The sequence below is a fragment of the Quercus robur genome, chromosome 7, assembly GCF_932294415.1.
Source record: "Quercus robur chromosome 7, dhQueRobu3.1, whole genome shotgun sequence".
NCBI classification, from domain to species: domain Eukaryota; kingdom Viridiplantae; phylum Streptophyta; class Magnoliopsida; order Fagales; family Fagaceae; genus Quercus; species Quercus robur.
This window is the reverse complement of record NC_065540.1, coordinates 9,489,428-9,550,375: the sequence shown is the minus strand read 5'-3', so window position 1 is coordinate 9,550,375 and position 60,948 is coordinate 9,489,428. Positions and strand designations below refer to the sequence as shown.

Here is a 60,948-nt window from a genome sequence, read left to right as displayed (position 1 = left end):
AGCTGAATTTTAAAAGATGAACTTAAAGAACAACTCTTAAGGTACTGTACCTAAATTTTGTCCTTCAATTAAATAAGGATTTTTTTTTTTTTTTTTTTTTTTGGTGAAGCCTTAGGTTTTGCTGAATGCATGCCTAAAAACTATTGGTATCATTTTGGTTAAAACCAAAAATTATTCCGAGCGGACTTACTTCACGACTTTGCAATCCAAATTATTTTAAATTTTTTCAAACTCTCAGCTTGCCCAACCTTCCTATATCTAGGCTCTTTGGGCTGTTTCAGCAATCAATCTTGTTCACCTCGAGCAAAACTTCAACAATGGAGAAACTCTTTCCACGCATATTCTCTCTTCTCTTAACCTTATTTCTCTTCCCTCACCTCCTACACTCACAGGGTTACTCTTCTCGCCAACCTCCTCGTCCGCTCATATTCACTCCTCACAACCGAGCAGACTTCGATCCCCAACAGGTTTATCCCTCTCTTTCTCTCATTCATTTCTAGCCTACAAAGCTTCATATTTGATCATAATTAGACATACCCAGTACTCATTTTTGTCTCATAATTTTCAAGCACTACAAACAGCATATCCTTTCATTTCTTTGCCTTTGTTCAATCATTGATCAATACATATTTGTCTTTTATTTTTCTTAGGAAACATGCCCATGTTTATTTTTCATTGGGTCACGTACTTGTCGTAGGTGCACATTTCATTGGTGGGGAGAGATCACATAAGAGTTTCATGGATTACCGAGGCCAAACACACACAATCAATCGTTGAATATGGAAATGCACCAGGAGCATATAACACATTGGCAACTGGTGAACACACATCATACAAGTACTTCTTTTACAGCTCTGGCGAGATCCACCATGTCAAGATTGGACCATTGGAGCCCAGCACCACCTATTTCTATAGGTGTGGAGGTTCTGGCCCAGAGTTTTCATTCAGGACACCAACTCAGGAATTTCCCATTGAATTTGCAGTAGTCGGTAAGACATGACTTTTTCCGAATAATGATGCCATATAAGTATAGCTTTCACTGTTTCACATGGGATTCTCACTCGTTACACGTGAACTTTAAATTCATTGAAATGAAAAATGAGTTTGTGGATGTTTTAATTTTGTTCTCACACACTTTATTTGGATGGGTTGGTTAGGCGTTTGGTGCTTTAAGTCTAAGCAAAAACCGTCACAAATTGGTGAGTGCACGTTAGGAAAAAAGTTGCAGCATTAACTTTGGTATCTTGAATTGTCGTGTTCTTCCTTCTAATCTGCCATAGGCAAGCTTTCATATGGAAATGGATTTGCAAGTCTTAGAAGTTAGGTCACACCCACACCTCTGTTAGTTACTGTTTGAACGTAGCAATCTGAGCAGAAAGGTTGCAATATTGTTGCTTTAAGTCTTTGAGAAATTAGCTTTTCTACATATGAATATGTTAACTTACATACCTGTGTGTGCAATAAAATATTGAATTTTTTTCGAAAAATTAAATTAGATAATATAGTAGAAATTATTTATTAAAATATAGAAAATTAAAACAAAAATTTTGACATTTTATTGTACAGTGCCAAGTTCTTTATCCCAAAAATTTTAAAAAGAGAGAAAAGACTGTTGCCAAGCAACTGAACTTTTGGTATCGAGGTGTTATGACCGGGAACTCCAAAAGAGATTCAACAATTTAGGTTTTAAATTGTTGGCTAAATTCTTGTGATAAAACAAAGTTTTGTAAGAACTGTATTAATATTTTAATTAAGTTTGTATATATTTAGTCTAGTCAATGAACAATATTGAGGAATTCTAGTTTTCAATAGACTCACTCATGGCAAAATCATTCTCACTCAGGCAAAATTCAAACAAAATATTCGCAAGACCCTAGTAAATACTTGTATTAGTGAAATTGCACCAAACAATAAATGGATTTTAAATGTTTGACGACTTACCTACCTAATAAGAATGACAAAAATTTTTCATCTTACTTGATTAGTACTTCTTTATTTTATCAATGCGTAGGTTTTCCCTACTCAAAAGAGGTGACAGGACAGGAATCATGCACCATCATTGAATGTCTATATAGATATATATTTTATACTTATCCTATTTATAATTTATTTTTGTATATATTCTATTGCACTCATCAAACTCATTCGAGCTTAAAAAATTTCAAATTCCTTTCCTCTAAATGTTATCTCCCTTTAAGGCAATTTTTAGAGTTCTTCTTTAAGAGTTTTTCTTGAGTCTAAAATGTTGATCCCTTGAAACTACAAATTTAGTTTCTCAATGATAGGTTGCTATTGTTGCCGTCTAAAATTCTGGGTTGCGAATGAGATTTATTCATGAGAAAGTCCACATAGGATAATCCTATGGGTTATGGGTTCACTGCGGTGGCAAGGCAAATGAGACGTTTGTTGATGTTACAATAGAACGTCTATTTGTGTAAAGGTTTTATAAGTAAAATTGAGTCATGTTGTTTCTTCTTGTGAATTTTTTTAGGTGATTGAATCCCTAAAGTGATTTTTCTTTGAAGAGGTTATTCATTGATATTTGACTTTGATACTAAATTTGTGTCTTTTCAGCGCTTTACATCTTTATTGCCTCTAATTTGGTGAATTTAACTGTGGTTGAGATATCAATTTGCATTATCGATGTGGTCCTGATGTGGGATTACTTGTTCAATCATTCAATCAATCCATTGCTTAGTATTTTAGAGTTTAAAAGATATCAGGGTTTTTAACTTTTTATAATACATAAATGTCCAAAAACGAGTTTTTTATTTTTTTATAACGGAATCATATTTCTCCACAAATAGTTCTTGACATGTACTTCGATGTAGCTGGACTTATTAGCCCATATGATGTTCATAAAAAAAAAAGGCCCATATATATAATAATACTAAAACGTTGGACATACTTAAGCCCAAATGAGATTGCCAGGCCTAAATCCAATGTTTATATATACGCATGTAGCTTGGTGATGATAATCTGAAACTGACCCCAAAAAATATATATATTGGTTTAATTGGTTGAGTGATGATAAGGAAGCAAGATTATTCACAAATTCATTTCCTAACCATTATCGGTAAATTTTTTTTATTTTTTAGAGTTTTAACCTATGTCTTCAATTTCTATCCAAATATCTTATTCAATGACAAGAGACTTAATTCACCCGTTAAGCTAATTAAAACTCACTGTTAACTATTAATATGATAAGTTGCAATTGATGTCATATCAGTTTCACATGAACTCATTATATATTGAACCATTTTTATTACTATTAATCACAATATTTCACCTAAATCTGATATACCTTTAGCCAGCAGCCAAGACCGTTAGCCCTCGCAGACACAAAGCCTAGATTGACCCAAAACAACTTGAACATCAAAATATCCTTAAGAGTTCATGGCCATTTATGGTATATATCTGAAATGGAGGGAAAGGAGAGGAGAGGAAAGTAAAGGGGAAGGTGACTATATACTAAAATTTTTAATTTTGTACATTTGAGTCATCTTCTTTTCTCTCTGCTACTCTCCCCTTATCTCCCTCTACCCAAACATAGTGTTATGAAGTGAGACCAAAAAATCCAGTGCTACCAAATTACCAATGTATTATTCCTCATCTTGAAAATTTGCTATTTTTGTTTGCAGGAGACCTAGGACAAACTGAATGGACTGCCTCAACACTAGCTCATGTTGAAAGTAAGGACTACGACGTGTTTCTCTTACCTGGTGATTTATCATACGCCGATACCCAACAGCCTCTTTGGGACTCATTCGGACGCTTAGTTGAGCCATACGCTAGCCGCCGTCCATGGATGGTGACCGAAGGGAACCACGAGATTGAAACCTTCCCAATCCTACACCCCCATGGCTTCACCTCCTACAATGCACGGTGGCTAATGCCATACGAAGAGAGTGGATCAGACTCTAATTTGTATTACTCATTTGAAGTTGCTGGGACTCACATTATAATGCTAGGATCATATGCGGAGTTTGATAAGAAATCGTCTCAGTACAAATGGCTTGTAGCTGATTTGGCTAAAATTGATAGGAACAAGACTCCTTGGGTTGTTGTGCTATTGCATGCACCGTGGTATAATACCAATACGGCTCATCAAGGTGAAGGGGATAGCATGAGAATAGTTATGGAAGAGTTGCTGTATAATGCACGAGTGGATGTGGTTTTTGCTGGCCATGTTCATGCATATGAACGATTCGTAAGTCTCACGTGTATATTATATATAATATATGTGTGTGTGCCCATTTGGATGGAGAAGGAGTAGAATAGAGTTGGTTAAGGATAGGTTAATTTTTTGCCAAATTTACTCTATTTTACTTTATTCTCTTTCCCTCCCCCTCAATCCAAATGGATTATAATTTCTCTATTGGCAATTAATCCTTTTAATATTCTCTTGCTCTTTATGACAGACTAGAGTTTACAACAACAAGGAGACTGAATGTGGCCCGTTGTACGTGACAGTTGGCGATGGAGGGAACCGAGAAGGACTTGCATTAACGTAAGGCTAAATATTCTTTTATATTCATTTTACATACTCTTTTATACGATAGTAATGTTGTAGCTATAAACTATTTACAACATTTTTATAAACTGTTGTTATGGCTAATATTAATTACTGGTTCTCCTTTGGACCTACCACTAACATCATTTTTTCACTTATCAATAAAATAATAATCATTCATCATGTTATAACCATTTGTAAAATAATTTATAGCTCTAAAATTTTTCATTAGGCAAATATGCAAGTATTCATAGTTACATATGATAATGTACATATTTTTAAAGACAAAAAGGATAATATTTGTATTTAAAACATGAAAAGCAAACTCAAGTGTGAGAGAATCCTTAGTCATTACTAGCTTTTAAAGAATTTATTGGATTGGATTCTACACAAACTAATTTATCCAAGGCTTTCCTAAAGTTCAACTTTGGGGCCGCTAAGAATTTTGGCTAGATTTGCGCTAGGTGACCCACCTGCCAGTTACTGACTAATCTTTCTGTCAGAGTAGTTATCTAGACGGGCCCAAAGGATAGGGTCAAAAATTGAGACCCAATCTCTCAGCCTCATATAATTGTGGCCCAGGTCTAATAAGTCATCAATATATACCTGCCTGCAAGAATGTATCTCCTAGGCCCACTTCATGGAACGGGCCTTTAACAAACATGTGGGATAGTTTTCTTAGCCAAAATGCATTTGAATGTATGGACTATGGAGAGCTAAACTATTTTGTATTTTTATTCAATTCAGGAAAAAAAAATCTCAAGTGATTTTTTATTTTTCTCTTGTATCATAATTTTTAGTAATTAAGAACTTGGGTATGTTTTTCTTGATTAATGTATTTATTATAGGTGTATAACTGTATTGCTTTATCTGATATTGATTTCAAGGTTTAAGAGCCCTCCATCCCCTCTCTCATTGTTTCGGGAGGCAAGCTTTGGCCATGGAAGGTTGAGAATACTAAACCAAACACATGCACATTGGTCATGGCATCGCAACAATGACTCCAACTCAGTTGTGGCAGACCAGATCTGGCTAAAAAGTTTAAGTTCCTTTAAAGCATGCTGGAATCTTAATGATGAACTATAGGATGACATCGACAAAGACAAATGTAGCTTGACTACTTCGTATTAATCAGCAAAATTCTAGCTATGATTTCAACGGAAGGCTACAAAATTGAGGTGTAAAATTTTCTTTTACTATACTCATTTCTTGTACATTGAAAGGTCACAGTGTCAAGAGTCTTGTAACTTAATTGGTTGATACTTTTTGATATTTCTAACCGAGATATTCTGGATTCAAATCTCCCCACTCTTGTTGTAACTATTAAATTTTAATAAATAAAAATATGTAATAAACTTTTCGCTTAAATTTTTTTTTTTTCATAGCTTCTCTCTCAAATGTTTAGTTCTATGACTAATTCAATTTATTGTATTGTATATACTATATAGCCAAGGTTTAATATTTGAATGTGCTCTATATAGAGACTAACTCAATTTATTGCACTGTATATAGCCAAGGTAAGGTTGAATGTGCTGTAATACAGAGCCAGCTAGTTTTTGATAAGGTGCCTTTCATTTGGGGAAAGAATAGGAGAAAGAACCCAATTCCACTCTTGTAGATCTACCTACATTAGAATGAGGTCAAATTGTTTTGTTATAGTCTACAACATGCAGAGCATAAAAAGTTAGTGACTTACTGCATGATGTCATATAAAATCGTGGCCCATTATATAGGTGTAATACAACTTATCAACTACACAAACAATACTATAACAAACAAAACTTTTGTGTGCCAAATACATGTTTCTTTTTTTAATTTAATTAAGAGAGATTCTTCCATTCTAGAAATACACCCCAGAAGAATAGAAAAGTAAAGGTAGAAAAGAAGCCTAACCATCATGTAAACTTATGATTTTTTTTAGTTAAAAAATTATTTTTCCTGTTTCTTATGGGCATTCAAATGCATGTTTATGGATTTTGGGCAGCCCAATGGCGTTGCATTGGCAAAATTGCCCACAGGGCCACAGCTGATTTGGGTGTTAAAGCCTTAAAGGAACTCTTGAATTTTGGCAAAAGTTTTGTTCGGTCGAAAATTGGGAAGATGAAAGCTTTGAAAATTTGTATTGGACCGTGAAAGTTGGGGCCCATAGTAAGCTATTCTATTTGTTTACTTTTTTTTCTTTAGCTCGTGTATTTTTTTTTTTTTTTTTTTTTTATTTGAAAGTTCGAGCCCATAAGGAGTTTTACAATTTTATTTACTCTTCCTCTCACTTTTATAGAAGCACACTCAGCCTCTTATTGACACTTTCTAGTATTTTTAATAAAACTATGTAAAAACTTTCTGCTAAAATTGTTTATTTCATAGTCTCTCTCTCTCTCTCTCTCATTTATTTCGTAGTTATTATTGTTATAGAAAGAATAGCAATAATTGATAGTATACTTCTTGATGGTTTACATATCACTTGAGCAAGACTTTCGCTCAAGCAAGCTTTTCAGAAATCTCAAAACCAAAAGTTCATCAATATTTAGCATGTCCATTGTTCAAGCAAGGTCAACCTGTAAGCGCCCGCCAGGGGGGGGGGGGGGGGGGGGGGGGGGGGGGGGGGCGCAAGTGCCCCCCGAACTTCCAAATATTTCTCTAATAATAGTATAATATTACTATAGTGTACAAAAATGTCTTATTTGCCACCCTACACCATAAAAGGCAAATAACTTTTCTCTTCTTCTTTTTTCATTCCCATGGCAGCCACTCTTAAAGCATCAACATTGGTGATGTCAAAATTTTCACAATTTGACACCATAAAAAACTGTTATATCTATTTTATCACTTCACTTTACAAAACACTCAATATCAGTGATTTTATTTTAGCATTCAACACAATAAAATAATATATCTACTACAGTAAACAACAACCATCACCACCAATATAATAAAATAATATAACTTTTAATAAATTTTTTTTTTAATACTATCTTAGCTACGTGCATAGACATCTTTGGCAATGCACTATAGCTCAACAGCCAAATTTTTTGGCTTTTCCTCCACCATTGTAGTAGGCTTTTTAGTATTGATGGTGCTAAAAATAGTAATATGGCTTTTTAGCACTACCAATGCTAATGCTCTCACATAAATAAACCTACACTCCAACAACCCTTATATTAAAATAATGGTAGAAATGAAAAATGATGTTTTATATCCATTGTTTTACATGTTAGTGACCTCAGCATTGATCTCACAAGTTCCAGCAGCTACTGTTGAAAGAAAGTTTTTAGCAATAAACATAATTAAAAATTGATTACACAATTGAATGAGAGATCAATGGATAAATGATTGCTTAGTCACATATATTGATAAAGATATATTCAAGACTATTGAGTGTGAAGAAATCATATAGCGGTTTCAAATATGAAAAATCGTCGAGAGCAATTGAGTAAATTAAACTAGGTGTAAAAAATAAATTAAAGTTTACATTTTATGTTAGATTGTGTATGAGAATTTCATTAGCATATTGTTGGTTATTTACTTTGTTATTAATATTGATTAATATTTTTCAGATTAATTTTTTACTTTCAATTTTGTCCTTTAATCTTCCCCCGGATCCAAATTTCTGGCTCCACCACTGCCTGTAAGGTTTTTATGTCCCTCACTTATATCTCTCTCAGGCTAGATCCAAACGAAAAGTCTTGCCTTTTCCATGCTTGTATCTTGTTCAAGCTAAATTCTCACGTATTGGAAAACTATTTTTTATGTCAATAGACTCGCAACGAAGGGCAGAACCCTAAAAGATTACACTCACTACTACATTCATAGTCCTCTCTTTTCATTTTTCTTTTTCAATCTATTGAGTAATGTCATGTTATCAAATAAGCTGGATTATTGTAAGCATACCTAACTAAACTAAGCTTTTCCTTAAAGAAAGAAAGAAAAAAAATGAAAAGAATATATAATTAAATAGACAGTCTTGCTTGCTTGCATGCCTATCCATCCCACATATTAAAGTCATCCAAGCAAAAAAAAAAAAAAAATAACGGTCATTTTCATTGGATCCAGATCAGGTGCAATACTTATAGGGTTTTGCATTCGATGCAATTAGATCAAATATCAAAAAAGAATAAAAGTATTCGATGGTCCAATCTAATGGCATCAAATGCAATACTCAAATAATGCACTTCACATGATATAAATCAGATAACGAAGCCAAAATAAAACCACAATCCACTATTGCCTTGTGGCAAGCGGCAACACTAATCCCTTGTCCTTATGCTCATGCTCAAATAACGCGCTTCACATGATATGATTCAGATAATGGGGCCAAAATAAAACCACGATCTACTATTGCCTTGTAGCTTGTGGCACGCGGCAACACTAATCCCTTGTCCTTACGCTCATGGTCGGTCAAAATCAAACCTTGGTCCACAAGCTTGTAGCAGTACACGATTATATGATATCATTGTGACAACTTGACAAGTCTAAATAGGTCTCCACCTTTCACATTCATAGAGTAGAGGAGAATTATGCAATTCTCGTATGCAAGATGCATTATCAAATCGAAAATGTTGATGTCCCTCAAAAAAAAAAAAAAAAAAAAAAAAAATTTGAAAATGTTGAAAATTTTGGGCATGTTGAAAGTGAAAGCCTCTCTCCTATTTTTGTACCACAAAATACTGATAAGAACAAAGAAGCCAAAGTTGTCGTTTTGTAGCCTATCGCATCATGCAAATACAAGAAAATATCAATCAATAACGTAGCTGCTTGATTCTTTTCCCCCAACTTTCGTATCTGTAAAAGGTACAATGCATCCACTTTATTTTTAATTTGGCTCGTTTTGATTGGCTGAGGATAGTGAATTAGCGATACCCACTGGCCACTACTACGATTCATTGTACAAAGCTCAAACTAAACTGTGAAAATAGTAGTGAGAATAATTTCTATTCTACACGGAAGTGGCACCCAAATTTGAAACTTCTCATTTCGTTTTTTTACAAGCAAAACCAGATATGATAAAAACTTATTTTAAAAAACGAGAAAAAAAAAGTTAAAAAAAAAAAGAAAAAGAAAGAAATATATATATAATACTAGGACATGATGATCAACGGTGGAAATTCACAAATTTAACGGTCCTAATTTAAATCTTCCGAAGCTTCTCGGCTTTGATGACAGGATTAGCTCTCGCGATCTCCTCTCTTCCAACAGCCTTGAAATCGAAAGTGCACGCGTGCTTCTCCGGGTACCTGTGGACCCCACAAAACGTGGTCCCGCACCGACACTTGAACCCGGTCAACCCGACCCGTTTCCTACACATCAAACACCGGTTCGGCTGTGATTTCGCCGCCGCCGTTACCGTCACCGCCGCCACGTCAGCTTCTGCGGCGACATGAGCAGCTGCAGCAGCCGGTGGAGGGAGCTGTAATTTGACCTCCGGCAAGGTCAGCGCCGGAGGAGGATGAGGAGGGAGAGACTCGGTCAACGAATTCGAAGAAGACGATGAAGAAGAAGCAGCGGAGGAGGAGGAGAGAGCGATTTCGATGGAGGATTTGGAAGAGGCGTGATGTTGCTCTTCGAGATGGATATCCTTGTAGCATTTGGCGCAGAGGTTCATGGTGGCTGGGCTGCCGAAGAAGCCACAGTTGTTGACGCAGAGCCTGTGGCCCTCCGAGGCTTCGCATCTATGCTCTTCCGCCATATTCAAAAGTTTCGGATCTTAGCAATCGGATCGGATCTTTGAGAAGAAGGAACGAATTAGAAGAAACAAATCTGCAAACAACAACAAAAAATAAAATCAAAACATGAGAAACGTTAAGAAAATCTTTAATACTTTATCTCTCTTTTCTTATTTTCTCAGATACCAAACAGATACGAAATTTGAAAAAGGAAGAGAGAAATCGCTTCGTACCGTTTGAAAGGGTTTGAAGGAGTTGTGAAACGAAGAAGAGGAATAAAAGGAAGAGAGGAATCTTAACGCGGAGGAATTAACAGTCTTAGGAATATTTAAGACGGAAAAAGAGGAAGGAGCGGCGAAAAGGGACAAATCTCAGAATAATCATTTTTGATAATTAAGCAACATCATCATTACCTTCATTTCATAAAGATAAAATTATTGTTTTTCTTTTTTTTTTTAGGAAAATTATTGTTTTTGATAGAAGGGTTTTTTTTTTTTTTTTAAATAGTATTAGGTTGAAGAAGTAATTTTTTTTCTTATTTGATAAAAAGTAAAACTCGTGTTATATTTTACGATATTTTTATAAGGGTTATGCTAACGAGTATTCTTAAGACATTGGTTAAAAATCCAGTTAAATAAAGTTTTTATGGAAAAAGAAAAAATAATTAATATTTTGATAATTTTTTTTATTTCCCGTAAAAATGATGTCAAAACTTTCCTAAAATAGATTATTAATCAATGTTTTAAAGGCATTTGTTAGCATTTCCATTTTTAGAATTATTTCACAACAAAATTTAGTCTGTAATTTCAAATTTGGTATTGATTCTCGTTTAGACTTGTCACTTTGACATGAATTTTGTATGTACCACTAATTATATATAGGTTGTTAATAAATTATTTTTAAAAATTTTATACCAATACTTTTAAAACATTTTGTTAATTTTCTCACTTATTTATTTGTCACTTCGATATTTATTGTGAAGTTGTAAAATATTGTTCTAGCTTTATTAAAAAAACATAGTACTCTTTGTGAAAGACAGGCTGGAGGAGCCATAATGGAATTGAATGTTCAGCCTGTAATTAAATATATTCTAATTATTCTAATCACTTATATCTATCTTATCTTGCTGACGAAGAAATTAATTGGAGACCACAAGGAAATTCACGCACAAAAAAGGTGTGTCTAAATGGTGTGTCTGCGGTTACACCGTGTTGATTAACACGTGGCCATTGGCGTGTGGTTTTGTTGTGGCGGGTTCCAAGTGGGTTCTGTCTTTTAGGTGAGGGGTGGGTTCTCTTATTTTATTGTTGACGATGATGCTGCTTGTCACTGTTTCATCATTCATGCCCACGCCTTGCTTCGCTGTGCTGCTGTTTTTGATTGGTCCATTTATATCATATTTTTTGATTGGCTATTGTTCATTGCAAAAATATTAAGTTCACATTAATAATAAAAATAAAGAAAAATCACAACTTTTGTTATAATTGTTTATAAAACAAACCGTAAGCAGTGAGTTTATATAAAAATGATATATAATTTATCATAATTATAATTGTTTATATAGCATACTGTAAGTAATGGGTCGGTCACAATCTATCTCGTAAGATAATTATAGAAAAAATTGCGATTTTTTATGTAGTACTAAAATTACTCTCGTTCATTGTCTTATAGATAATCAAAATCAAGAAAAGAAAAATAAAAGTTTTTTTTTTTTTTTAAGATCTTAGTTCTCACCTTCTTAATTTGTATCATGCCAGTATGGTCCAATGGGGCTTGAAAACAAAAACCGTACTAAAAAAAAAAAAAAATTGACGGACAAAACTCTTCGTAGTTCTTTTTTTTTTTTTTTTTTTAAAGAAAAAAAAATAGTGTTAGTGTTAAAGCTATGTGTATGTGACGTTGCCGTCATTACAATCTACTAATTTAGCAATTATAAATTTGCTTTATGTCTAACATTACTCAAAACCAATGAGCTTAAACCACCTAAGATGGGGGCATAACGCATTATTTAACCACTTTTTTTTTGTTTTATGTAAGAAAAAATTCCAGAATTAACTTAAGTTTTTCGCGTAAATAATTGACCTTTTTGTTATAGAGACAGAACCTAAACGATTTAGAATTATGACAACATTAATAATGAGGCATGATTGATAGTGCAGCTGACATAATAAGTTGTATTAGACTAATAATAATATTATGGGTCATGATTCGATATGACATCATGCAACGAGTCACACACTTTCTAGCTGGCTCTATATTACAGCACATTCAACCTTTGCTATACCCAATACAATAAATTGAATTAGTCTCTATATAGAGCCCATTCAGCCATGGCTTTAGTGCTGTACAATAAATTGAATTAGTCTTATAGACACTCATACAACTAAACATGAGAGAGAGAGAGTGGGCTTTTGAATTGCAAAGCAGGAAGATAATTAAAGGGAAAAAAAACTAAATATAATTAAATACATATTAAATATTTGTACCTAAGTTTTAATAATTTATATTGAAAATTTTAAAATATTAAAAAATTATTATATAGTTGAATATAATAATTATTCATTCCCTATTACGTCATTCTGGTATTAATGAAATTGTTACTTACATACTTAGTTTTTATTCCCTTTTTTTTATGCAGTGAATTTATTTAATGTTTACAATTTTTTAAATAAGTGATAAATTGATTTATTACAAAAATATATTAAAAAGAAACAAGAGTATTTTTAGAAAATAATGAATGTTGCCATTAATTGTTATTATTCTTATTTAGATATTTATTGAGCACTTTAATTATTATTATAGATAAGATTATATAAACTGCACATTGCGCGAACCAGGTTTTTCTTTATCCGGGGTAGGGCATGGGTCATACTGTCATTTAGGTCAAATTGTGCAAAGATATAAACTACTTTGATTGAGACTTGTGAGCTTCCAAGTTTCAACTTGCATCCTATATATTTTCTATCAAAAAAGTATACATTGAATTTGGGAGCACTTGAACTTCCAACTTTGTGTCCTTTATAGATTGGTATCTCTGGCTTTTGGGTCATCTCTTTCGTGGAAAATCTACATTCTATATTGCATGCAAACTGAGTAATGACTAATTGAGTATAAGATCCCAATTTTGTTGTTTTTAACAGCCAAAAAAGAACCAATAATTTCTTTAAAAAAAATGCATCTTTTTTTTATTATATATATTTACAAAATAGAAATTCTACTCTAATCTAATTTAAATGTATATGTGTGTGAAGCTTCCTCGTAGATACTTGAACCCCAATTTTGCATCACTACAAATTCATCAAAAACAAAAATCTCCCACCATAAGGAGATACTATATTTGTCACAAATCTGAGCAAAAATGATTAAATAATTAGTAAAAAAAAATATGTGAAACATACAACAAAATTGAGTAACAATAATAGGTTGTTTGATATATAGTACTATATGCTAGATAAATTGCCATTTAATTTCATAAGATGGCTCTAATTTGATTTTGATTCCATTGATGATATAAATTAGGGAAATAAAGAAAAATTCTCTTAGGCCAGTGTAGGGCATGGGTTTTAAGGCTTTATTATGCTTTGTTCAAATTAATGAGATTCAGCAATATATGAATTTTATGAAGCGAGTACTGATGTATGAATTGAGCTTTAATTGTTGAGCTTTTGTGACATAGAACTTTAATTGAAACTTTAATTCTTAAAAGTGTTTCGAGTGTTTGATAAATTACATTGAATAATGCTTTAAAATTTTATAATTTATAAAACATGAAAAGTGAATTGTAGGATTTTTATCTGAAAGCTCTAAATTTCAGCTTTAAACCTTAAATTTGTTTTTACAAATCCCTTAAAAGCTCTTTCTTAAAGTGCTTTTCCGCTCATAAAGCTCTTTTATGGCAAATAGACCCTTATACTTTTAACCTACTTTTGAAAAACCACCTATAGATGTTTTCTCAAACCAACTAAACTTAACATATTATTGGAACTAGCATACCTTTGTCAACAAATTTTTTATTAAAAAAATCCTTTTGTTTATTTACTTATGTGCATCTTTTTAAAGTTTTACTTCGTTTTTAAAAAAATACAACTATATTTTAACCAACTTTCAACAAATAAATAAATAATTTGTTAGCAAAAGACTACATCCAATATATGATTATTTATTTATATAAATTTTAACTTTATATATTTATTTATTAAAAAATTGAGCATTTAAATAAAATGCTACAAAATATAACATTCAAATAATTTTTTTTTTTTTATAGACCATTCAATAATTCATAATGTAATTCTTTGTAAAGTTACACCATCCTATTACGTTTTTAAGGATTAAATTCTAAAATCCAACTATTGAATTATATATTTATGTTGCACTAGATATGAATGCTAAATTTCATGTTAATCGAATATTATTTACTATATAATCCACAAACTCATATTTTGCGTATAATTGTAATATGGTCAAAACTTAAAATTTATACATTTTATGATGAGTTGACTTTTGATTTTTGATCATCTTAATTTTTTTTTTCAAGCACAGATGATATAAGAAGATAAATGTAATCCAACCATTTTAATAAAAAGTTACCAAGTCAACTCATGCAAAAAGTCTTGCCTATTTTATATACTCATTTTTTAAAACACCTCACACTGGATTATCTATTTTATACTGCATTTCATTAAAATATCAATTATTCTTGATTTTTTCAATTGTTTTTCTTTCTTCATATCCAACAACCACCACCCACACCTTCTTTATTCATCCTCGAAATATAAAAAGAAATAATAATAAAAAGTAAATGCAAAATGAATATTACAGGTGTAAATTTACACGATTATTGTAGTAATAATGTACGGGCACCGTAAGGTCCCTCTTAAGAAACTAATTTATGTCAAATTTTTTACTAATTTTATAAGGTGTAGAGCTAATAAAACTAATTTTTTACATTTCACTTATCACTTCAATCATATTTTCAATCATTTTATCAATTTGTACAAATTTTTTATTAAATAAATCCTACAATAAATAATCCTTAACAGGCATCTTTTATTTTTTAGAAACCAGATAATGTATAGCTTGAAACTCACTATATGGTCATCACCATATGACTTTTTTTTTTATTCAATGGGTGGACCATAGACTGTTTATCTATAATAATCATGTTGTGATCAACTCTCCTTGTGCACCCGATGACTTTTGCTTCTCATTCTATGGAGAAGGAGTAGTAAAGCTGCAACAAATTGTAACTGGGGATTGGGAAGTTGCACGGGATACGAGCCACGGTGGTTGACAAAACAGAACGTGATCAAATCTACTCACCCTTATCACACCAACCAGCTCGCACGTATACTTCCCCCCTTATGGCTTTAACTATCATTAACAACCAAACACAAAAATTTATAACTATCATAAAATAAATAATAAAAAAATTGATTTGTAATGATAATCGACATCACTAGTAGTCAATATTGCACCGGTATCAGTTGGTATGTATCGAATCATTTGTATCTATCTGTATCGGTTATATTAGTGATTTTTCGAGTGTTTTGACCCATACAAAGAAAAAGAAAATGTTATAAAATAGTATATTATTTGAGTTAATACGTCAAATTAATATAATTCAGGTGATATTTGGACTTATGTGAATTTTATATTCTATATTTATAAATATAAATATTTACATATATTGACTACTAACACAAATGGTTGGCTCGCAGATAGATTCATGGTCCACATATAGTGTGAGTTTGGATAGCGTTTTAGGCCTAGCATTGCACGTTTGCATTTCATTTATGTGGGTTCCGTGCACTGTTCATGGGACTTACAAATACGGAATCTGGCAAAATCAACTTTGAAACTGGGTCTCATGCCACTATTCACACATTTAAAAATTATTTTGTTACAGTATTTTCAATTTTTAGTTTTCAATAATAAGTGGTATCCAAACAAATCCATAATAAAGAAAGAGTTCTTTTTTAAAAAACAATAAGGAAAGAGTTCTTGTTACTTCAAAAATGATATGATGCCATGACTCACCTTATTGCTAGATGTTTATATTACCATTAAGTAATTCAACAATTAAAAGAAATCTTGATTAGAATCATTAGATTATGTATGATCTTCCCTTTAAAAAATTGATTTATGTGTCTCATGTCAGATCAAGGTAACTATCTAGAAGTTCTTCAAGGTAACTACCTACTTTCTTGCTAATTGTCATAGAATCCGTTAGACTAACGATACTTGTCACTCTATTGGATTTCAATCTTTATTTTAATTAATTAAACTAGTTAAAGGCCCGTGCGTTGCACGGTTTTATAATAAAATTTAAGAATATATGTAAAAATAATTATTATATTTTAATCATTAATATAACAAAATAAATAATTCTTATGAATAAATAAATAATTCTTATTAGTTGTGTTATAATATTATTTTTAGTTACATGTATCAAACTATTTGCATATGAATTTTGCATTTAATGAATCTACATATGATTACAAACCTTTCTTAGGATATGGTTGAAATCTTTTATAACAAACTTGAAAAAAAAATCAAGAAGAAAATTAAATTGAATTAAAAAAAAAAAATAGAACCATACAGATTGTAAAGTTGCATATGAGTCTATGACCGCTTTAAAATAAAATTTTAAAAAATAGCTATCATTTCAACTTTGATTTTACTATTTTAGTCAAATAAATTCGATAATTGCAAAGGAAAAAAAAAAAAAAACCTATTTTATAGTGATGGCTCAAGAGTAAAAATAATCAATGCACAAAAAAATTGATATCGGAAGAATGATGACTTTTTAAAGATTATGAAAATTCAGGAATTAAAGTTCCAAAATTTTGCAATTAAAAACTAAAAAAAATGATTAATGAAAATTTGTTGGGAATAAAAAATTATACTAATAATTAGCAAAAAATATTAATTAATGTTGCAAACCAATACATAATACTATGCATACTTTACATAAATAAGTATTAAGTGATAATATTCAAAATATGAATATAAAAAAAGAAAAGAAAAAGGTAATGTAGGGTCTCGTTTTTCAGCCCAATACCACACGGTGGGTGGGATCTTGGACCAGCGGACCCAATACAATGAATTTATAGAGAGTGGGCTAAAAGGCTAGGCCTTGGTGAACGGACAGTCGTTAGTCATGGTGTTCATGATAATCGCACAGAGGTGAACTGAGCTTATCCAAGAAGACTTTCTCCTCGGCACGGCTTGGGTGGCTCCGGTTCTTGGACCTGGCCCTTCCCTCTTTCTGGACTGCTTCTTCCTCCTTTTATACTAGCTTTTTCCCCTTTTTACGAACGTCCACGTGTAGGTTCAGCTTTATAGGACTGATACTTGTCCCATCAGCCCAAACCCAAAGTGGTTGGGGGTGGTTGTAAAAGCTGAAAAGTATAGCTCTGTCAGGTGCAAGTACTTAATTGCAGTAATGGCAGTCTTTCCTTTGTTCTTTGTCGTTTTAGTACTTTTCCTATTCGGAGAAATGACCCGGAATGTCATCACCAGGACCGAGTTGCTCCCTTTGCCCTCGGCTACATTTATGGCCGAGGAGGGTCCTTTTCATGGCCGAGGAGGATCCTTCCCATGGCCGTGGGCCTTCCTTGGATCGGGCCTTGGGCCCAGCGCAAACATTGACATAGGCTTCCCGGTTTTATACCCCCCCCACAATAGCCCCTTAAAATCCTGTTGTCCAGCTCCTTAGACGGAGATGAGGGTTTTGGTGATGTCGGGCCTATGTCATGGCTTGCCAAGTCTTGTCCTTCATCAATGCCGGAGCCTCTTCGTTTGCTTGGGACACGTTCCTGGTTGTGAGACATTCTTTTAGTTTACCCACGCCGCGTTCCTGCCGTTTCGGTACACGAGGCGCGCCTTCATTAAGGTCTCTTTACGAGGCGACGCAAATCCAACGGCTGAAGACTGCTTTGGGAATTAAGCGAGACTTATCTCGTTTGTAGTTTTTCTTGGAGATTTGTACAGATTAAATGCCACCAGGCTTGCCCCCCATATAAGAAGCACGGTGGGAGGTCATTCCCTTTATTTGCAGACCCTTTAAGCTTTTCAAATTCCTAACCCTCCAATTGTGCCCAAAGTCCCCATTACCAGTGTAACTGAGCCTTAGGGGGTGACATGGTCAAGGCTAGGATGAGGGTGAAGGGACCACATCCTCTTCAGAAGCCTTGGGTATCTTCGAGATTCAAAATGGCCTGGTCAGGGCAAGGGAGACAAAGACTCAAGACATTTCTTCTCCTCGATAAGGCAAGAAAGGAGCCTCTTCTTCCTTCAGCCAAAATCTAAAGCAGGTGGAGGTCGCATCAGATTTTTGGTGCGACAGCACTGAGATTTCCTATCGCCAGTACCATCCGTTCTCGCTCGATTGCTGCTAATACGATACTTGCTCAATTGTTGTTAGAGCTAGAATGGGGATTTGGCATCCGCGCTTCTTCCTCTCTTCCATCACTGGTGCCATTCGGACTTGCTTAATCGCTGCTAGAGCAAGGTTGTGGACCAGGTGCCTCTGCTTCTTCTTCTCTTCCATCACTGGTGACATCCAGACTTGCTTAGTCGCTGCTAGAGCAAAATTGAAGGATCTATTGTTCCCATGTATCCCTTTTTTTTTTCTTTTTTTTTTTTTTTCTTTCTGTAGTTAGCTTCTGTTATAGGCTTGTTTAAACCCCCTTTTTTGTATGCTGTACTACTTCTTTGTCTAATAAAAGATGACTTTATCCCATTTTGCGTGTTCTTTATTTTTTGCAATAATTATTTTGTGAATAGATGTGCTGGTGTCCTTTTCTTTCGAACAGTACTTAGGGCCGATGCCCTTGTTAGCAAAGAGTTATCACTTTGAACTTATCAAAACTGACGGGCACAACAATGCCGACTTCAAGTAGGTTAACCATATGAGACTAACCGGGATAACAGCTGAATGTTCTGTATTGCGTATGGGGTGATCACGAGGACGTGTAACCTAAAATGAATTGTCCGAGGGGGTCGCCGGGCACTAGGGTGCTTTGCCACGTTTCAGATGATATTCATAGCCTTAACTTGTTTTGGGCATTCAATCCGAGGACCAAGGCATGACTGTACCGGGTCTAAACACTTGGTTGTGTTAGTTTCCTTAGAGCTGGGGGTCCGAGGACCGCGCGGGATTTCCATTCTGTCTAGGACTTAAGCCTTTCTTGATGTAGTTAGTTTCCCATAGGTTTGAGTCCGAGGACCATGCAAGACCTTGGTTCTGTCTAGCACTTTCTTCTTGAAGTAACTGGTTTCTCCATAGGTTTGAGTCTGAAGACCATGCAAGACCTTGGTTCTGTCCAACACTTATATTTCCTAGTGACTAGTTTCCCCAGAGGTTTGAGTCCGAGGATCATGCAAGACCTTGGTTCTGTCTAGCACTTTCCTCTTGAAGTAGCTGGTTTCCCCATAGGTTTGAGTCTGAGGACTATGCAAGACCTTGGTTCTGTCCAACACTTATATTTTCTAGTAACTAGTTTCCTCATAGGTTTGAGTCCAAGGACCATGCAAGACCTTGGTTCTGTCTAGCACTTTCTTCTTGAAATAGCTGGTTTCCCCATAAGTTTGAGTTCGAGGACCATGCAAGACCTTGGTTATGTCCAACACTTATATTTTCTAGTGACTAGTTTCCCCATAGGTTTGAGTCCGAGGACCATGCAAGACCTTAGTTCTATCTAGCACTCTCTTCTTGAAGTAGCTGATTTCCCCATGGGTTTGAGTCCGAGGACCATGCAAGACCTTGGTTCTGTCCAATACTTATATCTTCTAGTGACTAGTTTCCCCATAGGTTTGAGTCCGAGGACCATGCAAGACCTTGGTTCTGTCTAGCACTTTCCTCTTGAAGTAGTTGGTTTCCTCATAGATTTGAGTCCTAGGACCATGCAAGACCTTGGTTTTGTCCAACACTTATGGGAAATTTGGTGAATCGGGCTACTGGACCTGCGAGGATTAGCCCCTTGGCAAATGTGTGGGGCATAGACTTGATATTAGAAGCCCCTAGAACTGCCCGTGCCACTGACACTTTGAAGTGTAGCCTTGAGTGGGAGCTGAGTTAGGGCAACAACCACGTGCTGCTGGAAATGATGGAGAGGCTTTCGCATAGCTTGCACCACTACCAAAATTATTTCTTTCGAGGGACCTTTGTTGACAGGGGTTGATCCTACCATGACTAATCGCCGCCTGCGCCAACGCACAAGCCTTCCCACAAACGGCGCCAATTGTAGGGTCTTGTTTTTCAGCCCAATACCACACGGTGGGTGGGATCTTGGACCAGCGGGCCCAATACAATGAATTTGTAGAGAGTGGGCTAAAAGGCTAGGCCTTGGTGAATGGATAGTCATTAGTCATGGTGTTCATGATAATCGCATAGAGGTGAACTGAGCTTATCCAAGAAGACTTTCTCCTCGGCACGGCCTGGGTGGCTCCAGTTCTTGGACCTGGCCCCCCTCCTCTTTCTGGACTGCTTCTTCCTCCATTTATACTAGCTTTTTCCCCTTTTTACGAATGTCCATGTGTAGGTTCAGTTTTATAGGGCTGATACTTGTCCCATCAGCCCATACCCAAAGTGGTTGGGGGTGGTTGTAAAAGCTGAAAAGTATGGCTTTGTCAAGTGCAGAGTACTTAATTGCAGTAATGACAGCCTTTCCCTTGTTCTTTGTCGTTTTAGTACTTTTCCTGTTCGACGAAATGACCTGGAATGTCATCACCAGGACTGAGTTGCTCCCTTTACCCTCGGTTACATTTATGGCCGAGGAGGGTCCTTCCCATGGCCGAGGAGGATCCTTCCCATGGCCAAGGGGTGGGCCTTCCTTGGATCGGGCCCTGGGCCCAACGCAAACATTGACATGGGCTTTCCGGTTTTATACCCCCCCCACAGGTAACAACATGAATAAATCCAATTTGAAAAAATAAATTTCATTTTGTTTAAAAAAATTATATAAAAAATCCTATTAACTTAATAGTGGTGTATTTAAATGATCCAAAAAAATAATAAAGCATATACTTTTGTGCCTAATCACATCTAGCAAATAGTAAAGCATTCAAAATATTGAAAGGCAATTTAAATTCATGTATGCTTGCATGAGATACATACTTGTCCACCATTGCTGGAAAAAAAAAAAAAAACACAAAAATAAAGAAGATAAATACATACTTGTAATACTTTGGATGGTAGGTTTGATAAAACTTTTACTATGGATTTCACAGACATCAAATTGTCTAAGTAATAAGAAAAAAAAATGGAGAGTTAGATATCTAAACAACATAGAAATTATAAAAGAATGAGAATTATTAATAATAATGGGGGAGAGAAAAGAAAAAGAAATTGTTATGCCTAAGAATATAAAAGAATACATGGAAAAACAGAATATATATAAAAGGGATAATTACAGTAAACCCACATGTGGTTAGGCCCATTTTCATTTTGCCTACCCGTGATTTAAAACTTTACACTTTGCCCACCTGAGGTTAGTTCTGTTAGCCTTCCGTAACCCATCTCTTCGTTTGTCGTTAGAAAAACACATTTTTAAGCTAAAACAAATATAACAAGAATAAAAAAGTTAGGGTTTTTCATTGCTCATGAATTTCAATGAGAACAAAGTGGAGGAACAACACACCAATCAAATGACTCAATGAAATTATTTTTGATCTATAACAATATCAACAATTTCACAACAGGCCAACTATCACAACAGCCACAATCACACCAGTACTTAACCCTTTCTTCGAAGGCAATTTTCCTTTTGCTTGACTCATTACAGGCACTTCTGGTAATGAGCTCGGGTTCGATGGCATCGTCTGAGCCAATGTAGTCATTAGAGATGTATTGGTGAACGAACAAGCAGGCAAAGGACTTGACCCACATAGCCCTTCATTCCCAGAAAAGCTTCCTTGACCAAAGCACAGTGATGGGTTTCATTTTCCTTCATTCTTGCTTCATGGGTTTCATTTTTTTGTGGTTTTGGTTGTGGGTTCGTCTAATTTTTGTGGTTTCGGTTGTGAGTTCATCTGATTTCCTTCGTTCTCGCATCCGTCTCAGTCTCAACCTCTGTCTCAGCGATTTGGAGCAGATCCAGGAAGAGGGCCGACAATGGTTTAGAGAGAATGGAGCTCAATCTCGACCTCCGTCCCGGTCTCGGCCTCCATCTCGCCCAAAATAGAGCTCGATCTTTGCCTCCCTCTCGGCCGGCTGCGGTTTTCTTTTTTTCTTTTCTTTTTTTGCTTTTGGGTTGTGGGTTTGATAATGATTTGATTATGGTGGGGTTATGGGTTGTGGCTTGTGGTGGTTGTGGATTGTGGGCATGGTGGTGGTGCTGAGTTGTGGGTTCTAATAGTGGTGGTGGTGGAGTGGGTGGCAACGCTTCGTGGGTTTCAATTTTTTTTTTGGTTGTGGGTTTTATTTGATTCTGGCTTGCTAATGGTGGTTGACCTCCATGGTCGCCGTTAGCACCACTATGAGCCACCGCCACGACAGCCAAGCCACCGTACAAACCACCATCAAACTTTAGGTCGAAGCACTCGACCACCACCATCGGCAGGATGAACAATGGTGTTGTTTTTCTCTCTTTGGTTTGTTTCTATTTTCTGTTTAATCTATGATTGGGTTCTAAATTTTTATTTTATTACAGTTTGGGTTTGAAAAATGAGAGGGATTTTGGTATGAATTCAAAGGATTTAATTGGTTTTGGATGTGTGTAACTGAAAATTTTGAACTATATTTACAAATGTTGTGTTCTTGTGTTCGTGAGGAAAAGATTTAATGCTTCGTGTTCGATATGTGTTATGTTCTATTTTTAATAAAAGGGTGTTTTTCTAACGTCTGAAGGTGAGGTGGGTAACAAATGGATAACGGATTGAAGTTCAGGTGGGCAAAGTGTAAAGTTTTAAACAACAAGTAGGCAAAATGAAAACGGGCCTAATCACAGGTGGGTTTACTGTAATTATCCTTATATATAAAAAAAAAAATTCAATTGTAAGGAAGTTAGATTTCTAATCACTCTAAGAATTATAAGAGAAGAAGAGTTAATTTAGGATATATGTTTTATCCACAAAATAAAAATGTCATATAGATTGAATGAAAAAAAAAAAAAAAAATATATATATATATATATATATTGACAACAATGACATGAACGTAAGTAATAATAAAAAAAATAAATAAAGAAGAAGAAGAAGTAAGTAATAATAAAAAATAAAAAATATTTTGATAATATAATAAAATTTAATAAAAAATAAAATGAAAAAAGAATTAATTCAAAGAAATTTAATTTTTATTTCTTATTTTGATATTTAAATCATTTGTTTTAGTGTTGATTTCATTCAAATGGTTATAAATTATATCAACCTTAAACCAGCATATGTATCCATATGTAACATTCTAAATTAATAATAAATAAAAACATAATACTCTAACTTAATGTAACATTTTAACTTACTAATAAATAAATATAGCACCCTAACTTAAAGTAATGTTTGTAATTGTATTGTATTTTAGCTTTAAGAACACATATATTAATTTTCTATCATAATAAAATAAAAAATAAAAAAACTGAGTTAAGTAAAGATAGATTTACATAGAAATTTGGACGGATGAATTCTCTCGTATCCAATTTCATGTTTGACGGCAAATTTTGCTTTTAATTAAATAATATAGATTACATGGAATAAAGCACCAAACAAAAGCCATAACAAATTAAATCCATTATAAAATATTGATGTCAACAACAAATAATCATGTAATAAGAAATTAAAAAAAATACATATATATTGCTTGCTATGTTGACTTCTAAAAAAAACACTAAAAGGCGTGATTAAACATAGAATTTCAGTCTATCTATAAAACTTGTTGATAAAAATCATATTATATATAATAAAAAGGTAACAAATACACAAAATCTATTCAGTTTAATGAAAGAAAAAAAAAATTACCTGCAAGGTTGTAGGTAGGGCAAAGAGGATAAAGGAAGAATATAGCAAATACTTTATTATTAGGAAAAAGATAACATAAGATGCAAATTTATCCACCAAAAAAAATATAATCTGTAGGGACACGATTTTTAACGACCCAAGAATGACATTGGGCTCGTATGTAATGAGCCCGAACAATATAATTTATAGAGAGTGGGCTTGAAAGACTGGACCTTGGTCGCCGGACAGCGGTCTGGTCATGATTTTTATGGAAGCTCATACGAAGGTAGGTTTGGCCTGAATTGCTAAGCCTTACATCGATGTAGTTTGGAGGGTTTGAGACCTCGGACTTCGTCCGAGGAGCATCATATCCTTCCCATTCTCCTTTTTGTAGGATTTTTTTATCCTCCCCCCCTTTTTCTCTTGGTTTTCTTTCCCTTTTATACTAATGTTTACTTCCCATTTAGTGTCCACGTGTAAGTTTTTCTTTTTGAGGTATAGACTTGTCCTATCAATCCATACATCCAAGTGGTTGGGGGTGGTTGGGAAAGGTTAAATAGCATGGTCTGGAGTATGGGCCTGTCAGATGCAGGGCTCCATACTCCAGTGTTGGTAGATTTCTCCCTTATCCTGCCTCTGTACTGAGTTTGTCCTTTTCTTCAGGCGTTTTGTGAGGTGTTGAGCGTGAGATCGTCCTCGGCCACATCCTTGGGCCTTTGTGGGGCTTTCATCATACGTCCTCGGCAATAGAGCTCCTCGGCCTGGGCTTTGGGCGCTGAATGTAAAGTGGGCTGGGACCTCAAATTTCGGGCCCCACATAATCAATTTAGAATTTTAAAGTTATCTAAAGAAGAAGAAGAAGTAAAGCTCAATGTAACTTATTTTTTAAAGTTATCTAAAGATGATTTATTTACAATTTAAAAAAAAAAATATTTCAGGCACCTAATCTGAAATTTTTTAGATAAAAAGGTGTAAATTGTTAGCTTGCCAATATCTTACTTGCTTCTCTAATCCACCTACACATGCATGAGCCTCTCCGATCTGCTCCTCAACATCTATCGTTCCTTTTTTTTGAAAATAAAAAAATATATACAATAAGTAATAACATAGAAATCTTGTTGACACAGATTTAAGTTATTGGTTTTGGAAAGTCCAATGCTAATGCCTCACCTGGAGGGAAGCAACCTCACTCTGCAACGATGCGATGCTATCTAACTTTTCTTGAATGACTTTTTCCTTCGCCGCTATAATCACTTCCTTTGATTTCAATTCTTTGGATTTCTTATCAACATGGGACTCTACAATAGTTTTTTTTTTTTTTTTTTTTTTACGTTAAAATTTATACCAAAAAAAAATTCTTACGTGAAAACAGTACTTTTTTTTTTTAGAGATAAAAATGAATTAGAGTTTTGATTTTTTGAACTAGAGATAAGAATGAATTAGAGCTCTGATTAATCTAATATTAATCTGCAGTTTTTTTTAGACATGAATTAGAGTCTTGGTAATATACTATTCATTTTTAGTTCTTTAAAAAATCTAAAAATTTAATAAAATTTCTACAATTTTGTGCCATCATTTAACGCAACCATGACGTCTAAGCCCTACTTTTATTATATAATATGATATGATGTCACTAAGCAATCGCATAATAACATATTCCACCACGTATCTTAATAATAAATTAATTATTTAACCCCAATAGTATGTTTGTGAGAACTGAAATCAAGCCAACTACTCTAAGAAAATGGAAAAAAAGAAAATAAACGAAGTTAAATGAACTGACTACTTTTTCTAAAAAAAAAAAAAAAAAGAGTGAATTGACTATTATGAGAGAATGAGAAGAAAATAGCAAAAATTGCAAAACAAAAATCCCATGTTTAAATCAGGTCGATCGCTGGTCAACCTAACCTGATATGGACTTATGCAGGGTTGGGTTTGGGTCGATTCATTTTTTCAATAGTCTAAAAAACTCTTACCCATACCCATATTTTTGTTCGGACAGATTAATGGATCAGGTTCCAATTTGTCGGCGGGTCTAATTGTGTTCCAATTTGAATTTTGCGAAACAAGTTTGCAATTGGGGGGGATTTTGGTCAACATCACTTTTGGCTTTGTTATAATACTGGTGAATTGATTATGTTTGATGTACGACATTATTAGCAGCCTATTCTTAATCCTTTAGACTAAGAAAAGGATTATATTCATTTGCTCTTCAGTTGGTCGGTCAGTCGAAGTCAAGGTCGGCACTTTCGACCCCACAGATTCAATGGGTTTAAAAAATCTCAAGCAAATTGGTGGCAGTATTTCTCACCAACACAATGTAGTCTCCCTAGCTCACTGTTCAGGAAGTAGGGAAGCACAGAAGGGCAGTGGTAGATTTCTAAATAGATGCAATTAGCAGTTGTCATCTACCAAGTAGACCACTTTATTTGAGGTGTTATACCTTGTCATACTTGTGTTGAACATAGTCCACTCTTCTCCAACAGAGAAAAAACTTAGATATTCCGGGAGTAATGTTTCCTTCTCTTATATGAGGGGTAAATTTTATACAAGATATAAATTTTACTTTATTTTAATTTAAGTGTATAGGTATATGAAGTACTTTTCTGGAGATTTGAACCCCGATCCTTACTCTTCATACCCCACAAACACTTATACCTGTAGAATGACTATTGCACTTATTAGTCAAGACTCATGAATTCACTTTATTATCTATTATTGTTTTTAAATTGATATTTTTTAATATTATATGAAAAATGAAAACTTAACCATAATTTTTGTTTGTTTGATAATATATTTTGATAACGAATTAATATGTGTATCCTGTAGTCACCGGGATCTTGGCTCAGTTGATAAGACTTGAGCACTTCATTTAATCCACCTAGGTTCGAGGCCTACTACCAGCAGGAATTCTGCCCCAGGGCTAACATAACTAGTAAACCCTATTTTCTTTTAACCAAAAAAGAGGTGTATCCTGTCATATTTTTTTAAAAAATTGTAGTTTTGCTGTGTAGTACTCGAAATCGTACCATGTCCGGGTCAGTGTCCCTGCTTCCCAGATTGTCACGCACCTGCACAATGGTTCATTAAAGAACTCCTGCTATACGGTATAACTTATATCTGATATGTTCAGCTATAATGATTCTAAGCAGACAATTTTGGGTAGTCTTTTGCTTTGATACTTCTGCAAGTTTCAGTAATCAGTATGAGCTGGTGCAATTTGAATGGCCGCTGGAGAAGCCATGAAACCTGGAAAACAATCTACCTACTGTTCCTGGGTCAGGTTGTCTCTTTTGTACTTGCACTCGGTAGCTTCACTTCGTCTCTGATAGCTGATCTTGGTAACCTTCAAAAACCCATCTTTAGTTTCATGCATTTCTCTGCTTCTCATGTTGATGACCATGATTTTTTTTTTTTTTTTGGGTAATTTATGTTGACCCTTTACTTGATTTTGTTTTCTGTTGTTGTGTGTAGGTGTAGATGCACCACTTACTCAGACTTTGTTTCCTTACTTCTTTTTGGCTTCAGTTTATGGGAGTATTTTGCTGTATAGGCGTAAGAGACTACTGGTAAATTCGTTTTTTCTTCATTCTTTTGCTCTTTATATTGCATTAGTTGCTCAACCAAGCGGTGTTGAAACTGAAACCATAAGCTGAAGTGCATTTGGTTGCAATATTCTAAGTTGCATTTGAGTTTCTAAGAATGTGTGAGTGTGGCAGGTTTCTTGGTATTGGTATCTCCTTTTAGGTTTTGTTGATGTTCAAGGGAATTATCTTGGTGAGTAAATGCTCTTTAAAATCTCCCACATATGCTTTAGCATTATTAGTCATGTATGAGCAATGTGAGAGGCTAATTAAGATTATTGATGATTTTTGTTCTCAAAAATTGTTGTGCTAGTAATGGCAATCAATTGTTCTCAAAAATTGTTGTGCTAGCAGGGGCAGAACTAGGATTTTATGAATGGGGGGCCAAAATTATAACAAATACAAAGTTGAACTAATTTAATTGAGTCATACAAGAAATATGAAGAGTTTTGGGGCTAACCATATTTTTTTTTTAAGTTTAGGTAAATTTAGGTATAAAAGTCTAATATTTGTGAAGTTTGCCCCCCCCCACTTCACATAGTAGTTCCGCCCCTCTGCATAATGCCAAATTTGAGATTTGGCTGTGTTTGATGCTTAGGATGATTTTGAACTAAGGAAGACAGAGGAAAACATAGACAATGTACAAAGCTCCTACTCCTACAGGTCTAGAAGAAGTGATTAATAGGCAACCTTAAATCCTTACCCTCAAATTTTTTTTTTTTTTTTTTGTGTGTGGAGAGCAACCGTGTAGTATTTGAAATGAACCTTAGAATTATTTTTAAAAGAAACAGAGAATTTTGTCCCAGTGTATATCCAAAACCAGAACAACATAACATGTAAAATGAACCTTTAATGCATAATTCTTATTTCCTACAAAATCTACTTAAGTCCTGTATAAGGTAGACCAAAATGTGGATTTCTAGGATTCATGAATTAACTTGTAGATGTTTAATTTGATGCAGTTAATAAGGCATACCAGTTCTCATCAATCACCAGCGTGACGTTATTGGATTGTTGGACAATACCATGGGTCATGATTTTGACATGGTTCTTTCTAGGCACTCGGTATTCCCTGTGGCAGTTATTTAGTGCAGCCATCTGTATCATTGGCCTTGGCTTAGTGTTCCTCTCTGATGCTGGGGTGGGCGGTGGAGGTGACATTTTCTCTTCTATATTTTATAACTTATGTTTTCATTTTCTGGGCAATGAAACTAATGGTTGTTCAGAGTAGTCATGTTTCAAGGATGGTTTTTGTTTTAGGTGAGGGTGTATAAGTGGAATTATAGTCATGGATAGTGAACTTAGTTCCTTGATTTCTAAGGCATTCCTAGCAAGTTTTATGTGAACACTACCATCCCCATTAACATTATGTATTTGCGACTCTAATTCCAGATTGTATATATTATTAATTTCATATCATAAATTGATCTTTCAGATGGTTCGAAACCTCTGCTGGGGGATGTACTTGTCATTGCTGGGACAGTTTTCTATGCAATGAGCAATGTTGGTGAGGTCAGAGCATCCATTTCTGATTCCTCTATAGAAAGATAAATAACTCCTTTTAGGTTGAAAGGGTGATAGTGACATCAGATTAACTTATGGGCTGAAAGTCTTCGGTTCTATGATAAGCGCCTACTGAAGTATGATACTAAAAATTTGAAGCAGCAAACCTGAAGCTTCAATTTTTATTTTCAGCTTTGTTAATTAAATTGCAAGTTTCATATGTGGAACATTGAAGATCATTTCCTTTATCTAATTCAACATATTCTTGCCATTTAAAAGTTGCTCCTTTTATAATTACTTTCTAAAATGCAGGAATTCTGTGTTAAGAAAAAAAATCGCATTGAAGTAGTTGCGATGATTGGTGTCTATGGATTTCTAGTGAGTGTGGTTGAAGTGTATCCTTCATTGGGAATGTACTAGACAGTTTTTTTGGATAAGTAATACAATAGACATGGATTACACTTCATTTTCAAAATTTATTTTTAGAATCTTTTTGTTGTGGTTTTAGCTTTGCGGAAAAAAGATTGGAATTGTAATTTATGTTGCTATTCTTTAAATAGAAGAGTAGTATTACTTTCATTCCTTAACCTTTTCTCAGATCTATAGTGGAGCTCAAGAGTCTGGAATCAATTGAGTGGTCTACAGATATTGTATGTAATTTAATTTTGCATAATCTTTTATGGTTCATCCATCTTCTCATCCTGACATGCTTGGATTTATTTTTATGTGAGAATAGGAAATCTAAACTCCCACTGATATATTTCAGTTCTTGATGTTAATTTTACATAATAAGATTCTGAGGAAAAGTTTGATGATGGAGTCTACAATCTGCAATGGCTGAATAGGTTTTAATAAAATAAGATTTTATTTGAATTTTGGAAATCATTTCTAGTATTGGGAAGGGAAAAAAGAAAGATTATATCATGTTTGATCTTGGAAGTTGGTGTCACTAATGCTTAAAGTTTTCTTAAGCAAAGACCGTGTGGACAAGATGTAAGAAATTTAGCTGCAACATTACTGTATGCCTTTCCTGTCTAATTTCCGAAAATGTGCATTCCTTACACCTTAAAAAATAATCTGTTTTCATGTTTTCAGATATTAGCCTTTGCTGGGTTTGCTGTATCAACTTTTATGTTCTACACCGTTGCTCCTTTCGTTCTTCAGGTAAGTCCCCCTTCTCTTCAACTTTTTTTGGGGCAATTACTTTGTTTAGGTGAAAATTCAATTGCCTTTGAGTTTGGTCTAGTTACTGAGAGGTCTTACAATGAAAAATTGATTACAAATAGAATTCTATTTTGAAAGATGAGAACAAAAATATGTAGTTTAAGGTAAGAATCAAACTCCCTGTCCATGTTTTGATAATAAAAGCAAAAGAGCGTTAATTCTCTAAATCCTCTTTTCTTTGATCTCATTGACTAGATGAACTAATTATGAAACTAAAAATCAATTCCTACCTTTATTATAGTGATGCTGTCCTATGAGATATACTAATGGCCACTGTTTTTAATTTGAGTATTTTGCATACAGTTAAGTGGAGCAACGATGTTCAATCTCTCTATCCTAACTTCTGACATGTGGGCAGTTGTAATTCGCATTTTTTTCTACCACCAGCAGGTAAGCTTTTCAAATTTATGCATATGTTCCTGAGCTGTAATATAAATAGCTTGGACCCTAGCTCTTTGAGTCTCATACTGTATTCAGTTCTGCAATTATACTATGCAAATACATCTTCTTTCTTAATTTTTGGTGTCATGCATTACAAACCTGACCAAATATTAATCTCCACTGGCAGGTTGATTGGTTATACTATTTATCTTTTGCAATTGTGTGTATTGGACTTGTCATCTATTCAACAACGTAAGTTCTAATTCTTTGCCTTGAAATTTTTTTTTGGCAAACTGTCTGGTTGTGAATATACATGCAACACAGCATCATGTGAAAGTTCTTGTCATTGTCTCTTTTAATAGAATGTAAAGAACACTGTTCATCTCAAATTTTATAGAAAACTTAACCAAATTCTCCGTGCAGAAAAAAAAGAACCTCATAATTAGAGATGATTGTTAACACAAAAATCAAGCTCTGTAATTTGCTAGGGGCATGTGAAATATATGGATAATGGATAAAAATTCATCAGCCTAGTCTGTTTTATGTGTAATGACAATCCTGTTTCACAGTGCTTTTGCAAAGCCTTAAATGACTTTTTATCTTCTCTGTGAACAGCTCCTTACACCCTTGAGGAACCAATGTCTGATAAGCCTAGTGAGGATTTTGAACTTGACCTTAGACAAATTCCTTGAGCACAGTTTAGAGTATACTATATTGAAGTTGTAAGATATCTTTGTATTTCCATATTAAGTGGAAAAAATATATATAGTAATATGTTTTCACCATTTGAGACTTTCTATTACAAAAGGGAAAAGCATCATGAAAACGGTGAGATGAAGCTATAGCTTGACCCTTTTGTTAAGGTAATTCCAACAACCATTAGGAAATTGGCCTATTCTAAGTAACTGCTTTGAGCTACAATCTTTTTATAATCAAAATGTGAATTTCTGACAGATTCATGGCAAGTGCAATATGATTTATCATGTCCATCTTAGTACTTGATATCTAAGGTTCTGCTTTCAAAAAATTGTAGCCAAAGTATTTTACTTAACTCATTTTTCTTTTCTTCTTGATCTGTTTATTTTGGTTTACGTACAGTGAGAAGAATTATGTTCCTGTACCTGCCATCGAGGATGGAAACTCCAATACACAATACGAAGTGCTTACTGAGGAAATTGAAGCGACTAGAAATGAGTCTTTGGTTTCGTGAGGGGCAGGGCAGAATCCAGTATAATTAGGAGTGGAACTAGAAATTCATACTAGGTGGAAGCATTAACAATTATGAAAAATAAACTAACTAAGAGGGTTATATAAGAAGTAAGAATATTAGGGGGACTGCCTATCTGGTCAGCATTAAATCAAACTGAAATATGAGGGTAAATCTTGAGATTCTAGAAAGTTTGAATGCCATGGCCCCCAAACAGGTATGTAGTTCCAAGAAAAATTTGAGTTTTATATCCCAACTAGTCTCATAGCCACGTGATACATGAGAATATTAATTATATTGAGATGTGGTATAATGTATAATTTATTCTCTAAATTTAATTCCAAATAATTTATTCTTCCTAAAAATTAAACAATTTTTATAAGTAATTTTTATCTTTCTATTTTTTTACAAATAAATAATTTTAAAATTTTTTGGTGTTTTTGATTGATATTATTTTAGTCTTCATTTTTGAAGTGATCTATATTCTTCTAACTATTGTTATTATGCATTATATATCCTAATTTCTTTTGGTACAATTAAAATTTTAGTTTTCAAATTTCTCATTCTCTTGAGGAAATTATCATGATAATAAAAAATTATCATATAATTACAATTGGTAGGTACATTCAAATACATAGTAATGTAGATTGTGTTTTGATATAAACTCAAATTCTCACTTTTAAACTAAGGATAAGTTCAAACAAATATGAAACCAAAATTATAAGAGGGAGTAAGAAGACTTGTGATGGGGAACTAAAAAAACACAATACCAAAACATTGACACCCAAAGTAGAGGTATTAAAAACTATAAAAAATCATTAACTTAAAGTAGAGTTACAAGAAAGAATTAAAAACAGAGAGAGAGAGAGAGAGAGAGAGAGAGAGAGAGAGAGAGAGAGAGAGAGAGAGAGAGAGAGAGAGAGCATAATCCCTTTTTTGGGAGAGAATGGTAGAGAAAATAGCAAATTCATAGAATAAAAAAGAGATGAGAAGAATATTCAAAATAAAAGATATAATTGTAAACACCAAATTATCTAAATCATGCTATATAATAGAATAACATTATATCATTGTATAATATATTTATAATAAAATAGGGTTACATCTAACAATCAAAGAAAAAAACAACAACTTAAAAACACAACCAAATTAGATCAGCTTAAAATAGAAATGCAAGATTGAATTAAAAATCCACCAAAAGAAAGAATATATATATATATATATATATAGAGAGAGAGAGAGAGAGAGAGAGAGAGAGAGTAGTCACCTTTTGTGTGGGAGAAAAGTTCAAAACAAAAATTCATTAACTTAAAGTAGGGATGCAAGAGAGAATTATAAATCCACCAAAAGGAAGGAAAAAAAGGTTTGTTTATGAACAACTCGAACTTGGTTTGGAAAAAAGCTTGTTTATGTTCGTCTGTTTAGAAAACATGCTAAGTTCAAGCATTAATTTCAGGCTCAATTATTAAATGAGCCAAGCTCAAACACAATAATGAGTTCATGAACATGATGGCTCGATTTAACTATATATAATATTATATTTTATATGTATAATTGGCTAAGAGTTTATTTATATAGACATGAAATTTGATTATATAAGTTTGTCAATAGATTCATATGATATTAAATTATTATTTGTAACTTATTGATGATATAAACAATCTATTTGTAAAATTTTTTTATTAAATTGTAAAAAGATAAAATATTTTAGTTATGGTTTCATAATATATTAAAAAATAATAAGTTAATCAAGTAGCTCTGAACAAGAAAATGAGCCAAATCGCTCAACCTCAAATGCCATGGATTTGATCTTTACCATTTTTAACCTTTGATTATTTTATTCACATAAAGTTAAACATAATGCTAGCCCATAGTCTTATAAATAATACTAGCCCTGTGTTAAGAGGCATTTTTTTGGTGCAAATTACAAAAAACCAGCAAGCCTAAGTCCCACAAAGTCAGTCCAAAGCCTACTTCATAGAAAGAAATCCTTAATCTGTGGGCTCATCTTATGGAGCTGGCATCAACTTATAAGCTCAGCTTATATCTTTTAGCTTTTAACTTTTATGTACAATTTTTTAAAATCTCACCTTTTTTTTTTTTTTTTTTTTTTTTACTTTTTCAAAATTTTTCAAAGTACAAGTATGCTTTAACACACTTTAAACAAAAAGTTTGATGTACAACCATACTTTAATACAATAGGTTTCACATGGATCTGTGCTATTAATTACAGTCAACATTATTTTTACCTGTTATATTACATTTATGTATTTGATTATGCTTCTTGTCTACTTATGTCTGACTCTACATATTTAACAAATCCAGCCATGCATCAAACTTTTAACAAAAAGTTTGATGTGCGACCATACTTTAATACAATAGGTTTCACGTGGATCTTTTTTTTTTTTTTTTTAGAATAAAAAAGGGGGTTTCTGGTGTGGGCTCATCGATCCCACGCCACGTGACGGTAATGAGTAATACCACGTGTACCACACGGATCTTACTAGGACTATTACTCGAACCGCTCCTCTCTGGGTGCAGAATAAAGACTCCTACCATCAAGCCACACCACCATGTGGTAGGTTTCACATAGATCTGTGCTATTAATTACAGTCAACATTATTTTTACCTCTTATATTATATTTATGTATTTGATTATGCTTCTTGTCTACTTATGTTTGACTCTACATATTTAACAAATCCAGCCATGCGTCAAACAATGTGATAGATGGACTGAAAATGTTTGGGAACATAACTTTGTGTTTCTTGATGTGTGGTATGATGAGTTGGTCACATACTTCTTGTGGTAATAAAAATGATTTGTAGCAGTGGCTATTTGTATGTTTTAAAATGAGAAACTACCTATTTCAATGGGAGGCCTGCCAGCAGGCTTGGGAAATTCATCACCGACGAGTGTTCTTCTTCTGTTGCCCCGTGGTTCTGCCTTTGAGACTACCTAAACAATGTGGTTTTGTTTCCCCAATTTCATTTCCTTTCTCATGGTTGTTTCTTTCCAGATTAACATCCTTCTCATAATTAACTATAGTGTGATATTCTTCTCCTTTTCCACTGTAAATGGTCCACAACATTTCAAATCATGCACCAACTAGAACATAATAAGGCTACACATCCTTTAAATTAGTAAAACTCTAGCCAAATTGAACAAACTGATTTATCGCTTAAATTTAACTGTAGACTATGGACTGTGGAAAATTAGAGTTAAGAGAGAAGTGAGAGGAAGAAAAATAAAGTGAAAGACACCAGGATGAAAAAGAAAGGTTTAGGATATATTAAGTCAAGCCCACACCTTAGCATATATTTATACAAGGAATTATAGTGTAATTACAAAAATACCCTTACTAATATGCTAATCGAAAGAAATGACTAGAAATCTAGAATGAACTCATAATACATTTGAATGAAAGAAAAATTAAATATTTATTTTCAAATAAACGCCTCCAAGCTCCAAGCTAAAATGCATGACAATTGCATTATAATTTTTACAAGAATTTTACTGGCGAATGCGCTTAGGGTATTCATTAGTAAACTAATTTATGAAAATTTTAGGGAAAAATGAAAAACTGATTTTTTTGACAATTTTTCATAGGATTGATGAATAATAGATGCCCAAAAAGCACCCGCTTTTAACCAGATCCTTTACTTATGATTTATGAATCCAATATTCAATGGTGATCTCCAATTTCAGTACTCTATTCTCTTGCTTCCCATTATGCTCCAGTATTGCTCCTAGAAGATGAAGAGTGGGCTATTACATAGATTGTACTCCGTAACTAGTTAATTTCCCAATTCTTTTTTTTTTTTTTTTTCTATTTTAAACTTGGACAAGGACAATTATTGGTTTACATTGTACTATCAATGTAAGATTTACATTAATTATAGTCTACATATTGTATACATTTATTTAGTTTACAATATAAATCTTATATTAATAGTACAATATAAACTAATAACCTTCCTTTGAAGTGAATATCAATGAAATTCTCAAAATATGTGAGATGCAAAAATAGAAAGAAAAAAAAATGCGTCAAAGAAAACAATCGCACAAGACAATATTTACATAATTCGGCAATTTACCTACGTCCACGGAGTTGAAGAAATTTCACTATTCACAAGGAAAAAATACAAGATACGACAGTATAGTTTTTTCTCTCAAAACAACACACCAAACTCTAATCTCTAAACAACAGTTTTTCCATCTTGCCAGTTTATGCGCACAAGATTCACCAATGGGCTAAAGCGGGCCAAAACTTGGGCCTATTAGTCCAAACCTCTAATCTACGGATTAAGCCTCAGGGGAAAAAAAAAATCGCACTTTTATTTTAGATCCGGTCATAATCTAGATCAAACAAAATTAGGTTCCACAAAGCTCAACACCTTTTAAACCTTTTTTATTATTTTATTCACACAAAGTTAATTAAACATATTGAAAAATGCCACATTCATAACATTTTTTTATAAAACTTTCACAATAAATTTTAGGTAGTAAATTATTATTAGTTCCAATTTAAACTTACCATTAAAATTACTAGTTTTATAAAATTTTCTCTTAAAACAATACACCAAACTCTAATCTCTAAACAACAGTATTTCTATCATGCCGATTCCTATGCACAAGATTCACCAATAGGCTAAAACGGGCCAAAACTTGGGCCTTTTAGCCTAAGCCTCTGCTTCATGGACTAGGCCTCAGGAAAAAAAAAAAAAAAAAAAAGTCACACTTTTATTTCACATCGAGTCATAATCTAGATCAAATACAACTAGGTTCTACAAAACTCAACACCCTTTAAACCTTTTTTGTTATTTTATTCGCACAAAGTTAATTAAACATATTGAAAAATGCTACATTTATAACATTTTTTATAAAACTTTTACAATAAATTTTAGATAATAAATTGTTACTAGTTTTAATTTAAATTCACAATTAAAATTATTTTTAATTTTTTCAAAAAAAAAAAAAAAAAAACCGCAACAACTGACAGTATAAAATTTGTTTAGTTTAAGATTTGTTATAAAAGTGCCGACACCAAAGAGGCAAAGACCAATGCTATCTCGGATCCCGCGTCCATCGTTCAGGAGCTAAGTTGGAACACAAGAACGGTAGCTGCAGCAGTACTCTGCAATTGGTTACTTTATTAGTTTATTATCACATACACGCTAAGTTTTATTTTATTCACAAATATCCACATATTAACTGGTCCTCTTAATATTCCTTCAATATAAAAAATAAGATCGTCATGTACATGACTTGATTTTATCTTTATGCACAACTATATAATAAAAGTCTTATATAGAGAGAGACTAGACACACACAGAGAGAGATCTCCTTGTAGTACGGGCTTCTTGTAAGTTTGAGTTTGAGTTTGAGTTTGAGTTTTGAGTATTGAGTATGGACAGGTTCGGTTTGAGAGACTGGTGGAGAAGCCATGCAACTTGGCGAACAGCGTACATACTGTTTCTGGGTCAGGTTGTGTCTTTTGTAATGGCTCTCATGAGCTTCACTTCGTCTCTCATAGCTGATCTTGGTAAACTTTTTCAAACCCCCATCTCTGATTTCTTCATTCCTTTTCTCCTCTTCTCTTTTTGACCACTTTTGGTATTGATTTTGTTTGTTTGTTTGGTTGTGTACTGTGTAATGTGTAGGTGTAGATACGCCTCTTACTCAAACTTTGTTTGGTTACTTCGTTTTGGCTTTGGTTTATGGAAATCTTTTGTTGTATAGGCGTCAGAGACTAAAGGTAATAATTTGCTGTTCTTTTTGTTCATTATTACTAAGAAACTGTGTTTGTTTGTATATTAGATTAGCTGTGATGGGACTGAAACTGTAAGTGCAATTTTTTTTTGTTTTTTAAACTGTAAGTGCAATTGGTTACATTACAATATGTGAAATGCTGTGCAATTGGTTACATGGTTACATTTCACAATATGTGCAATTGGTTACATTACATTGCAATTGATGTTGCTCTAATCATAACTTGTCCCCTTAGCAAATAACTTGTCCCCTTAGCAAATAGTGTAAAATGTTGTGCAAAAATTTTATACATAGCATTTCACACATTAGCAAATAACTTGTCCCCTTAGCAAATAGTGTAAAATGTTGTGAAAAAATTGTGTCAATAGCATTTCACACATATTGTAACGTGTGATATGCTATGGATACAGTTTTTTCACAACATTTTACACTATTTGCTAAGGGGACAAGTTATTTGCTAAGAAGACAAGTTATGATTAGAGCAACATCAATTTTCACACCTAACACCAATTTTATTCAAAATAGTTGAAGTTTGGTAGTGTGAATATTTGTGTGTCTCTAGACTTATTGCTAGATTATTGTTACAATATTCTATGTTGCTCTTGGGGTTCTGAATATGTTTCATACGCGGTATGGGGTTGCAGGTTTCTTGGTACTGGTATCTCATTCTAGGTTTTGTGGATGTTCAAGGGAATTATCTTGGTGAGTAATGCTATCGTAACTCACTCACATGTGCTCTGAAATTATTAGTCATGTAAGATTGATGTAAGAGGCTAATTATTGATGATTTCATTTTTGAATATTGTGCTGCTATGGTTTTGAAGTAAGGAAGATGCAGGAAAACAAGGTAAGTAATAAAATGTCGGAAAAACCACTGGCTTCACTTATTAGCCAAAAAAAAAAAATCAGAAAAGATGAGCTGACCATGTAATATTTGTTAGAATTTGGAATTTAATCATGAGAATTTGTCACAATGCATTTCCAAAACCAGAACAAAGTAACATGTTAAATAAATCTCTAGTGTATAATTTTTATTGCTATATAGACTTCTTGAAAATTTACTGTATGGGGTTAGATCGTATATGGATATCTGTGAATCATTAATTGACATTTTAGATGCTTTATGGCAGTTAACAAAGCGTACCAGTTCTCATCAATTACTAGTGTGACATTATTGGACTGCTGGACAGTAGCATGGGTCATAGTTCTGACATGGTTCTTCCTAGGCACTCGATACTCCTTATGGCAGTTATTTGGTGTAGCCCTCTGTGTGCTTGGCCTTGGTTTAGTGCTCCTCTCTGATGCTGGGGTTGGTGGTGGAGGTGACATTTTCTCTCCCAACTAATTTTTCCATTTTCTGGGTACTTAAAGTAATGGTTGTCTTGTTCTTTAGAATCATGTTGAAGAATACTAGTGGTAGTGTTTAGTGCCTTAGTGGACTTCAATGGTTGCTTTGATGTTTTGGGTGAACATTGAAAGGGAACTACCATCCCCTTTAAATAGTTCTAACTCTATCCCAGATTCTATGTATTATTGATGTCATATCATACATTGATCTTTCAGGTGGCTCAAAACCTCTGCTAGGGGATATTCTTGTCATTGCAGGGACAATTTTCTATGCATTTAGCAATGTTGGTGAGGTTGGTGAATTGTCTCAAACTAACTTGTTGACTAAATGGCAACTGAAGTATGCCATTAGCAGTTACTAAACAAGAAATTTGGAGTAGCAATTAGTAATTAAAAGCCTGAAGATTAAAGTTGCCTTGACAATTGAACTCCAGAAGTTTGATTTGTGGAACATCAGATACCACAGAAGCCCTCTTCCGCCTTTTTATCTTTTTCAGTCGCATACTTACTACTTATAAGTTGCGCCGTTTCTAATTAAGTTCCTAAATTGCAGGAATTTTGTGTTAAGAAAAAAGATCGCGTTGAAGTAATTTGTATGATCGGTGTTTATGGATTTCTAGTGAGTGTGGTTGAAATGTATCCTTCAGTGGGCCGTTTATACTAGAGATATTAATTGCACTTCCTTTTCAAGTTTTTATTTTAAAATTTTTGTTGTGATTTTCGCCTTGAGGAAAATAGCTTGGATAAACAATCTATGCTCCTATTCAATATGAAGAAGAATTGTATTGTTCTCATTCCATAACCTTTACTCAGATCTGTACTGGAGCTAAAGAGTTTGGAATCAGTTGAGTGGTCTGTAGCTATTGTAAGTATTTAATTCTGGATAATCTTTTACATTTTATTCATCTTCTCTTCCAAACATGCCTTAATTTATTTTTTTCTCATGTTCTTTATGTTTCTTTCTAGCAGCTTGGCCTGTATTAGGTATCTGTAACCCTGCTTTAGGTATCAATACCATGGCTTTCAACGTAAACAGTTTCAATTTCAACTAATCTGTATTTTCTTTTTTCTTTTTTCTTTTGGGGCTAGGGGGGGGGGGGGGTTAATAAAATTGTGAGAATAAGACTGACATCTAAGCTCTAACTGATAAACTTAAATTTTTGATGTTGATTATACAAATTAAAATTGCAGGGAAAATTTTGACCATAGTTTCTACTATCTGCTAGTGAATTTTCTGCAGCAATCTGCATGACCTGAAACTGTTGCCAGACCATTAAAATTAGGGTGATGAATTTCATTGATTGGGTTTTTAGAAGAAGATTTCATGACTTTTGGACATCACTTGTAATATCACTAGATCAGGTAGGGGAAAAAAGTTTAAATCATGTTTTATCTTTGAAGTACAGCAATGAGATTTCCCATAAGGCATAAAGTTTAAGGCAAAATAATTTGGACATATGATGTAGGAATTTATCTGTCGCATTACTGCATGCTGTTCCTGTCTAACTTGCAAATATGTTCATTGGTTACACTTTTAACATTGAACTTTTTTTTTTTTTGAGAGAGTTTCAACTTATGGCGTCTACTCCTAATGATGGCTTTTTATCATCAGACCAAGATACCAATCAATTTTTTATGTAGATATGGATTGAATCCCAGATCTTTTAACATTGAACTTGTGTTTATGTTTTCAGATATTATCCTTTTTTGGCTATACTGTAGCTACCTTTATGTTCTACTCCCTCGTTCCTTTCGTTCTTAAGGTAATTTTAATTCTTATCAAAATTTGGAGAAGTCACTTTCATTAGATGAAAATTCAGTTACTTTTCAGTTAGCTTGTTACAGAGCAAATCTTTGCACAAAGCAAAACTCCTTACAAATTGTCAACTGATAGATGAGAACAAAATATATAGTTAATTAAGTTCAGTGATCACCAAATTCCCTGTTGAGGTTTTGATAATAAAAAGATTAAGAGTGTGTATCTTATCCTTTTTTCTCAGATATAATTGACTAGATGAAATGGCTATGAAACTAAAAATCAATTGCTTAGAATGTCTTTATTTTAGTGAAGCAGTTCTATGAGAAATACCAATGGTCACTGTCTTGAATCTCTTGATTTGAGTCTTTTGCATACAGTTAAGTGGAGCTACAATGTTCAATCTCTCTATCCTAACATCTGACATGTGGGCAGTGGTCATTCGAATCTTTTTCTACAAACAGCAGGTATTCATTTCAAAATTATGCCTAATATTACTAAGCTGTTACATAGATGCCCAAGCTTTTTGAGTCTGATGCATGGTTATGAAGTTCTGCAGCTATTTCAAGCAAATGCATCTCATTTATTTACAATTTGTGACAATCGCATGAAACCTGACCTAAAACTTATCCCCCCCCCCCCCCCCCCCCCGTTGCAGGTCGATTGGTTATACTATCTCGCTTTTGCCATTGTAGTTGTGGGACTCATCCTTTATTCAACAACGTATGTTCTAAACCTTTGCCTTAAATATTTTTTATTAGTCAAACTCTCTGGTTGTGAATATCCATGCAGCATCATGTGTAAGTTCTTGTCATTGGTCTCTTTAAATAGAGAACTCAAAGAACAGTTATCATCTCAAAATTGATAGAAAAGTAAACCTGATTTTCCATGTAGAAGAAAGAACCTCCCAAAAGCAATTGATTGTTAGTTAAACCCAAAAATCAAGCACAATAATTTTCATTGTGCACGTGAATTTTATAAAACAAAAATTCAGCAGCCAGGTCTGTTCAATTTTTAATGACTAATCAGCTGAGAAACTTGTTTCACAGTGAGGATATGGATATGAAGCAATTTGATGCATGCCTAGTGAGGATATTCAGCTTGGCCTTAGCCATAACCCTTGAGCACATTATTATAGTAGAGTTTGATCCATTGAATTTAACTTACAAAATAGCAGGACCTTTGTGTTTCCATATTGAATACAGTAATATTATATAGAAACATGCTTTCACCAATAAAGCCCTTCTATTACAAAGGATCAAAGCTTCATAAAAAACAGTGAGATTATGCTGTGGGATGAGCTATAGCTAAACTCTTTGCTAGAGAAATTTTTCCAGCCATTATAAAATTTGCCTAATCTGAATAACTGCTTTGAGGTACAATATTTGTGTAATCAAACTGTGATTTTCTGATGGATTCATGGAATGTGACTAGTGGTAGATTCCTTTATCATATCGGTCCGTTAGAACTTGATAAGTTGCTACTTCAAAATATTATAACCAATTTTTTTACTTCATGTTTTTTGTTTTATGTTGTAACAGTGAGAAGAATTCTGATCCTGCACCATCTCTCGAAGATGGAAACTCCAATGCACAATATCAAGTACTTACTGATGAAAGTGAAGGATCAGGATCTAGAAATGAGACTTTGGCTTCAACAACACAACCATAAAACTTTCTTTTTTTGGTAATATATATATTTTGGTAATAACCAACCATAAAACTTTGCAAAAGGTGTAATCTGGAAAGACTGTTAGAGCATCAAGCATACATCCAACCAAATCAACAAAGACGACTTCGATTTTTATGGGCAGATTCGTTGAAAGGATGCAATAGTTTTTTGTCTGTACTCTGTAGTAAGCAGAGCTATTTTTGTTAGCCAAACTTAATATTCAATAGAATTTTAGTGCACCTAATCTCATGCCTAAGCAGAGCTATTTGATGTATTAATATTGCATTGTCATCCAAATAGTTGTAATCCACGCCAGTGTAATTCTCCTATTTCAATTCTCTTTTCCCATCCTTAAAAAAAAAAAAAACCTCTTTTCCCTTGGGCTGCTAAAAGATGGAGAAGACTAAAACTGTATTTTGTAGTCCCTTTCTTTTTCTAAGCATAATCTTAAAAGTTAAAACTAATAATTCATTCAATAAAACCTTGTTGCAAAAATACTAGCATCACCACTATTTTTTTTCTTCTTCTAATTCTTGCTAATTAACCCAGCAAACATTACTATAAATCTTATCAATCTAGGCGGATGGGCAAGCCATTGCCCGCTTATTGGGTGTGTTAGATTCTGAAAAATAAGAAGTGTTAGAGATATATTAGCCCATTAGTATAGGCCCAAGCCTAATTCTACTTTGTGTGCAAGCCAAGTCTCCTACTTGTACTAGAAGTCTATTAGTTTAGGGTTTAGTCTACTATATATACACATGTTATAATTCATTGTAACACAGGATTTGTACTACACTATAATATATTATTGATGTAGCCCTTTAGGGTTTCCTCCGTGGATGTAAGCCGTTAGGCTAAACCACGTAACTCTCGTGTGTTATTATATTTTATACTTTATGCTTTCACTTCCGCATCTATACTAGCATATTCAACATGGTATATCAATGCTAATATTTAACAAGAAGAAAATAAAAATATATAAAGGGTCAAGTAGCCTTTATTTCAAAACACAATTTTAAATATTAAAATTTCAAATTTTGCACTAACAATATGTTTAAAAAACACAATTTTAGTTAAATCACATTGTTGGTCAAAATAAATAAAAAAATTTCACAACTTTGATAACCCAAAATGAAAACAAACCCAAACTTAAGGATCAAAAGAGTAATTCAGTTAAAAAAAAAAAAAAAAAAAATCCTTTTAGTATTATAGTTTATTACGTCGAAAATACAATGACATAACACCTCGTTTAGTCGCCTTTATATAGAAAACAAAGCCTTTATATACACTGAAAGTTGAAAACCCATCTACAAATCTCAAAGCAGCACATCCCCTCGATTTCCCTCCCTTCAATACCCAATCTCAATGGAACAACCACCACCACAACAACAAACCCCCACTCCCACTCCCACTCCCACCACTACCACCGCCACCGCCACTGACTCCTCCGCCGCCACAACCACCACAACAACCGCCACCACATCATTTCAACCATCTGACTCTCCGCCACTATCAACTCCACAACAACCCCCACCACAGCCACCCTCTTCAACTCCAACCCCTTCACCTATCCCTCCCTCCCCTAACCCTAACCCTAATCCTAACCCTACTCTCACTCCCACCCAAAACGCTAAGCCCTCTATACCAAACCCTTCACAACCGCAACCTAGGCCTCTCTCTTCGTTTGCCAGACCACCACAACCGCCGCCGCCACAACAGCAGCAGCCACACTTTTCGCACTTCTCTTCGCTCCCTTCTTCGTCTTCTCCGGCCGGGTCTCCCTCCATCCCCGCCCAGAGAGGCGGCATTGCTATCGGTGTTCCCGCGCACCACCCGAACACTGCCGCTTCTCCTCAACCCGCACCCTTCTCTTCCTCCTTCGGTCACCACTTCACTGGCCTGGCCCGCTCCGCCGTCAACGTGCCCGAATCCGTCTCTAGTTCCAATGCTTCTCAGGTTGGCATTTCCTCAAACAGTTTGTCTTCATTCAATTTCAATGGCTTTTTTTTTTTTTCACATTGTTAGGAGAGTTGTACTAAAACCCATGCTTGAATTGTTGTACTGGTTAGGCTAGACCAACGATGCAAGGAATGCCGGGAATTGGGATGCTGGGATCGCTTGGTTCAAGCTCGCAACTGCGGCCAGCTGGGATTTCAGCACACCATCCACCGAGACCAGTTCAGTCATCTCTTAGACCGCAATCGTCCCCAAATAACCAGCCCCCTACTTCCCAAGTCAGTAATTGTTTTTCACTGAATGGTTTATGATAGTTATTATCAACAATGTTTGTATCTGTGCGAGCGCATATGTGTGTCTCTGCAGAGCAAAGGTTTTAAGAATGGTTGCTGCTATTAAGGCCTTGTTCTAAATATGGTGTTCATTACTAAAAGCCTTTGCATTTTGTGTAATAAAAGAAATTATTTGTTGGTTTGACGTCTCTGTCGGGTATCTGTAGGGACTAATGTTTTGATTTGTCCTTTCATGGTTGTATTACATGAGGATAATCCATAAAGAGATGAAGTAGTAGTGATTCCACTATTATTAGTGATATAATAATGATTAGGGGACAATAATGGAATAATTCCTTCATATTTATAGAGATAGGGGATATAATTCACATGGATATTGTAAGTATTGCATAGGTTGCTTTAATGGTAGTATTTACATTTTCTCTTTCGCTCATAGCATGGGGGTAGAAGCAGACTCTAGAGGTGCGACTAACTGAGTTGAGGTCCTTGAGGAATCAAACACAAACCATATCAATTGTTTTATAGATCGTTCTACAAATCCCTTTTTTTAATACTTGTTTTAGTTTTTTTTGGTTTACACTTCTTTTTATTGAACTCAAACTATATTCTTTTGAACTATGATATTGACTATTGAGGTTGTGGCTTTTAAGTTTTTGGAGTGCTTGTGAATTCATGGATGTATGATGACATGTAAAGGCCACAATTTTTTTTAACAAATATTCCTTATCCTTATTTGAAATTGTTAGAGTTGATTCTGTGACAGTGTTGGAGTTAGATATTTTGCTTTACCAATAAGAATTCCAAAATTGGAGTGCAGTGAAGGTGGCTTGTTATAGCAGAAGTTGGAAGCATGTGTTAAAACTTGAGTCATGAGGGTTCATAAGTTTTTCAGTATTCAGTTCAAAAAGGCATCCATTGTGTTCCCAACAGAAATTAGAAAGCTCACTGTAGGAATAATTTTATATTTCTGAATTGATCAATAAAATCTTTAGAATTTAAGAAGATCCAAGGATGAATCTAAGAATAAGAAAGGTATTGTGAGCTAAGAAAGTAAGTAATGATTAGGTATTCTGTAAATCATATAATTTAGCCTAAGTTGCTGATATTTCCTGAGATCTTTAGGTAAGTTCAAAATGGTTTCAGTGTTTGTGTCAAAGTTTGTTAGACGAGCTGCTGCATGCAGGGAATTTCAAGTTACAAGGATGATAAGATTGACGACATGTCGTTTTGTGTAGAAAACACAGATGTGGGTACGGGTACAACACGGTGACACGGGATTTTTGATAATTATGACATGACACGGGGGGATACGTATTTTAAGTAGTTATTAAATATTTTTAAATATGATTAAGTATTAATTTTTTCATATAATGTTAAACATACATCAATTTAAGAGCAATAATGGATAATAAAGTGAATTCATGACTATGAAAGGATGTTTAGAAATTAGAATACAAACCAATAATAAGAACCCTAAATAAAAGATAACTAGATAAGTGTATAAGATAACTAGGACATAACATGCACCAAAGGGGGGAGAGAGAGAAAGAGAGATCGACCGAGAAAGAGAGTGAGAAAGAGAGAGCTTACTGATATGCAATAACCTTGTTGGCCTTGCCATTAGTGCCGACAGAGAGAGTGAGAGAGCAGGAGGCTAGGGTTAGGAATTAATTTTTGGTCTAAATTCAAAACGCTGCATTAAAGGCCCTAATTTATTTTTTTTATTTTTAATTTTTTAAAATTTTGGCATGAGCTGTGTCCGGGAATTTTTTTTCTTTTTTAAAAAGGAAATAGCTGGGACATGCATGCAGCGGTGTCCTAGGCGTGTGCTCAACACGGGTATGGCACCCAAAATGAAGTGTCCGTACTTCCTAGGTGTCATTCATCCTTAGTGCAATGACAATTGCTGGGAGTCTTCTATCTGTTCCTCTGATCTGTTGTAACAGAATGTAATTAGTTAAGCTCAATTTGTTAAGTTAGTTATCACTTTGTTAAAGGGATTTATTGATTGTTGTAACCAATCCTAGAGTTAGTGCTAGATTAGAGTTGTATATAACCATCAATAGCTGTACAAATCAGATATGCAAGAATCATGAAGATTGTTCAAGAATAATAATCTGACTATGTTGTAGAATAATATTGTGATGCTTCTATCATTGAGAATATGTGGTATTGACTAAGAAAATGGTGGTAAATTTTACCTGTGTTGCTTGCATATGCCTTCTATAACTAAATTAATTGATTGTTAACTTATATGAAAAAATTTAGTGAAAAGAAGGTCCTTTGCCTGTTCTATATGTTTGTTTATTTCTTTTACTTTCTGCAGAATCTTCAAGGGCATAGCCTTATGAGACTCCAACCAGTGGGATCTCCTGGTTCTCCATCACCAAATACCTCACAAAATATGCAAACTGTTAATCAGCCATGGCTGTCATCTGGATCACAAGGGAAGCCTCCTTTACCATCTCCTTCAAATAGGCATCAGGTCAATTCACAAATGCAGCAACGAGCACATCTTCCTCAACAACAGCATCATCCATTGCCAACAGGTTCACAGCAACAACATATGCCATCTTTGCAACAGCAACAGCAACAGCCTACACCATCAAGTCAGTTGCAGGAGCATTATGGGCAACAATTTCCACCATCAAGGGTCCCGCAAGCTGTAACCCATCAACCACAAATAACAAGGGTCCAGGGCTCAGGAAATCAGAAGCCTTCCTCTCTTGCAATGGTGCAGCCTAACACAGTCCAGGCTGTGGCCCAGAATAGAACAGCTATTGCGGAAAGTGATGAATCTTGTAACAGGATTCTTGGCAAAAGAAGCATTCATGAGCTAGTCAGCCAGGTGAGCCATATTGGTCTTCTTTGCTATTGGTTTACTGAAAATTCTTGGATTATTAATCATGAATTTTATTTATTTTTTGCTCTCAAGTCTGATCAGTTTATGGAACCCAGCTAACTTTGTTTTTGCTAATAGAACCATATGGACAAACATTTGTTGTTGCAAGTTTTTGATGAAACATTAACCTTAACGTGTCTAGTTCAACTTTGACATCTTATGAGTATGAATTTAAAAAAACTGTCCTGTTTGCTTAGTTGAAGTCTTATATTGGTTTGGAGTGTGTTGCGTTTGGGATGTGCTTATTTGTTAAACTTATTTGAGTTTTTAGCTTTTTTTTTTTTTTTTTTTTTTGGTAGTATTTATGGGTCCTACTACACTTTTTGGTACTATTCATAAGTCACATTGTACTATTCAGCTAACTTTTAACCTTTTTTTTTCTACACTTTTAGCAAAAAGTTTTCAATTTTAGCTAAATAAGTTGTTCTCAAACGGACTCCAAATGTGTTCATAAACTATAATTCTATTGCAGTAGTTGGATATATAACACAGCCTAATTCTTGCCTCTCTTAAAACCGAAGTTACTTAGCTGTACCCTTTTTTTTTTTGGTTGGGGGTAGAACTTGTGTTGTGGTCCATGATTTTTTTTATTATTACTTATTTTAAATCTTTTCTGACTTCTACTTGTACAGATTGATTCATCAGAGAAGTTGGATCCTGAAGTTGAAGACATTCTTGTTGATATTGCAGAGGATTTTGTTGATTCTGTAAGTAGCTGAGCCAGTTCTTTTGTGTTTCCTCCTTCTCATGTTCAGTGTAGCTTGCAGTTTTTAGTGCTTTGTGACTAGATGAATCTTGCCTAATTATTCAGTTGGGTTTAGATTTGCACTTTTTCCTTCTTAGTGTGTGATGTGGCAAGGACAGCTTAAGACCTAGTGTAGGTGTGATATGTACCGGCCAAAGATGCCACCTTTCAATTAATTTGAAGCTTAGAAATGTTTAAGAATAAAATTTGCAACAAAACAAGATTATAAGTTTATAACAAATAGAAAATAATATGATCAAAGTTGGAACAATAAAATATCAATTTCTAGGCTTAAAGACTCAAACAATTTTTAGATCTGAAATTTCATAAATCAAATAAAAGAGCATTGCAACGACTTAAAAAAGCTATTTGTACTAGCCTTTAGTAACCCTAGGATTCTACCCTTCCATCTTCAATGTAACAATTAAGTCCTAACCATCCAATTTCATTAAAAGTCAATTGTCACATGACCTTTAAAAATGCTAAATGCATAATAATAAACAAAACATAACATAGATTTATAAAAGACTAGTCTTGTGTAGCAAACGAGTCGACAAGATGGACTAATGGGTCTGCTTCCTTAGGCTTAATTCCCTTACATCAGTGTGTAAGTTCATGATAGCTCAGAAAGGGGGTTTATAAACCTAGCTTCAAGTGATTGGCATAAGACTTCTGTTGGTCAGTGGTGTATTCTTGAATTTTATTTCTAAGCATTTTATACTCCTGCTGTGACTGAGAACATCCCATGAGACTCTTGTTGTGATTCTCTAGGTGATTCTTTTTTAAATCTGTAGTCGTACTTACACTTGCACTTATGTTTTTTCCTTTGATTAGATTACAACATTTGGTTGCTCGTTGGCCAAGCATCGGAAATCAACAACATTGGAAGCAAAAGACATACTTTTACATCTTGGTTAGTTATGTAGGGGAATTCCTCTGTATAGTGCTAACTTCGGTTTATGTACTTTTAATACTTAATCTTCTTTTACTCGTTGACTTGATTCAGAAAGAAACTGGAATATTACACTTCCTGGTTTTGGTGGTGATGAGATTAAGAGCTACAGAAAACCGGTAAGAATTATCATTGACCGTTTACCTCTATCTAGATGGCAGTGGGGCAATCTATCTACTGGTTGTGGTGATGATGCTTTTCATACTTGAAAAAATATATATATATAAGAAAAGAAAATTTCTTTAACATATTGCTCTTTGATGGTTTTGCAGCTTACAAATGATATTCACAAGGAACGTCTTGTAGCAGTAAGTTTATTGCCTCTTTTGTATGAACTTTTATAGGTCTCCCTCAAATGTATGAATTTTTCTGTGTGTGTGTATACTTTTAAAGAAATCTACAAATGTTAGTGGACTCTCATTGATGTTATTATGCTAAGCTAAATTAAATCTTGAGTTTTTAGATCAATATTTGTCTCAGTTTTCGAAGGAGTCTTCTTTCTGAAATTTCTTGTATCTTTTGAAGGAGTTTTCATCATTGCTTCTATTTTTGGCAGATAAAGAAATCAATGGTAGCAACTGAGACAGCAACCAAAATTTCTTCTGGACAAGCTGCTGGAAATGCAAAGGGTAATCTGGCCAAGGCACCTGCCAATCCATTGGCTCCCCAAATGTAAAAAGTGCATGAAGCATTTATTGATACTGCTGGACATGAGAACTGTTCTGATAAAGAAGGTATGACAAATATTTAGAGATGCATAATGCCTAAAACTATAGAGGCATGTATTGAATCTGCATAAAACTAACATGTTTATCTGTTTGCATGCATTTAGACAGTTAGGAATAAAGAAGTTCTTGTTTCTTTGAGGTCATGTCATGGCGTGATGTGCTTATTCTCTTGACATTTTCAACAGTTTTTTTATTGGATGGAAGTACATCTCTCTTTTACCATTTTCTGCTAGTTGGAAAGCCAAAAAATTTGGTCATAATTCTGTCACAACCTAGCAGTTACACACATCAGGTTCTCATGTGTTCCCTGTTTGACATACAACTGCAGCAGTTTTTAAACTCCCAAACTTCTCATAGGGCTTGCCGCTTGCTCCTATATGGTTTTGAAGAAGTCTTTGTAACAAGGTTGAATACATTGAACCTGAGTTACTTTGTGTTTAGGGAGTTATTATTAGGGTAAATTTGTGGTCAAATCATCTTGAAGTAATATTACAAAGATGCTAAACTGCCACATGGTTTCGTGTATGTAGAGAGTTTAGATGCATGTCTTACAGCAGAAAGTGTTATGCTAGTTTATGTATTTAAAGGTTTATAATCTCTGGCATCTATCAGTACAGTTCACTTTGTGCAGGCCAAACTTTGCAAAGAGAAGGCAATGTTACAGTGGAATGGATCCAAGATTTATTGCCTACCTTGGTGGACATCCATATTTATGAATCTTCTTTATGTTGATCTCCGAGGCCACCAATGACCAAGGATGAAAAGTTTTGTTTTACTAATTAATATTCATGCCCCCAATGCTATTGTGCCACCAACTTGTTGAAATAGCAGCTGCAAGTTTGATGGGACTGGTAGGTAACTACTTTTTGAGCTCTTATGTTGGAGTTGTTGCCTGCTATAAATTGGCACCGTTGCAAGCAATCATGGGAAGCAACAGATGTTTTATATGCCTTTCTTGTCGTCACATATGAGTAAAATCATAGTTTTGGCCTTTTGGGGGGGGGGGGGGGGGGTGTAAGGGACAAAGAAGACAGTCATTTTGGCACCTGAAATTCTGACTTATTATGGTCCTTCACATAATGTGCAGAAAAAATGTCATTGATATCAGTTCCATGTGTGGTCTTGCTGAGTCTTCCCCGTCTTATGCCCCAGTAATATATACTATTAAAAAAAAAATTCCTTGGAGTAGAACCAGTAAAGCTTTCAGTATTCGACAGTGCAAATGACCTGAGTTTGTACGCACATAAATGCTTAGTGTGTATGTATAAACGATTTTGTAGATATTGTTTTGTTCTCATAGTGAATTAATCATTTATATCATTGCCATGGTGATTGTCCCAGTGGGTGCCTTAGCTTTTTCTTTAGAAGGTGAGGCCAAGAAAGTGCTTGAGTTCAAGCTCCATATGGTTGTGCTTTGCTCTATGTTTAAGCTTTGACAAAAGGAGGCCCTTAAATAATTGTTCTCCTGAACTTGATCTATATAGATCCAGCTGGTCTTTAAAAGCCTACAAAAGTCCATTAGCAACCTTAACTAGAAATTTGGATGTGAATAAAGCTGGGTGTTCTTGTAAATGATGTGTAGTTGTAAATTTCACACCTGATTACCAATGCCTTTTAACTTTTCCTTATCTTCAATAAGCTTCTGGGTTTTTCTGACCTTTAAAAGTTACCTCTTATCAACTGCATTGCCTTTGTAAATCGTTTTAGGTGAGTGTTGTTGCATAGGGTTGGGCATAATTGGCTGGGGAAACAAGTTTGAAGTGAATCAACTTTGGTGCTGAGCATTGCGTATCTATTTAATTTTTTTTTATATTGTATTAAGTTGCTTGACGATGACTGATGAGAAAGGGAAAGTAATGTGTTTGCACATGTATATGATCAGGAAAGTGGAATAATGTGGGTCAGGGTCTTAGTGGGTTGGCTTGGTCACTGAAATCTGAACCGTTGCATTTCAATTTTTATATGAAATTTCATGTGCCTCAACGTGTATCACATGAAATTTCATGTGCCTTAATAAAGTGAAACCATCCCAACTTTTTCCATTTTAACTAGTCTAAAAGCCAATATTGAAGACTGAGGAGGCTTTCTATATGTGAAGTTAAGTACTTGGGGAACAGGTTTAGCTTTTCTGAATAAAAGGCAATTCTGTAGGGAACAAAGTGAACGTATTATAAAAGTTGTAACAATTCGGAAATTACATTGATGTTACACCTTAATCAACAATTTAGGTAAGAAAATAAAAATCAAACGAAACGAAGCAAAACGAGAATAGAATTGGTGCTAAAAGTCGTATATGAATTTCCCACGGGAGTACTATTCTCTTCTCTGACATAATTTGACATTTCCACGCAAAGTAAATATGGTGCTAATCCAAGTACCCAACCATTACTTGGTGACACTCCATCTATATTGTGAATGGCAATCGTAATATCTTTGACTTTTGCGGTCAAACTTTTTTTTCTTGTCTGACTTTCAAATTCTCCTTATTAATTGGTATATAACTATTTTTGTTTTTTGGGGAGAAGAAAGACATCCAATTTTATTAAATAAAATTGGTAATCTCAGTCTAAACAAACCGAAAGTCCTGAGATGGAATATCCTCCATCCAGATGGTATAATCTGGAAAATTAATAGCTAATCTTGCCAAAGTGTGAGCTACTTTGTAACTACATATATGATACTTTTTTTTTTTTAGAAACAGCCTTAAGCGACATTTTATTTGATAGCTAAAAGCTTAGAAACATAAACTTTAAAAATATCAGGAGGAACAGACTTCATCCAGATGAAGTGAACTAACTAACTAAAGACATGATGTCTTTAAAAAGATGACCAAACGATGGATGGGAAAAACACTGATTTTTTAGACTTGAGAGAATGAGTAATACTAAAGTTCATGGCCTTGATGGCGCAATCTTACCTTGACAAAGAACAGTTAAATACGTAAATTACAATTCTATATTCCCTTAGAGCAGCCCAATGAGGTTCCTAAATTGACAAAAAAGTCAATTTAACAACCAATTTTCCAAAATTGTGGCTACAGCAAAGCAGCTAAATTTATAAAAAAATAAATAAATAAATAAATAAAAAACTCAAAACTATAGATAGCAGCCCTCTGTAGCTCAAAACTCAAAACAAAAACAAAAAAAAAATTAATATAGTGTTAAAAAAAAATAATATTTTAATGAATTGATGGTTGTGGTTGTTGGTTATTGTGTTAAATATATTATTTTATTGTATTGTTTATATTATTTTAATGTGTTGAATGTTAATATGAAACCTTTGCTACAAGGTGCATTATAAAGTGAGTTATTCAAATAGATAAAATAGTATTTAGAGTTACTTAAAACTAAACTTTTTAAATATTTTACCGTGAATGCTCTTAGTCTACGCTCTACAGCGTGCTATTTCTTCTTTCTTTTAAGGAGGAAAAAAAAAGTATTTCTTCTATTGTTTAAACCTTAAAAGTTGCTACTTGCAACAGGCGTGAAGTGTGATTCTTTTTAACCAAAAAAAAAAAAAAAAAAAGGAAGTGTGATTCTTGTAAACCATTAAAATAATTTGAAATTTAAAAGTTTAGTGGGTGTATATATTTTATTGAACAAAGTATGTTTAATTATATATTACACGTGTAATTTATGCTATATTTTTAAAATACAATATTCGCAATTTCGTACTGACTCAATATATTTAATAATTGAAATCTAATAATATATTCACTAGTGTCCAGTAGAAGAGATTATGATGCCTGATAAAGTTTTCTCCTTATGCCTACTGCAATGAATGGACCTAGTTTAACGAAGAGAAACTTGGATGCAGGCAACGTATTAGAAAGCTTATTTATTTATTTTTCTTTTTTGGTTAAAAGGATGCTTTAATTAAAAACTAGCCGACCTCTAAAACAAAGGGAACAAAAAAGGGTCATACAAGGCTCCAGCCGAATGAAGGCCGAGAAGAAAAGCTACATTCGGAGGAGGTTCTAGAAAAATTGAAAAATCTTGGCTTAATAGAGTACCCCATCTAGCGAAAGCATCTACACATTTGTTTGCCTCCTTATAACAATGTTGAATCCTTACAAAAGGAATGACTTTCAAACCATCCCTACAATCAGTGACCAAGACGTCTATACCATTAGGATTGTCCAGTTCCTTCTTCATAAGTTCAACTACCAACTTGGAATCTAGCTCAATTATTACTGCTGGAAGTTTGAGGGAAAAACACAAACATATCCCATCTCTAAGAGTCCAAAGCTCTGCTACTACACTTGTTGTAATACCAATCGCTCTTGCATGCCCCTTAATCCATTCACCCCTCTTGTTTCTGATTAATCCTCCTCCACCTGCCAAATCGGGATTTCCCAGGGATGAGCCATTCGAATTCAACTTGAACCAATTGGTTGGGGGGGGGAAACCATTGCACCTGGATTTTCGTCTTAGCCCTAGTCTGCTTCCCATTCATTCCAAGGTACAAGAATTTCGAAGCCTTGGCTAGTGTCTCAAGCTTCAGATCCTTGTGGTGGTTCATTCTTTCAAAAGCAGTGCAATTCCAGTGTAACTAAAGGGTCCACAGAGCAAAGGGGAAGAGGATACCCCAAGTGATATTCAAAGATTGACAAGTCTTGGAGCTCTTAAAGTTCAAATTTAGCCAATCCACCAATTGCAAACCATAAAAAAGATTCCTTTGAAAGGGCGGGGAGAGAGAATTCCACAATAATTGTGCCTTGGGGCAATCCCTTAAGGCGCGGAGAATTGTTTCAGGCGCATTGTTGCATCTCAAAAAAAAAAAGAAAATTTAACATAGGAGTTAAGAGTTAACTTTTTTTTTTTTTTTTTTAAGATAGTAGGATTGAGATCAAAAGTGCTTTAATCTCAACCCTTCAACGCAGTATTACACCCAAACTCAATCCCAAAATCACATTACATAAATTAGATAGAATTTTTTTTTTTTTTTTTTTGGTATAAAGTTTTAATCTATGACGTTCGTTTCTGATAATTGCGTTTTCTATCATCACAATAAAACATCAATCAGTTTCTGGTATTCATATATCTTATTTAACCATTAGAGACTTCATTAGTTGAGTTAACTGAAACCCGTTTAATCGGATAGAATTTGAACCTCATGATGATTCCGGCATTTTATGTTTTTTTTTTTTTGGGGGAAAAAACCAAAACGGAAGTTCATGCTTTTGCAAAGTTATCGTCACGGTAGAATCGAATCACCCCCTCTCTCATTAAAACTGTAACAAAAGGCTGCACATCATCATCAAACACATCAGCAATCAACCAACCCCCCTTATTAAATGATATCGCAGAGGAGATCCCGAAAACAAGAAGAAGGTACAAGACTCTCAGATACCATTGGAATATGCCACACGGCATCCAACCATTGGTCCAAGATTCAATACCCTTCTCTCTCCTCTATTACCTACCTAACCCCCAAACCAAAAGCAACCGTAATTTTTTTTTTCCAGAACACGTAATCGATAGATCGATAGCGACTCCCTTATAAACCTTTCCAGCGTCAGCCAGCACCGTTCTTTTTCGTATTTGACAAATTTGTGTGTGTATGTATGTATGTATGTGCTTGTGTTTTGTATACACACGCATGTACATACATACATACATGAATGTATAAACCCTCCATATAAATATATCAGTCGCCTTCTCTTTCAGTTATTATAAACTTTTTTGTTTCGTTTCAAAGGTCTGGTCTGGTCTTTTCAATTATTATACTAAGAATGGATTACGCTATGACAAATGGTGATGGAGAGGGTGTGGCGATTGTGGAGAACGCACAAACCAACGCCGTTTTGGGTTTTCACGCCAAATCTCACCGCGACAAGCTCCTTATCGACACTGACCCCGGCATCGGTGAGTTTTTTTTTTTTTTTTTTTAATCTCTACATTTTCTCGGCATCCAAACAGAGGTTTTTGTAATAATAGTTAATTAAAAATGAGAGAGATTTAATCTATGATGATGAAATGTGAGAATGCGTGGTGGAATTTAGTTGTTGTTTGTTATGTTCAAATGTGTGCTTTGTTATTTTTTTAATCTATGTTTTCAGCGACTTTGACTAGGATATGAGCGGAACTAAGGGATTTCTGAGAGAAAAATAAACAAAGACTTTTTTTTTTTTGACTTAGTCATTGCTTGGTTGCTGAGAAAACTTGGAGAGAAATTTTGATTTAGTTACAATTCCAAAACAGTTGGTTAAAATGTCCATTTTCAAAATGTTTAGATTTGTATATCTTTTAGATTTGTAGTTGTTAGTAATATATTGTTGATGTTGAGTGAAAGAGATACATAAAGTCACAGATGCGATTACTTAACCATGGTGATCCTCTATGAAATTTATTTCATTTATTTTGTTTTTAATTTGTAAATGTTTGTCACTTCAGTCTGTGATTTTGAATGGAATGTAAGGGCACCTTTTATTTTCATAAAAAATCATTTTGAGACTAAGACTTGGTTGTTGTTGTAAAGCTTTACCTTTTCTTGAAATTAATTGGGAACACAATACCAAGCTTTCATTCTTTAGGTTCCATTGAGATAACCAAGTCTGTTAGAAAATTGAGTTTCATTAAATCAATCAGGGCCTTAAAATATTATTATTGTATCCCTTCAGTTGAATATTGGAGTGATTATCTCTTTACAGTCAAAATTCAAACTTTTTCTCAACAGTACCAAATACTAGCATTGATTGGAAGGATTGCTGACTTTGACATTTCAAGGAGAAAAAATAAAGTGGGTTGAGGATTTAGAAAATATGTTTGTGGAGAAGGAAATTCCAGATAGCTTTTTTTTTTTCTTAAGGTTGAATGGTTCTCAAGAAATACTTTAGGTGTTTTATTTAGTGGTGCATTATGATGTGTTTCTTTTCTATCACTGCAATGTCTAAAATGTGAATGAATTTTCATTAATGACTAGATGATGCCATGGCAATTTTCATGGCGTTTCAATCTCCGGAGTTGGAAATATTGGGCTTGACAACAGTATTTGGTAATACTTCTACAGAAGTTGCCACTCAAAATGCTTTGCGTCTGGTATGTAATCAGTTGATTTTTATTTTCTTATGTATGATGTGTTTCAGATGTAATTTTTTTTTTTTGGAATACGTACACAATCAATTAGTGTTTTTAATTTGCAAAAGGATAGTGTGAGATCGCAGGCTGTTCAGGTATTCCAGTGGCTGAGGGCAGTGCCGGGCCTCTAAAGGTATCTGTTTTAATATGTCGTCGTTATCTTAACCTGCATGTTTGTGTTCACGTATGTTAGATTGTAACGAAGTTGTACTTTGGCCCATTTGGTTTGCTTAATCTTTTTCAAAATTGCCTCTGTTGTGTTGCACATTGTGCTGTATCTTTGTCTACTTTTGAAATTGAAATTTCCAGTCTTTCACGCATGCCCCCCCCCCCCCCCCCCCCCCTCCTCTTTCAGTTGTGTAACTAGGTTCTGTTATATGCTTTCTTTTTACTTTTTTTGGTATATTAATTATGCTTTATCCTGGAAAAAGGGAGGAATACCGCATGTTGCTGACTTTATCCACGGTTCTGATGGGTTGGGGAACACAGATCTACCTCTTGCAAAAGCAAAGAAATCTGAGAAGAGTGCTTCTGAATTTTTAGTTGAAAAGGTCTCTGAATATCCTGGTGAAGTATCTATACTTGCACTTGGACCGCTGACCAACTTAGCTTTGGTAAGTTGCAGTATTCCTTGTCTGCATTTGACTGCTTGAACTTCATAACTGAGAAATTTTAATTTGCAGCCATTATGGTTAAGCTGATCTAACTATCTTGATCAGGCAATCAAAAGGGACTCTTCCTTTGCGAGAAAGGTAAAGAGACTGGTCATACTCGGGGGTGCTTTCTTTGCATTGGGAAACGTAAATCCTGCTGCCGAAGCAAATGTAAGTGCTAGCTTTTCTTACATTTCCTGTTTCTCATAGAAAACATGACAAGCCTAGCCAGGAGAGTTAATTCCCTGTGACGTTTTGTAAGTTTTATGAGCTTATAAGTTAATAAAGCTTTAACTTACACTCCTGTTTGGATGGAAATCTTCCTGATTCAAAAATTCATGTTTCAATTAGTGATCTCCTTAAGTAATATAATTAATCTTAAACCCCACTTGATGTTGGCAGTGTTCATAAATTTTTCTCTAAAACTTGTCCTGTTTCATGTGGAAACATTTTTCCCCCCTAATAAATCATACAGGAACTTGTTTTCACCATTTCCCAGCAGGAATATTTGCCTAAGGCCAAGGTTGAAAAAATAAAAATAAAAATTGGAGCAGTTGACAAACTTATTTTTCTCCCTACTTTTGTATACATAAATAGTTTTGCTTAGTATCAACTGAAGAACTTATATAACCATAATTATCTGCTTTAAAACACTGTTGTATAATTTCTAATCTGTAAAAAAGGTCTTTTATTTCCTCAGATAAAACTATTGTGAATTAGAAAGTTCCACCATAGTATTTTTTTTTTTTTTTGGTAACTAAAATGTTGAACTCTAGTTGTTAGTGGTAAAGTAAGAAAACTGTTTAGCTTCCATTTTTAAATTCATGTAAACCAACTGTGTATGAAGACACTATTTCCTGACTTGTAGATCTATGGAGATCCAGAAGCAGCTGATGTTGTGTTCACCTCTGGGGCAAATATTGCTGTTGTTGGAATAAACGTTACAACCCAAGTGATGTTTACAGGTATCTTTGCTCCCTAAACCAGCTTTTCCTGTGTGACTTTCTGTGATTGGTGAAACAATATCCTTCTTACAGTTGCCACTGCTTTATGGCTTCAGATGATGACCTTCTTGAATTGAGGCAATCCAAGGGCAAGCACAGTAAAATCATAAGTGATATGTGCAAATTTTACAGAGATTGGCATGTGAAATCTGATGGTGTCCATGGTAATTGTTGTTTATATTTCCACTATTTGACCGTTCTGTTTTATAATTTTTTTTATCGTCTCCAGTGAAATGTTCCATGTATTCCATCCGAATGACCCTAAGTTTGCTTTCAGGGGTTTTCCTCCATGACCCTGTCAGTTTTGTAGCACTAGTCCGTCCTGATCTATTTACTTTCAAGAAGGGAGTTGTGAGGGTTGAGACGCAGGGTATCTGTGCAGGCCACACGCTTTTGGACCAAGGGCTAAAAAAGTATGTTCAGACTACTCTTTCTGGAGAAATTTAACCTCTTGGATTGTTATTTTTACATTTTTCATTGATATTGGTGCTTTTAATTTGACACAGATGGAATTCAAGCAACCCATGGACAGAATGTTCTCCTGTTTCAGTTGCATGGACTGTTAATGTGAAGGGAGTGCTCGATTATATCAGAAAATTGTTGATGAAACCATGAAACCATGGAATATGCACTCCACTTCCAGCAAGCTGTTAAAGATTGAAAATGAAGTTTGGTGTTCCATTTATTTCCTTTGAGAATCAGTGCATTCCTTCTTCTCTCTTTCTAATGAGAGCCCAATTTTTTGGTGTGAAGGGCGCTTATTGATCTCACATTGGTGAACTCTTGAGCTAATATATTTGAATTTGTAAAATACTTGACTATGGTCAATGAAAATGTGAACATGGAGTAGGTAATTCCTAGTTCATGATGTATCTCTCTTCATATAATAATGATTTTTAATTTTCTCAGTGATTTTTTAAATTCTTGATGTCACCACCAAAAATGGGAAACGGTATTCCACTCAAACCTGATACTAGGAAAGTAGGTGAGAGGAGAGGAGACTAGAAAAGGGAAGTAGATGCACATTCCTGTTTCTAAAATCAAACACCAAGAGAGGGGTGTAGATGCTCCTCTCCTTATTTGGTTGTACGGTAAAAAGGAAAGGAAAGAAAAAAAAAATTGAAAGTGTAGAGGAAAAGAAATTAATAAAGAAATTGATAATTATATCACAAATTTATTGAACTCTATAGAAAAAGAAAAAATAAAAGGAATTATATAAAAATTCATTAAACTTAATCTCTTGTCCTTATCCACCAACAGAGGAAAAAAAAAAAAAAAAAAAAAGAAGAAGAAAAGAGAGAGAAAAGAAAAAGAGTGGATTGACGAACCTGGTAGCTTAATAGAAATTTTTTAATGTTTTTAACAAAAAAACTTTTAGAGTTCAAATTTCCTATCTCTCATAATAATTATTGAATTATTAAAATAAAAAATGATTTGACTCTTCCAATTTTTTTCAAATTCTTTCTCCTCCCAATTTACATAAGAACAAGAGAAAATTTAAATTCTCTCTTTTATATCTTTCCACTCTCCTTCAATCCAAACATGGTAACAACTTATTTGAGAGAAGGCAAGGAATGATATTGAATAGATTTTTAAGGAATCCTTTATATTCTCCCTTACTTTTAAGTTCTTTTTTTTAGAAGAAAAAAAAAAAAACATTGTATAGGGGTGAGGGCCCAAATTTGTATATTGGGCCTTGAGCCTTAGCCAAGGACGTTAGTTGGTCCAAGAGCTGATAAACAGTAGTGAGAGTGTCGATCTTAAAATCCCATGAGTAAGATTCAAACAGAAAGGCTAGGGAAGGTGATCCGAGGAGGAGCACTCCCTTGGGTGAACAAAGCATAAATCAAATGCGTATTCTATCACTCAAAGTGACTTTCCAGGAAACTCCACTGAGAAGGACGTGCATTATGAACATACTAGAAGAATGAGAGCTAGGAAATATCTAAGAAAAAGTTGCTGCCACCGCATTAAATGCCCTACAACTAACTTTCTAGCCGCATTTATGTAAAGAAGACTCCTGAATAGAGCTGCCTTGACTACTACAACTCACAGAAAACCAAAGATGGTGTTTGATGGGACAAACAC

At 34.2% G+C, this 60,948-nt stretch overlaps 6 protein-coding genes across 9 annotated transcripts; 5 read left to right on the top strand and 1 right to left on the bottom strand.

Annotated features, from left to right (window-relative positions):
- The first annotated feature begins 264 nt into the window (after positions 1–264).
- On the top strand, positions 265–5,881 carry LOC126692104 (purple acid phosphatase 22-like). The gene is made up of 5 exons (XM_050387585.1): positions 265–467; positions 698–989; positions 3,642–4,210; positions 4,422–4,510; positions 5,401–5,881. The coding sequence occupies exons 1-5, from the start codon at positions 318–320 to the stop codon at positions 5,597–5,599; spliced, it is 1,299 nt and encodes a 432-aa protein (XP_050243542.1). The 5' UTR covers positions 265–317; the 3' UTR covers positions 5,600–5,881.
- Positions 5,882–9,457: 3,576 nt separating this feature from the next.
- On the bottom strand, positions 9,458–10,576 carry LOC126692103 (zinc finger A20 and AN1 domain-containing stress-associated protein 6). Its single transcript, XM_050387584.1, has 2 exons — positions 10,407–10,576; positions 9,458–10,267 (listed from the first exon to the last, which is right to left on the bottom strand). Exon 2 carries the CDS (start codon positions 10,194–10,196, stop codon positions 9,639–9,641), a length of 558 nt encoding a protein of 185 aa, XP_050243541.1. The 5' UTR covers positions 10,197–10,267; positions 10,407–10,576; the 3' UTR covers positions 9,458–9,638.
- Positions 10,577–27,054: 16,478 nt separating this feature from the next.
- Positions 27,055–32,337, top strand: LOC126692102 (uncharacterized). 2 transcript variants are annotated; one of them, XR_007644938.1, is made up of 12 exons: positions 27,055–27,446; positions 27,580–27,674; positions 27,825–27,882; positions 28,652–28,843; positions 29,125–29,201; positions 29,505–29,587; positions 29,791–29,842; positions 30,288–30,356; positions 30,720–30,806; positions 30,985–31,049; positions 31,413–31,660; positions 31,896–32,337. XR_007644938.1 is itself a non-coding variant. In XM_050387583.1 (11 exons), exons 1-11 carry the CDS (start codon positions 27,311–27,313, stop codon positions 32,005–32,007), a joined length of 1,026 nt encoding a protein of 341 aa, XP_050243540.1. In that variant the 5' UTR covers positions 27,056–27,310; the 3' UTR covers positions 32,008–32,337. The 2 variants fall into 2 exon arrangements, 1 of the variants encoding a protein (XP_050243540.1); XM_050387583.1 differs by lacking the exon at positions 31,413–31,660 and having other exon boundaries at positions 27,056–27,446.
- A 4,873-nt stretch (positions 32,338–37,210) lies between these two features.
- Positions 37,211–42,877, top strand: LOC126692101 (uncharacterized). 2 transcript variants are annotated; one of them, XM_050387581.1, is made up of 11 exons: positions 37,214–37,547; positions 37,666–37,760; positions 38,419–38,476; positions 38,905–39,096; positions 39,338–39,414; positions 39,675–39,757; positions 39,935–39,986; positions 40,816–40,884; positions 41,258–41,344; positions 41,536–41,600; positions 42,419–42,877. In XM_050387581.1, exons 1-11 carry the CDS (start codon positions 37,412–37,414, stop codon positions 42,546–42,548), a joined length of 1,044 nt encoding a protein of 347 aa, XP_050243538.1. In that variant the 5' UTR covers positions 37,214–37,411; the 3' UTR covers positions 42,549–42,877. The 2 variants fall into 2 exon arrangements, with proteins under 2 accessions (XP_050243539.1, XP_050243538.1); XM_050387582.1 differs by lacking the exon at positions 40,816–40,884 and having other exon boundaries at positions 37,211–37,547.
- A 963-nt stretch (positions 42,878–43,840) lies between these two features.
- LOC126692100 (transcription initiation factor TFIID subunit 12) lies at positions 43,841–51,071 on the top strand. 2 transcript variants are annotated; one of them, XM_050387579.1, is made up of 9 exons: positions 43,841–44,504; positions 44,618–44,782; positions 47,124–47,645; positions 48,332–48,406; positions 49,279–49,357; positions 49,451–49,515; positions 49,669–49,704; positions 49,953–50,130; positions 50,756–51,071. In XM_050387579.1, exons 1-8 carry the CDS (start codon positions 43,914–43,916, stop codon positions 50,070–50,072), a joined length of 1,653 nt encoding a protein of 550 aa, XP_050243536.1. In that variant the 5' UTR covers positions 43,841–43,913; the 3' UTR covers positions 50,073–50,130; positions 50,756–51,071. The 2 variants fall into 2 exon arrangements, with proteins under 2 accessions (XP_050243536.1, XP_050243537.1); XM_050387580.1 differs by having other exon boundaries at positions 50,742–51,071.
- Positions 51,072–55,598: 4,527 nt separating this feature from the next.
- LOC126692099 (uridine nucleosidase 1) lies at positions 55,599–59,768 on the top strand. The gene is made up of 9 exons (XM_050387578.1): positions 55,599–55,991; positions 57,049–57,164; positions 57,277–57,336; positions 57,635–57,817; positions 57,923–58,027; positions 58,725–58,821; positions 58,917–59,024; positions 59,138–59,273; positions 59,367–59,768. Exons 1-9 carry the CDS (start codon positions 55,859–55,861, stop codon positions 59,473–59,475), a joined length of 1,047 nt encoding a protein of 348 aa, XP_050243535.1. The 5' UTR covers positions 55,599–55,858; the 3' UTR covers positions 59,476–59,768.
- The last annotated feature ends 1,180 nt before the right edge of the window (positions 59,769–60,948 follow it).

Coding starts and splice junctions, on each gene's coding strand:
- LOC126692101 (XM_050387581.1), top strand. CDS start 37,412: ATGGACAGGTTCGGTTTGAGAGACTGGTGGAGAAGCCATGCAACTTGG. Junction 39,987..40,815: donor TTGAGTGGTCTGTAGCTATT/GTAAGTATTTAA, acceptor TTATGTTTTCAG/ATATTATCCTTTTTTGGCTA. Junction 41,345..41,535: donor TCTTTTTCTACAAACAGCAG/GTATTCATTTCA, acceptor CCCCCGTTGCAG/GTCGATTGGTTATACTATCT.
- LOC126692103 (XM_050387584.1), bottom strand. CDS start 10,196: ATGGCGGAAGAGCATAGATGCGAAGCCTCGGAGGGCCACAGGCTCTGC.
- LOC126692104 (XM_050387585.1), top strand. CDS start 318: ATGGAGAAACTCTTTCCACGCATATTCTCTCTTCTCTTAACCTTATTT. Junction 990..3,641: donor CATTGAATTTGCAGTAGTCG/GTAAGACATGAC, acceptor TTTTGTTTGCAG/GAGACCTAGGACAAACTGAA. Junction 4,511..5,400: donor CGAGAAGGACTTGCATTAAC/GTAAGGCTAAAT, acceptor ATTGATTTCAAG/GTTTAAGAGCCCTCCATCCC.
- LOC126692102 (XM_050387583.1), top strand. CDS start 27,311: ATGAGCTGGTGCAATTTGAATGGCCGCTGGAGAAGCCATGAAACCTGG. Junction 27,675..27,824: donor ATAGGCGTAAGAGACTACTG/GTAAATTCGTTT, acceptor TGAGTGTGGCAG/GTTTCTTGGTATTGGTATCT. Junction 31,050..31,895: donor CTTGTCATCTATTCAACAAC/GTAAGTTCTAAT, acceptor GTTTACGTACAG/TGAGAAGAATTATGTTCCTG.
- LOC126692100 (XM_050387579.1), top strand. CDS start 43,914: ATGGAACAACCACCACCACAACAACAAACCCCCACTCCCACTCCCACT. Junction 44,505..44,617: donor CTAGTTCCAATGCTTCTCAG/GTTGGCATTTCC, acceptor TGTACTGGTTAG/GCTAGACCAACGATGCAAGG. Junction 48,407..49,278: donor CAGAGGATTTTGTTGATTCT/GTAAGTAGCTGA, acceptor TCCTTTGATTAG/ATTACAACATTTGGTTGCTC.
- LOC126692099 (XM_050387578.1), top strand. CDS start 55,859: ATGGATTACGCTATGACAAATGGTGATGGAGAGGGTGTGGCGATTGTG. Junction 57,165..57,276: donor CTCAAAATGCTTTGCGTCTG/GTATGTAATCAG, acceptor GCAAAAGGATAG/TGTGAGATCGCAGGCTGTTC. Junction 57,337..57,634: donor GCAGTGCCGGGCCTCTAAAG/GTATCTGTTTTA, acceptor TCCTGGAAAAAG/GGAGGAATACCGCATGTTGC.